This window comes from Acipenser ruthenus, chromosome 6 (genome assembly GCF_902713425.1).
Source record: "Acipenser ruthenus chromosome 6, fAciRut3.2 maternal haplotype, whole genome shotgun sequence".
Taxonomy (NCBI): domain Eukaryota; kingdom Metazoa; phylum Chordata; class Actinopteri; order Acipenseriformes; family Acipenseridae; genus Acipenser; species Acipenser ruthenus.
Genome location: NC_081194.1, coordinates 50,487,648 through 50,559,736, shown reverse-complemented (window position 1 = coordinate 50,559,736; position 72,089 = coordinate 50,487,648). Strand labels below are relative to the sequence as shown.

Here is a 72,089-nt window from a genome sequence, read left to right as displayed (position 1 = left end):
TCCGAGATACTGTTGTGGAGAAGTTTAAAGCCGGATTTGGATACAAAAAGATTTCCCAAGCTTTAAACATCCCAAGGAGCACTGTGCAAGCGATAATATTGAAATGGAAGGAGTATCAGACCACTGCAAATCTACCAAGACCTGGCCGTCCCTCTAAATTTTCAGCTCATACAAGGAGAAGACTGATCAGAGATGCAGCCAAGAGGCCCATGATCACTCGGATGAACTGCAGAGATCTACAGCTGAGGTGGGAGACTCTGTCCATAGGACAACAATCAGTCGTATACTGCACAAATCTGGCCTTTATGGAAGAGTGGCAAGAAGAAAGCCATTTCTTAAAGATATCCATAAAAAGTGTCGTTTACAGTTTGCCACAAGCCACCTGGGAGACACACCAAACATGTGGAAGAAGGTGCTCTGGTCAGATGAAACCAAAATCGAACTTTTTGGCAACAATGCAAAACGTTATGTTTGGCGTAAAAGCAACACAGCTCATCACCCTGAACACACCATCCCCACTGTCAAACATGGTGGTGGCAGCATCATGGTTTGGGCCTGCTTTTCTTCAGCAGGGACAGGGAAGATGGTTAAAATTGATGGGAAGATGGATGGAGCCAAATACAGGACCATTCTGGAAGAAAACCTGATGGAGTCTGCAAAAGACCTGAGACTGGGACGGAGATTTGTCTTCCAACAAGACAATGATCCAAAACATAAAGCAAAATCTACAATGGAATGGTTCACAAATAAACATATCCAGGTGTTAGAATGGCCAAGTCAAAGTCCAGACCTGAATCCAATCGAGAATCTGTGGAAAGAACTGAAAACTGCTGTTCACAAATGCTCTCCATCCAACCTCACTGAGCTCGAGCTGTTTTGCAAGGAGGAATGGGCAAAAATTTCAGTCTCTCGATGTGCAAAACTGATAGAGACATACCCCAAGCGACTTACAGCTGTAATCGCAGCAAAAGGTGGCGCTACAAAGTATTAACTTAAGGGGGCTGAATAATTTTGCACGCCCAATTTTTCAGTTTTTTATTTGTTAAAAAAGTTTGAAATATCCAATAAATTTCGTCCCACTTGTTGTTGATTCTTCACAAAAAATTACAGTTTCATATCTTTATGTTTGAAGCCTGAAATGTGGCAAAAGGTCGCAAAGTTCAAGGGGGCCGAATACTTTCACAAGGCACTGTAGTTATTTGAAAATTCCCCCAATTACGCCTTGGTAGTGTCAGGAGAAGAAACCCCCCAAAAAAAATTAAAAAAAAAAAACACCACAACATTCGCAACAAGCCTAAAGCAAGTTTAACATACTACAGGAGTGTTACTTAAATATTTATTCCAAACAGATTACAGTACTTTGGAATGTAATTTATATAAACTAGACACGAGTTTATGAAAAACGTTTTTTTGTATTCAGTGACAGCTGCAGCATCACGCATTGCATCTTGTTAATACTGTAACACCTAACCTTCACTATCTGTGAAACACAATGCGGAAATCCCTGCCTAAAACATAATAATAATAATAATAATAATAATAATAATAATAATAAAGTTATTTACTAAATTGATTTACTTACCACAACATGCAATACCCGCTAGCTGATCCTTACTCCAAAATTGCCTTTATCATCACTGATCATTTATTTATTTATTTTTAACATTATTGAATATTGTTAAATATTCATTATATACATTTTGAAACTCAAAAGAAGCACAAACTATATACAGTCAGTTTTCTTCAATGTGCACAATTTATTTACAGGCTGTTTTCCAGGAATACAAGCCTCTCGTCCTGCTCTGCAGAGACGCTTTTTTTGTTTGTTTGTTTGTTTGTTTATACAGTGAACACACAGAGGGGCGTACTTACAAAGCATTTTCAAAACTGATTTGCTGGTAGGATGGGTCCAGCAAATCTAGTTAACACGAGCAGATGAAGAGCACGCCCACTGCTCGTCTGTGGCAAAAATACTGTAAATAGCAAGGCAGGGCGTTTGGTGCAGTTTCGTTGATAAACTTAAATAATGTTAACTACGCGCATTATAAAAATGTAATTACTAAATCGATTCTCCAGTATTTATATCGATGTATATAATGAATAGAATCGATCGAGTCCAGGCTATTCCTTTGCCGACCGAGGACGGCAGCCTCCAAGGGGCGGCGCTCAATTGGCCGCGCGTCGCCCGGGGGGAAGGGAGGGTTAGGTCGGCCAGGGTGTCCTCGGCTCAACGCGCACCAGCGAGCCCTGTAGTCTGGCCGGGCGCCTGTGGGCTTGCCTGTAAGCTGCCCGAGAGCTGCGTTTTCCTCCGATGCTGCAGCTCTTGGGTGGCTGCATGGCGAGTCCGCAGTGTGAAAAAAAGCGGTCGGCTGACGGCACACTCTTCGGAGGACAGCGTGTGTTCGTCTTCGCCCTCCCGAGTCATATGGAAGAAGTTAGTAGATCACCGATTCACTTATTGTCCCGCCCATCGAGCATGATTGACGGTAGCTCGAAAAGATTGTGCCAAAATGACGAAATAAATAAAGAAATAAAAAATGAAATAAATACAGATACAAAAAACTAAATAAAAAGCGAAATAAAAATAAAAAACGAAATACAGTTACAAAAAACAAAATAAAAAGCGAAATAAAAAACTGAATAAATATATAAGTAAATAAATAAAAAACGAAATAAATACGTAAATAAATAACGAAATAAAAAAATAAATAGATAAATTATTAAATATATTTCAGTTTCTACTTATTTATTTCGTTTTATATTTATTTATTTATTTAATTAGTGAGCTGAGCCTAAAAAATAATTGGCCATTTCAAATTGGGGAGAAAATAATAAAACAATAATTGGCAACGACTAAATTATTAATATATATATATATATATATATATATATATATATATAGAGAGAGAGAGAGAGAGAGAGAGAGAGAGAGAGAGAGAGAGAGAGAGAGAGAGAGAGAGAGAGAGAGAGAGAGAGAGAGAGAGAGAGAGAGAGAGAGAGAGAGAGAGAGAGAGAGAGAGAGAGAGAGAGAGAGAGAGAGAGAGAGATCAGGTTGCCTTTATAAAAATAAGATCAAGAAAGGGATTATCTTTTGCCATAACTTGCCTGTCTATTTTGTGTAACCATACAAATTTCAATCTAACTTGGTTTTAGTGTACAGTGCTGTAAAGAATAGCACAGTAGAAGAATAGAATTTCTGAGTGATTATAAAACTGCTTTCCTAAGGAGTGGTGGGACAGAAAGGTATCATATTCACATTTGTTTCAGATAGATTTCATCCACGCAAACAAAAGGAGCGGGCAGACAATCTGGGGCCTGTTAAATTAGGACTGAATAGATCTGTCAAGAGTAACTTGATGCTTTTTCAAGTCATAATTAAATGAAAACTAACTTCGATGGGTTCAAATTTTGTTGGATAAACAATTTAATTTAATACTTTTACTCGTTTATGTTTTGATGACATGCTGAGATGCCAGTCATGGAGGTTTAAATAGAGTTTGACACAAAAACTGTTTCCAGCAAGGCTCTTTTCATAGAAATTATATCATTTTATTTCAGGGCTATGTGAATTTTTTGGAAGTAGAAGTCTGAAAATATGATTTGGTATTTGCAGTTTAGATATCGGTGGACAAAAGTCAAAATGCCAGAAGTGTACATTTACTGTACTCCTGCCGAACTAGCACTGCACTGCACACCCTTGAAATTCAAAGAGGTCAAGCTGTGAGGCCTGCTCTTCAGATAGTACAATATATGGAGCTCATGTTACCAATGCTTGTGCTATCCCTGCTTCGTGAAACCAGGCATTTTCCTTCCATGAAGGGCAAGTACCAGTCCAACAACTCACTAAGCATTTACCCCTGTACACTTTTTGTAAAATAAAAAAAAAAACAACTGCCAATGTTACAGAACTAGTAAGAAACAACTAAAGGTGCACTTACATGCTTAACCTCCCAATTTATTTATTAAAAGCTTTTTAACAAACATTTAAGCTCACTAGATGCTTTGTGGATATGTTTTTTCTTTTCTTTAACAAGTACTCGACTATACAAGCTTATCTATATTCACTTTTTTGTAGCAGTGGGTGGATCCGCTGACATTATTGAAAGATAATAAACTAATAAGATGGCATTATGCTGACCCTATCATATTCTGTGGGAAATTTCTGCCTACCCATCAGAGGATGTGGAGGTTGCTGCCGTTATCTACACAGAAAAACATCCTGTGAGCCGCGTACCACAATGTCCTCTCAAAGGGAAATCCTACAGAAATAGCTGCGCCGGGGGAGGAAAGACAAAAAAGTTCCGACTCCACATCTGCAAAGCACAGCTTTGAAATCCTCAAGTTTGTCCCAGTATGAGTGTTTTTCTAATAAAGCTGACAGTAATTCCATTCATCTTTATCAATGGATGGAGGATGCTGGAGCCAAATTTATAAGTGGACCCTTTGTCTCCACTGCTATGCAGTAATTTCAGTCTTTGGTTAGCAGATTGTAGCTTGGCCTGTTTGTGATAACTGTTTGCAAATAGCTATATCCTAAAGAGGATGCATCCAACAAACATTGGGTTCCCAATTTCCAGCTTACCATTTGCTATTGCATTTACTTCAATGTAAGAGTTTTTTGGGTTGGAGGGAGTCATACAGTGCTGTATTTTTTTACTCCCAAAACACCAATTTGTTTTTGTTTAAACCCAATCCATATCAAAACATTGATAAGATATATTTATAGGTGGAGGATGATCTGTTTGGGTTCAGGATCAGGCTTTGTGAGGCATGTATTGTTAATTACCGTTTTATTAATCAAATAAATCACTGCGGTCAAACATCTGTTGCATTTATAGATTCAGAAAACAAATGTAGAAGGTTGTTCTGGTACAAATAACAAATAATGTTATGCATGGATATTACAACTGGTATACGATTTAGGCTTCACAGTTCAGGCCAGGAGTTTAGTTAATCTGAGTAAATCCCAGGTGGATGACAGGAATTCCCCACTCATTAGAAACTAGTAGGTGGCAACTTTGCTGCAGAATGGAAAGAGAAATGTGATAACTTAAGGGATAACTGAAAAGAGATCAGCAACACAGAGAGGCACATTAATAAAGCTTATATATATTTTAAACAAAATACTAGACATTAATAGAATATAAGTATAACACAGACGTTACATTGTGCACTAACATTAATGTGTTGGAGCGCTTCGTTGTTTGTATCCGAAGAAACTGTCGGCATCCAATGCAAACTTTGTTTATATACAGTATATAAATGTATACCGTACGGTACTCACTGTATACTATCTCTGATGCAGACTTTTTTCTATCACAGCGGCGCATTGCAATTCTGAAGTCCTGTGCTATTTTATTCCTAGTAACTCCCGTTTCAGCATCGAAAAGATCTATGTTTAAATATAAACCCATTGTAATGATACTCAGTAGGCCTATTAGTGCTCTACAGATTTGCATTATTGTCGGGTAATTTACAAGTGCATTGCGTGTTTACACTAAAACAGACGAAACACACAAACAAAAAATCTACAGGTTGTTTTCATTTGCTCAAATAAATTAAAAAGACAAAAACTGAAAAGTAGAACACACAACTGTACTTGTATTTACATAATGTGTTGGAGCGTTTCGTTGTTTACTTCCTGTTAGCACCCGTCCTATGCAAACGTTTTATATCTGTCACAACAGCACTCTTACCAATTCTGAAATCGTGTGCTATTTTATTCCTATTAACCAACAGTGAAAAGACACATCTCTCTATTTTAAAAAAAATTGTAAACATACTTGCTGCATTGTCGCTGTTCACATGACTGACGTTGATGAAACTTTGATCAGGGCGGGTAAGCAGTTAGGGCGGATACGTGACATTTTATATCGTGAAAAAAATAAATATTCTGCTCGATTAAATTGTGAAAAAATGTAATCTCTGATCAATTCATTAGTTGATCTGGCGCATTAATCAACTAATTAATTGATCTTATATGACATTTTTTTACAACATTAGGAGTGCACCGATAAAGGTTTTTTTGGCCTATACGGATAGCCGATGGTTACCTATCCATATCGGCCGATACTGATAGGATACCGATAATAAAAGGCAGTGCAGGTAAGCTATTGTAAAACTAGTAGAACAAGGCATAGGGCCTATATTTACACAGTTTTATAATTATAAATTTTAAAAAATGAATATATATATATATTGTTTACTTGTATTTATGACAAAAATTAACAGATATTGTTTACTTGTTGCATTTACTTCAGCAAATGAATACAAAGAATAACGTAGTATTATATTGTGTGCTTGACAGCAATGTATGCATTTGTTTTACAACAGTCACACAAAAACATTGTGCATTTGTACTAGTAAAACACTTCTGTAGAAAAAAAATACATAATGTGATATTAACTTTTATAGCTACTTGCTGTGAAACATTGCGTATTATAACTTCTACCTCTACTGTACAATAGAAAATAAATGTAGCCTACCCAAAGTCAACTACAACGTTCGTTAAATTATTATTAAGCATACACTGCTTAAAAATGCAGCACAACTTAAATTGTTCACGTAATCAGAAATAATAATAATAATAATAATAATAATAATAATAATAATAATAATAATAAATTTCCGGTTACAAAATGCAGTCCAACTTGAATTTGTTACTTAGGATGGCACAGTAATCAATTTCTGCAAAATGCCTCCAATACACCCGCAACCAATGTAGATAAGCAAGATAAACACATTACAAAAGGCCATTTTAAAGTACATTGTGTAATAAGGCTGTGTGGTCCAGTGGTTAAAGAAAAGGGCTTGTAACCAGGAGGTCCCCGGTTCAAATCCCACCTCAGCCATTGACTCATTGTGTTGAGCAAGTCACTTAACCTCCTTGTGCTCCGTCTTTCGGATGAGATGTAGTTGTAAGTGACTCTGCAGCTGATACATAGTTCACACACCCTAGTCTCTGTAAGTCGCCTTGGATAAAGGCGTCTGCTAAATAAACTACTACTACTACGACTAAGTCGTGGTCCTCGGGGGGGACTTCAACTGCACCCTCGAGGCCACGGACCGGGTGGGGCGCGAGCCCTACCCTTTCTCGTCGGCCGCCCTGAGAGAGCTGATCGCTCGGCTCTCTCTGGTCGACATCTGGCGGTGGCAACACCCGGACGCCTCGGCCTTCACCTACACCCGGGTGAGGGAGGGACGGGTGTCTCAGTCCTGGATCGACAGGTTCTACGTGTCGCGGAACCACGCTCACTGCGTTCGCGCCTCCGACATCAGGCCGGCGCCGTTCACGGACCACAACCTGGTGGCCGGGGTGCCAGCTAGGAACGCTGCTGCCTACTGGCACTTCAACAACAGCCTGTTGGAGGATGAGCGCTTTGAGCGGTCTTTCCGGGACTTTTGGACGGTCTGGCACGGCAGGCGATCTCGCTTCCCCACTTGGCGTCAGTGGTGGGACGTGGGGAAGGCACAGATCAAGATCCTCTGTCAGGAGTACACGAGGGGTGCGAGCAGGCGGAGGGACTCGCGGATCGAGCGGCTGGAAAGGGAGCTGCTCGATCTGGAGAGCCGCCTGGCTCACGGGGACCAACTCGAGCAGAGCGCGTACGAGGAGAAGAAGAGCACCTTGCGGGACCTGCAGCTCCAGCGGTCCCGGGGGTCATTTGTGCGCTCGTGGGTCCAGTTCCTCCGGGAGATGGACCGCGGCACACACTTCTTCTACGCGTTGGAGAAAAAGAAGGGGGACCGTAAAAACATCACCTGCCTCCTGGCGGACGACGGCTCCTTTCTGACGGATCCGGAGAGCGTGAACGAGCGGGCCAGGGCCTTCTGCTCTGCCCTCTTCTCTCCGGATCCCGTCGACTCCGACGCGTGCAGGGTTCTGTGGGACGGGCTTCCCACGGTCGGCGAGGGCGTGCGGGACGAGTTCGAGGGCCAGCTGACCCTGGCCGAGCTCTCCGACGCCCTCGGTCAGATGCCCTACAACAAATCGCCGGGCATCGACGGGCTGACCGTGGAGTTCTACAAGAAGTTTTGGGACTTGCTGGGGCCCGCCTTTGCGCGGGTCCTGGCGGAAGCCTACGAGACCGGGGAGATGCCCCTTTCGATGAGGCGGGCGGTGATAACGCCTCTGCGCAAGAAGGGGGATCTCCTGAAGAACTGGCGCCCGGTCTCGCTGCTGTGCACGGACTACAAAATCGTGGCCAAGGCCGCCGCCCTGAGGCTCAAGTCCGTGCTGGCAGACGTGATCCACCCCGACCAGACCTACAGGGTCCTGAACCGGACGATCTTTGACAACATCTTCCTGGTTCGGGACCTCCTGCACTACTGCAGGAGGACCGGTCGGTCGGTCGCCTTCCGATCAGGAGAAGGCGTTCGACTGGGTGGATCACGAGTACCTTTTCGGAACCCTGCGAGCGTTCGGATTCGGGCCGCGCTTCGTCGGCCTGTTCCGGATGCTCTACGCCTCTGCTGAGTGCCTCTTGAAGGTGAACTGGTCCCTGACCGCGCCCCTCGCGTTCAGGAGAGGAGTGCGTCAGGGCTGCCCTCTGTCCGGACAACTGTACACGCTGTGCATCGAGCCCTTCCTCTGCCTCCTTCGCAGGAGGCTCACGGGGTTGGCACTCGGCGCGCCGGACACGAGGGCGGTCCTGTCGGCCTACGCCGACGACGTGCTCCTGGTGGCCTCCGATCCGTTTGACCTGGAGAGGATGCGGAGCTGCCAGAGAGTCTACTCTGCCGCTTCCTCTGCCAGGATCAACTGGACCAAATGCTCCGGGTTATTGGTAGGTCCCTGGAGGGTGGACTCCCTGTCGCGCTCCAGCAGTTTCAGTGGAGCGCGGACAGTTTTAAATACCTGGGAGTCCACCTGAGCCCCGCGGAGACCTCTGTCGCAGCCAACTGGGTGGAGTTGGAGGACAAAGTTGCTGCCAGACTGAGGTCATGGTCAGGTCTGCTGAAACTGCTTTCCTTCAGGGGCAGGGCTCTGGTGATAAACCAACTGGTGGTGTCGATGCTTTGGCATCGACTCACCGTCCTGAGCCCGCCCTCTGAGTTTGTGGCCAGGGTCCAGAGGAAGCTGACGGACTTCTTCTGGGCCGGAAAGCACTGGGTCTCTGCGGCGGTTCCGAGCCTCCCTCTTGCCGAGGGAGGGCAAGAGTTGGTGTGCATCAGGAGCCAGGTGCACACCTTCCGCCTCCAGACCCTGCAGAGATACCTATACGCAGACCCGGCCCCGCAGTGGTGCACGCTGGCGTCCCTCCTTTTGCGCCAGCTGCACGACCTGTGCTTCGACCGGCAGCTCTTTTGGATCGACCTCCGGGGAATCCGTCTCCCCGAGCTGCCGATCTTTTAACAGGACCTGCTCAGGACCCGGAGCATGTTTTCCGTCGGCCGAGACGCCGTTCCGACCGAGGGCGAAGGACTCCTTCTGGAGCCCCTGCTGCACAACCCCTACCTAGGTGCGCAGGCGTTGGAGTCCCCCTCGGTGCGGTGCGCGCTGATCTCGGCCAAGGTGACCAGAGTCTGGGATCTCCTGCATTGCGAGCGGTCGGAGTGGCTGACTCCCGAGTCGTTGGTCGTCAGGGCGACTCGGGCGACCGTCAGGACGGCCGGCCGCACGATCCGGGAGTGCAAAGCAGCATTGCACCCAGACTCTGTCAGGTATCTCGAGGGAGTTCTCAGGACCGGGGAGCCATTTCTGCGGTCCGTCCGAGTCGGTAAGCCACATTTATTTTTTGTGCGCCAGGCTGCAGCTGTTCTTTTTGCTGCTAAAGAACCTCTTGCTGCAGTTCTGGCTGCATTTCTCCCCCACCCTCCTCATTTTCGGCACCCTGTTCGTGGCTCCAGCAAGATGAGAGACCTCCTCGTGAATCTGCTCCTGGCTCTTGCTAAACTGGCAATTTACAAGACCAGGAAGCGCAAGATGATCGGGGAGGGTCTCTTTGACTGTGGGGCCATGTTCAGGGCCCTCGTCCGTTCTCGGATTCAGTTAGAGCACGCCCACGCGGAGTCTGCTGGCGACATGGCCACTTTTGTCGACAAGTGGGCTCTAGGGGCGTGCTCTGTACCACCTCCCCTTTTGTATTAAACATTTAATTTACAGTCCTATTTGAACCAGTTTTTTCTTTAATTAGTTAAGGCCTAGTCCTAGTTGGCACCCCTAATTTAGGGGTGCTAAATTGAATTTTTTCTCCGGCCGCCTTTGGGCAGTCGGTGTAGTCCAGCCACCAGGCCTTAAATAGGACTACTACGACTAATAATAATATAACGACCCGGCAGACTGCGCTAACTAAAAGCACTTGTTTTGCTGTTGTTGGACCCGGAGGAGTGTTGATCAGCACAGGCAGGCGAACACTCCAGAGTCTAAGGCCCTGTCCACAGTATGCCTTTAAACCGTATTAGTTGCATTTAAACAGGCTTAAAAGTGCTAAATACGGTTTGCGTCCACACTACGCAGTATTTAATACCGTACTCGAGACCACCTCAGGAGGTAGTCTCGAGTCCAGTTCTAATTAGATCGCATCAGGTAGTGCGGTTTATCAGAAGTGTGGACGTTGTAATACCAAACTACATTTTTTGTGTATCCTCCAATATCCCAAAATGCTTTGTGTTATGTTTGGCGCCCGAAGGACTTGCTATCAGTGTACACTCTGCACTAGGTATTCATTTTTATGCTTCAAAAAATCTGTCAGGACATCTCTGTTAAACTAGTGGGAAAAATAACAAAAACATAACATTAAATTAGGCGACTGCAAAAATGAAATGCGAGTTAAAAGTATGATTGGTGATGAAGAAATTACGTAATTTGTCAGCTCTGTTTGAAATAAAATTAAGAGTACCAGAATTAGGCTCAGGCAAGATATGAAGGTAAAAACAAAGATTGTTTTGTAATTAACAGCTTTTTCTGAGTTTAATTATAAAACAGAATCAGCTCAATTTGTTTAAAGGGACTTCATCTGATTAAAAATAAAACCTGAAAACTTCAAGCACTACTTGTGTGTGTGTGTGTGTTTGGATTTACTTTTTCCACAATACTTTTTATATTTCATTTATGCAATATGGACCTCTGTTAATATGGGGCATAACACATTATTTTAAATGTGCATGGTGGGATACTATCATATTCATTTCCACGGTTCGTTGCGCTGCTGGGAATTGTAACTGAACTATTCTAATTGGTGTGTGGACGCATTAAGCCTGACTAAACATGAAACGGTACTTCAGTGTGGACGCTTTGAGCTGGATTAATTAGAGCGGTTTCGAGTACGGTTCTTAAATCGGTTATGTAGTGTAGACAGGGCCTGAGTTAAATATTCAAAGAGAGCTTTTTTTTTTTTTTTTTAAAGCATCAGTTCCTCGTCGGATTTAATGTAGCATCAAGTCGGTTCTGCTGCACACAACTCGGCTATCCTATTGTTGTCTTCAGATATTTAAAAAAAAATCCAAACACTTGCACCGCTGTATTGAGCGCTGGGAAAATTACGGTCTCAGTATTTTTACGTCATTAGTATAGTAAGCGCGTGCTTGACCAAACATTGAATTTTGTGCTGGAAGAAATTCAAGCATGAATGTCTGTGTACATTATCGGCTAGAATAACTAAAACTGCCGATCGTCGATTGTGTGTGGTTTTTTTTTTCCTTATTTCGGTGCCTTGCCAATAGGCTACCTATTATCGGTGCACCCCTAAAAAAAATTTGTAGTCTAAGTTCGGGAATTTTTTTTTTAATTTAGTGGTTGCCAATTATTTCTATTGTTTTCTCCCCAATTTAGTAATGTCCAATTATTTTTAGGTGATGTCCAAACTATAGGGCACATCCTCCACTCCATGGGAAATTTAAACAGATGATCAGTAATCGATGCATTGAATAATTGTTGCACCACTATATATATATACACACACATACACACATACATACACACACACACACACATAACTGGAATATATTGGTAAATTGCAGTATACAAGCTACTTGCTTTGCATTTGGCCCTATCTGCTTGCAACCAAAAAAAGCATCTACCATAATTCTATTAAGGTGATCTTTGACTATATGACCAGTCATGAAGGAACCCAAGATTAATTCTCATGAATTACTATACTAAAAAGAATTAGCTACCTCTAACCGAGTTGTATAGTGGTAAACATCTGACTCTATATTCAATGGTGGATTGCTTTACAGTACTTACCAGTGAGTATTCAACTCTTTGTGGATCCACAGATGTGCAGCAACTTGTTTCTCTGACCTGCCATACCCCACACTAAACAGTCATTCTATGATGGAATTGTAGGAGACATGAACTGGTCAGGCCATTTTTCCGTATTTTGATATGATGTATTTGTATTTACATAGTACATTTGTAAAGCAAAAGCTACATTGATCATACATATTAGAAACAATAAAAAAAAAATAGAATAACTAAAAAATGTACATCATACATTTGATATTTTGTAGCTTTTTACAGAGGTAAAAATGCGTATTGTAAAAAAAAAAACCAAAAACAAATCTAATCAATTCAACAGCGTTTTGTTTTTGTACATAAGGAGATGGTAGATGTATGCTTCAGGCACTTTTTTGTTATTAAAATGTGTGCATTTGCTGAAGACTGCACCAAATAAATGAACGCTTTTGGTTAATTTTACTATAGATACAAAAATAAAATGTAAATTCTCTACTGATGCCAGTGTTGCAAAGCTGACTGGGTGGAACACTACACATTGGAAATTTTAAAATGGAAAATGTACAATAAGAACGGCTATATACACATTTGTTATCATACATTTGTCATGATTTCACTTATCAAAATGAGTGTAAATGTGTTAAGAACTTGCAATACCAAATAAATTACAGTAGGACATAAAGGCCTTAAGTACATACTAAACATATGACTTACAATAAACTTTGGGCACTATTACTTGCACAATTTGTATAAGGTCTCATTTTAGTGTTGTGCTTTCTTACACTTGTAAGACCATACGTCAATCATAAAGTACAATATTTGGGTATTGTTTAAAGGGTAGGATTAATTTGAGGCTGGCTTATCCATTAAAAACTTAGATTTATCACTGTGATCAGGAAAATATAAAATGTACATAAACTTATTTTCATATACATATACTTTACAATGTCACCCTGGTTGACTAGCTACTATACAGTAATTCCGTCCCTTTCTTTTGTATCCACTATTGAAACCTAAACACCAATGGCAGCAATGCAACAAAATAGGATTACAAAGATAACTGAAGTGTTACCTAAACCTTGTACCTGTATTGTGAATATAAAACAAAACTGGTAAAGTTGGGTTACCAAAAAAGACAGCAAGCATGTTTAGTTTATTTATCGGGTGGAGGGTAAGACCTATGTTAATGCACAGTAGGATAAGGATACGTTCTCATTGCAGATTTTTACTGCAGGAAGTAAATCTGGCTGAAGCCACCCACCAGCTTTAACAGACCATTCCTAGCTGCCTCAAATTCAGATTGTACTATGCTATTAGCTATAATTTCTAGTGTTATTTATTTTATTTTCTATTACAAAATTATTTGGATATTCCTTGAAATATATTAGAAAAATACTATTTTCAAGCTGATTACAAGTTTTGAACATGGGTAAAATATTTGTTTTAAGTCTCCTTTAGGATTTACAATAATCTGTGACCACTCACCCACCAATTGAAAGCATTTATATATCCAGTGCCACCAATATTAAACCAATCACCGATGAGAAACAAAACCAGAACACTCATTCTTCTCAGTATAGTTTTAAAGACGTGAAGCCTTCAGCTACTGTGTAGACTATTTTATACAAAACAAATATTGCAAGATAGTTTGGCAAAATTACTCACAACCGATCACCCTTCATTAGTTCATTTTTGTCTATGTATTTAAGAATGACAAAGGAACAGTGCTTCATAACCTTCAGGCATTTTTTTTTTTAAAGCATGTTTTTTAATCCCTTTCATATTGTGAAGGTTGCACTGACTGTTGCTATAAATGATAACTGTGTGTGTGCTATGAGTTAAAAATAGAAGATTTTAAAATTGTTAAAAAAACGTGTATTTTTAAATACTAAAAGAGCACATATAATTGTGAAATGGTAAACATTTAAATCCCTTTACTTCTTGTCATCTTTACTACTGTGCTTTTAAAAAAAAATCTCCCATTGGCTGATGTTTCAATTTAGTGAAAAAAGTGAAACTGTCTAATCTTTGGATGTCAAATAAGGTTTTTCTTTCACACAAGTAAAAAAGTTCTTACTGTAGGAAATTAAAGGGTAATTGTCAAGAGGAAATTAGTGGACTTTAGTTATTTTGGCTTCGATTAAAGTAACAATAATAGGTTATGAAATTGTTACTAATCCATTTTCTTTTCAAGACATACACACACATAGTGCATGTGTACATGCTCCGACCATCCACCTGACTACAGATGAATTAAACACACACATTTTATTTAGATATATATATATATATATATATATATATATATATATATATATATATATATATATATATATATATATATATATGCCAGTTAAATTTAAGTGCCTTTGCTTGCAGAAGAGGAAAAAAAAAGAAAAAAAAGGGTCTTTGCTTGGCAAGCTGTGGCAAAAAAGAAAAACCCTATCAAAAGTATTCTCACAACAACCACACACAACAAATAAATGTAAAAAATATAAAGTACAAGACATTCTTCCCCCGTTACATATTTATATAAATGAGTTCTCATTAGTTAGTCCTTTAAAATGTATGACGAAGGATAAATGCATTGTGGCACAAAAGGCCCATATAAAATTGGGAACTTCTTTCACCAGAGGGCAAGGCTGGATAGTTACCTGCATCTATACGGTCTCATCCAAGCTAATGTGCTACAACTTATTTATAACTGGAATTTAGAAAGAAAACAACAAAACAATCATCCTAATGCTTTATGCTTCCCACCACAACACCTGCATGCGACACCACAGTTGTAGCATGCACGCAGTGGCAGATAACAGCACATACAGGGAGCCAAGAAGGACAAAGCGACAAGTGCCAACCACCGGAGACAGAACCGGTCATCGCTGGTATCACAAGAACAAGGGTCCGAGTAATCGCCTTCAGGGTCAGACATGCAGTGGTAAAGCAAACTGTCTGCGCACCCCATGCAGCTGACTCTGTGGATGCAGGTACGAATGGGGTCCGGGGCGTCTTGGCACTGTCCGTGCCCATTCTCCTCGTGGTTAAACATGTCCCTGCAGTACTTGCACCTTGACCTCTCCCCATCCTCCTTCCTCCGTCTCGATTTGGATTTCAAAGAGAGAGGCTGAGTGTTTACAACACTGCTGCTGCGCTTTAGGTCTTTGCTCAGCCCAGAGTCTGAGTTTGGGATGTAAGGATAATTGTAGTCGTGTTTTGAGGCCTCACTTTTGGTAAAATGTACATACGAGTCCATTTCCTCAGTTTCGATACATTTTTCACGCACGGCTGCGTGTCTGTAGTCCTCGTACCCTGTGAGCCAGGTCCTCTCTCGAGGATTGATCCGAACAATGTCCTCCTCGTCGTCTTGAAAACTGACATGAAGCTGTAGTTTAGGCACAGACTGAAACACACACACACAATATAGTTGTTTAGAACATCCAAAAGCCACTCCAAATAAAGGACAAAAGGCTTGACATGCCTACAAGAATGGATAAGATTAAGCAAATATATCTCAAAGGCTACAAAAACTCTCACAACTGTATTATAAATATAAATATAAAATCATACATTTCACATTTCTGCTCAAATTACTACACAGTAAATATTTAGTTACTTTCATTTGAGCTGCAAGTTTGACTTCTGGCTTTCAGCAATTTCTCCTATGCATACTGCAGTACCCTTCTCCCACCAGTATGTGTCACTATGCACCAAACCACCCGAGCACAAAAGGAAAGCACTAACAGTTTGATACACGTAAGCATGCATGTAATATACTACATATTTCAAAAGACAGGACCCCTCTTGTGCAACTGACCTGATCTAGAAGGTAGTGGTCATGTGGATTGTAATGGTCGTGCAAATGGCCCAAGATGCAGCGATGTCTGCGGGGTTCACAGAAGGTCGAGGAGGTCAGTGCCTGCATAGGCAGCTCCTTCTTTTGGGAATAGTTTGATGAACTATCTGTAGCAGTCTTTAAAAAAAGAAGAAAAATCGATAGATTTTTACAACATTACAAAAGAAATACAGCATCAAAGCATTACACTTGACATTTAAATATAGTACCTGTATGTACAAATATTTTCAAATGATTAAGTCTCTAAGTTCATGAACATTAGTATTTCACTGGAACACTGATATGTATTAGTTTACCCTGCCTCATGGTATGTGTGTCCTCTTGTGAGTGGCTTTGATCACGAAGAGACCGTGAACTGCAACTGCACATATTAAACTTACAGTACACAGTAATAGTGACACACACAAAAGTAAAAAAAAACTGCAACTAGAATATTCTCTTTTCTACTAAATGGATGCAACAGAAATCCCTCTACACTCCCTGTTTAGAATGCTGGGTAAGTATAATTACAGTAAGTATAGTTACTGGTTCTGTACACAGTAACAATGACCAGCATGTACGTACATGCACACAAAAACGCCTTTCCTTCAATAATTGGAAGCACTATAAAAATCGGGAAACAAGGCTGTTTTGAAGAAGTGTGGTGCTAGCGTGCTTTCTGGTGCCAGACTTTTTGTGCCAAGTGGAAATGAGACTTGAAATTTTGATCAAGGTGAAAATGCTGTTAAGATCGGCTGTATTCCAGTGAATGGTTAACTTCATAACCTAAGTTACTGTATGTAAACTGCACAGTACCTGTAGCCTCCTTTTTTAACTTCCTCAAATAAATCCAACTGTTTAAACTACATTTTTTTTGTTGCATGTTCCTAAAATATGTACTAAATACCTGGCGTACAAGACAGTGTAAGAGAAGTGATATGGTAGAATATGTTTGAAACATACAAACTATACGCAAACACTAATAATTTTAATTTCAAAAATTGAGCCCCGTCCACCCCTCCCCCTCCAGCTCGTGTTATCCAGAGGCAAACCTTTAATTTCTTCATTCGCCATCTCGACAGAAAAGCATTGTATAGCGTAAGCTGTATTGAAAGAAATGCTTCGAAACCCCTCTGCTGTTTAGGATTGTTTTGTTACATGCCCAGACGACCAACAAAAAAAAGTTGAATGCAAACTGTGCAAGCGACTCGTATCATGGAGGCATAACCAATCTCTGCAGTCACTTGACAAGGGTAAGTTCATATTATCAGTATTATTATTAATATTTTTAGTAGTAGTAAAATGTGACTGACTGATAACCTGCTTGAAACGGTGACTGTTACATAAAGCTTTGTTTTGCCTAAGTCCGCTGCAGTTAGTGCTGCTGCAATGCAAGCTTACTGTATACATCAATTACGTGTAAATAAACGTGTATTTTTATTTAAATTATATAAAAAAAAACATGATTACTGTCCTATATAACGTATTTTTAAACTACATGTGAAAGTTGTATTCCATTTATATGGATTACTTATAAAATAGGATTTTCAATCAAATATAAACAAGTAGCTATGCTGACGTCACCACTAAATTATGCAAATTAGTCCCATTGAAGGTTCGAACCTTCCTTCGGTAATGTCAAAGACCTTTTACTCAAAGATCTTCTATATACACAAGATGGTCAACTCTGCTGATTTAACATTGGAACTTCCGTCCGTGCCTAAGCGGTGCATCATGGGAATGCAAAGAGTTAGCGACTTTCCCCCATCTATATAAATGTAAAATCTGCCTAATTTCCTATTCCAAGCCTTTTCTTTTTAAAACGATTGCATTTTTAAACACGATTCACCTAGATTTATTTAGAGACACCCCTCCTTAACATATACGTGTTATTATTTCTACAATCAATGTTTTCACCTAGCCTGATGAGCTCTATTGCCGAAGTGCTGTCAGAAATTGCCAGTCATGCATATTCATGAGCAGTCAAGACTGGGGCGTGGTTTGGTTTGGTAGCTGGAAGGATTAGGCCTATTATTATTGCAATCGCTACTACAAATAGTACTAATGCCTGAGGGGAAGAAACGCATATCACATGTTTTAATGAACTGAAGCACGAGAAGGACAGTAATAAAATAAACTAACAACAAAACTTCATCAAATACAAAAGCTTGTAAGCGCAGATAGGTGCTGTATTAACACCAGCAGAATAAGGGAACCCCAGTTTCATACAACAGTTGTGATGGTGACCAAACGTGAGTTAGTGTTGTGTAAAAATGTAGTATGTAATATCGTAAATAGCAGAACCAACTCACTGCAATTTAAACTTGTTTTTGAAAAATAAACATTAACATGTAATTCTAAGAGCTGTCTGTGTTGCATGTTGTCAGACTTCACTAACACTGAGCATGGGAGCTGCAGCTTGCTATTTCTCATGTTACAACTGTACACAGTCAGGAGGTGCAGTCACCAATTCCAGACACAACACTTGCAAAATATTTAAAATATAAACATGCTGAGTTCATTGGTTAATCTATGCAGCTGATGACTGCATTCAGCAGAATGTTGCAACAAACAAGTGAGTACAGACATTAAGTTACTGTTTTGGTATCACTTTAGTGTCTTAAGTTGTATTTTAAGCAGTTGAATATGATACCAACCAACTTGCTCCTGAAGTGGCACCCAGCAATTGGATTTGGCAACCTTTTTTTTTTTTTTGGCCTATGAGCCATTGGCTCCTACGGCAAAAACTTTGTCTGGAGCCCTGATTTTTAATTTTGTTTTAAATAAATGTATTTTAAAGAATAAACAGGACACAAAAGCAAAACAGGCTGTGAAGCTTATTTGACCAAAAGTGCTTTACCAGTGTTATTGCAAACACTTGCACAAGTAAATTGCACAATTGTGTGATTTCTATGTTTCATGCTTCATTTACAGTATCGTGATCCATATTGTATTGCGACCCTCGTATCGCGATACATAGCGTATCGTGAAGACACTGCCGATACCCAGCCCTACAGAGGTTTTGGGTCGAAGCAAACATAATACAGATGTCCCTCTCATCGCATCACTGGCTAAGGCTTGAGCCAACATGATTGAAATTATGTTTAGAAGGATGGTCATGCTGCTTCCTAAAGAATTTAAAATACAGACCTTTTTGAATGGGTATAATTACAGCAATATTAAAAGTGGACCTTCTCAGCTTTTATAGTAAGAAACTGGCAAAACTGACTTGTAAGATAGGCATTTAAATTACGAAAGAATGATTCATGCACAGACCTTTGTAACACTTGGTAAATTCCAACTTTAATTTGTAATCAGACTTTCAAATGTGGGAAAAGGGAATGCAAGCCATTCAAGTAGTGTGATCTTTCTAGTGTTATAGAAATAACCCAGTTTATTAATAAAATTCACTAAGATGCTTGCACAAAACATTCTAAAAGGCAGCTCTTTTGGATTGTATTGTAGGGGCTATTTTTTCTTGTGATCCTTGGAGATGGAAGTTTTTTTTTTTAAATAATTATTTCTGTAAAGTAAATTTAGTCTAATATTATTGTTGTGTACAGCTTGTAAAGGACCAGGAACGTGCACATGCAAAAAGTTAAAACCTAAAAAAAGGTATATTTTTAACATTGTATGTTTATCCAGTGGTGTTGCCGTGTTTGTTTGTTTGTTTTTGTGTTCACTTGATGGCCGGTACCTGCTTGTTTGTTTAGCTACACCCATGGCCGGCCTTAAGACAAGGCAAGCGAGGCGGCTGCCTAGGGCCCTGTGACAGAGATCGAATGATTCTTGGTGTTAGATCTCCCTCTCGACCTGTGAGGGCACGGTGCAAGAGGAACAGAGTACCCTTAATTAAATGGCACGACAATTTATTCCGTAGGGTAGGTGGAAGTCGGTCATTTAGGAGAGGAACGGAGCTATGGTATCCAAACTCAATGACCCCGAAGGTAAACTGTGTGGCATCCGAGGATTGAAGGAGCAGATGCGCTCGTTAACTTAGGGGTCATGAACGAGGATATAAATAGGGGGGTAGCGTACGTGATTGGTTCCTTTTTTGCATATGGTTAGGAACAACCTAGAAAAGGAGACTGTATATTGAATACCGTGAGTGTTATTTGTGAGTCTGTGTGTTAACACTGTTTGTCTTGTGTTTGTTGTATTCAAAGAATACTAACCCACACGATCCGGAGCTGCAGCCGCAGGCCAGCGTAAAAACCGGACATCACTGCTCACCTTTTCCACTACAGGAACTGTCTTTGCACCACTAACGGAATCACGCACTGTCTGTGTATATGTGTTTTGTGTGGGTGAAAGAACTAGACTTTGGGTTACGGGTCAAACCCGCTGGATTACACTATGTAACACAATTTTTGTTCCTGGGTAGTAAGTGTTATTTCCTAATTGCTTATGCCTCAAAAGTATAGAAAATGGCTATTATTCCCCACAAACTTTGCTTTTGTGACCAGACAGTGATATTTTGAAATTTACCTATTTCCAATGAGAAAACGGGCGAATGTGTCTTTTCGTTCACATAAAGTCATAAAAAAACAACATATGAATCCAAATTAACATGTATTTATACTAAAGTAATACAAAAATGACTACAAAAGATTTAGAAGTGAGTAGTTTTTCGAGATTTACGATTATACTGTAAATCACTTTTACGAATCAGCCCCCAAATGTAGTCTCCCATCATGTTCTCGTTATACTGTCCTTGGTAGCGGCGTTCAAAGTCCAGTATATCCTGGTGGAAGCGCTCGCCTTGCTCCTCCGAGTACGCTCCCATGTTCTCCTTGAATTTATCAAGATGAGCATCAAGGATATGGACTTTGAGGGACATCCTACAGCCCATTGTGCCGTACTTCTTCACCAAAGTCTCAACCAGCTCCACATAGTTTTCGGCCTTGCGATTGCCCAGGAAGCCCCGAACCACTGCGACAAAGCTGTTCCAAGCCGCTTTCTCCTTACTAGTGAGCTTCTTGGGGAATTCATTGCACTTCAGGATCTTCTTTATCTGTGGTACGACGAAGACACCGGCTTTGACCTTTGCCTCAGACAGCTTAGGGAAGAAGTCTTGAAGGTACTTGAAGGCTGCCGACTCCTTATCTAGAGCTCTGACAAATTGTTTCATAAGGCCCAATTTGATGTGCAGTGGTGGCATCAGCACCTTCCGGGGGTCCACCAGTGGCTCCCACTTGACGTTGTTCCTCCCCACAGAGAACTCGGTCCGCTGTGGCCAGTCCCGCCTGTGCTAGTGCGCCTTGGTGTCCCTGCTGTCCCAAAGGCAAAGATAGCAGGGAAACTTGGTAAAACCGCCTTGGAGACCCATCAGGAATGCCACCATTGTAGCCTCTTGATGCCATCTCAGAAAAATGCAGATATGTATCCACTTAGGCAGCTGGAACTAAACTGAACTGGTGGGCTAAGGCCCCTGTATTTATACTACTATTTATATTACTGGAAAGTTCTAGAAGTTACTCCCAAGTTTACTCAGCACTGAATCTATCTGGAATGTTCTGGAAAATAGGTAAATTTCAAAATATCACTGTCCTGGTCACAAAAGCAAAGTTTGTGGGGAATAATAGCCATTTTCTATACTTTTGAGGCATAAGCAATTAGGAAATAACACTTACTACCCAGGAACCAAAAAAAAATAAAAAATTGTTACACGGTGTTATAAACAGAAGTGTTACACGCCGCTGTACCACTTCTTTCATTATTGTTTACAGGTTTTGCCTTGAGGCTCTGGACATTTAATAATTTAAATAAACACTCTTGCACCTGTACAACATTGTCTGTGTGATTAATCCGCTCTGCACTGCACTCACCTGCACGTATTCACCACTTTGCCACAGGCCCCCACGCTCAACCGGACTGCCATGAGATTTAGTGTGCTCGTTACGTGAGCGCAAAATGCTCGGGGTGCAAATTTGCCACTATGGTGCTAGATTTTAGTGTTAGGGTATGTCATATATAGCTCCAGCAATATTAAATTCTGGTGTCAATAGACATGTAATTTTTTTTTTGTTCCTTAGCAACCGAACATGATAGTTTCTCATTGGGTCTGGACTACTCACATGACCCACCCACACAAGAGAAGGTGGAATAATAATACAGTAATAATAATAATAATAATAATAATAATAATAATAATAATAATAATAACAATTAAACTACATCTACCCACATCTAAAATATTCTCTTTTAAGTACATTTGTTTACAAATTAATTTTCTTCTAAGAACAAATTTAAATAATATTACAGGCTGCTATGAATTTCCCTTTTACAAAATATTACAAATATGGGTGGGATTAGATATGGGGTACATTTTGCTAAATATTTACTGTAACACAAAACCACAAAACACTAAACTAATTGAAGGGGGGGGGGGCTTGATCATTTAGCACCAGTAGGCGCTCTGGTGCTAAACTTTCAAAACAGCAAGCACTGTGCCCTGATGGGAAACAGCTGCCCAGTTTCTCCAGCTGCTTGGTCTGACAATCTCTTGGACCGGTGACTCGGAGTCCTGCCCGAGTGGGATGGACATGGAGTGCTCTGCAGAGCTGCAAGACACACGTTTCTCCAGCGTGCGGTTAGAAAAACTCGCAGAAGCTTCGGTCAGCGAGTGCCTGTTTGGTATGCTCTGGACCCAGGCAGGAAGAACACCTGCTGTGCTTATCCTCAACTGGGAGACTGGCCTTGCATATGTCACAGGGATAAAACCCAGACATGATGCAAGCAGCAACACAGTGTACAGTACTGTAACAACTGCTGCCTCAGTCTGCTCCGCAGCAACACTACTGTACAGTAATCTAACAGCGTGGGTGCAGTGTACAGTACTATAACAACTGTTGCCTCACTCTGCTCAGCAGCAACACCGCTGTACAGTAAAGTAACAGGGCAGACATAGTGTACAGTACTGTAAAAACTGTAACAGGGTGGGTCAAGACCCGAACCGAGTCCTCTGGCACTGGACCAGGGATAATACCGCGTCAGAACTGGGTTGGTGAGTCAGAACGGTATGGTACCGGGATGGAACCGTAACCAGTATGGTGCCTAAGTGCCGGTTCGATATGGTACCCTCGGTACTGTATGTACTGGTGCGGTAACCTCTTTCCTTATTCAGTACGTGTACTGGGTCGGGAACAGAGCAGGTCGGTGACCTACAGGTCTATTCCGTTCACTTACCACAAGCAGCAGTACACAGGGAAGCCCACCTATATCGCTTCTGGCAAACCCAAACAGTCCGAACGCATACAAGACTGAGGGAAGCCTGCTGTTCGAGCCCTAACAGCCTTTGTTATGGTGTTGCACGCAGTCACCAAAACGAGATACAGTAGGATAGACTGCAAGCAATCTGCACCGAAGCGCGTATCTCGGTCAAGCAGTGTTTTTTTTAGTTAACTGTAATGAAAATGTCTATTAACGAACATAAATCATATCCGTTAATAGTAACTATAACTAAAACAATGTAAAAACGATAACGAAATAGTAACTAAAAAAAACAAACAAAAACATTTTGTTATAGTTAGGCTTATTACTTTGATTGTAAATCGGTAAAGCTTGTTGAACATCGAATTCCCCAAAAATACGAGTTAGACGAATACATTTATATAGGATAAACGTGTGTAAAAACCACTCGCTATTTTTTATTTTCTTACCAAAAATCATCATCTCTAGTTTGTGTCTGTCCCATCTCCGTTCCGCTCTGAATGGCTAGATGTCGCTGTCAGTCAACTCAGTGGTCCCTTAATAGGCTACTGTAGTTTCACTGTCAGTCATTTCACCCTGTTATGTTGAAGTTAGCGGGTTAAGTAAGCTTTTGCTATAGGAATACAGTGACAGTTACTAGTTTGATTTGAAGAGAAAAGAGGAAAACACACTGAGGCAGCCGTCTTGGTAAAAAGCAGCTAGGTACATTTAAAAAAAAAACAAAAAACACACACACACACACACTATATAAAAAATATATATATATATATATATATATATATATATATATATATATATATATTTAAAATAATGTGCCCACTTTCATTTAAGACTGGCATATAAATTGACATGTTTTCATATTCTTATTATATTTTTATTTGCCATTTCTTCGCAACATTGTTATCTTAGGCTGTATATAAATTTGACAGCCTTCAATTTACCATAATAAAAAACAGTAAGGAAAAAGAAAATGTAGAACATAAAGAAGCGCAACCAGATATAGTCAACGAAAAACACCACATTATTCAAATTCTTTGTCGTATTATATATTTAAGATAAGGCCAGTTTATTTTTCTGTTAAAAATGCTCCTGGCTATAATGTTCTGCTGCCCAGCTCTACAGAATTCCTCGGGAGAACCCTGATGTGGCTCCACTAGATACACAGATGGAGGTGAGTGGACCAGACAGGGAGTGGACAGTAGTTGGAGGGAAAAGGATATGGGGGAATAGAATACAACACACAGGAGGAGAGTAGAGGAGAGTCCAGAACCTGCAAACAGGTTTCTAGCTCAAGAACAGAAGTTAGACAGCGACCTGGGGGAGGAAAGTGAAGAGTTGTAGCAGGCTACAGAACAGGTTAGAAATACAGTGGAGGATAGTGTCGGTGCTACTAGCAAGCCTGCTGATCAACAGAGTGGTGACAGTCAGAAGCAGACAAATCATGGGGATTAAATTATAAGGCATGTATACAGGAAGTTTTGCAAAAGGGACCCAGTAAATAAGTGTTATCTGTCTCCTTGGTGCCCAGAGTTGAAGACGTGACCGACAGAGTAGATCGGGTCACAAACAGTGATTGCTCATGTTGGGAGAAATAACATCCATGAGGAGGCCAAAGGTACTGAAAGAGAGGTTAACTGAACTGGCTACCAGGCTTAACAAGAAAAAGAGTCAAGTAATCTTCTCTGGGGCCAGTCCTGAGTGCTGGGAAAGAGAGGCTTAGCAGAATAATTGGTTTAAATATATGGCTAGAGAATAAATGCAGAAGGGAGGGTTTGTGGTTCATAGATAACTGGAGGATCCTTTGGGGGGAAAAGTGAGCTTTACAAGAAAGAAATATTAATGATAGGGGAGCAGATGTTCTGGAATGGAGCACAGAAAACCCTTGGGGAGACTAGGAAGGGTTTAAACTAGGCAGCGGGGGGGGAACCAAAATCAGGTTTTAAATTAGGGCTAAAAGGAGTGAGTCACTTAAATGTCTGTCTAAATGCCAGAGGCGTCGGAAATACATTTTTAGAACGAGAAGCACACGTCACCTGAAAAGAGTGACTTGTCTTTGTCCTGAAGATGGAGAAAAATTCCACATACAGGGTATAAACTATTCTGAAAAGATAGACTGTATAGGCGAGGAGGTGTAGCTCTATGTTAGGGATAGGCTAGAAGTAAAGAACATTAATTTATCTCAGGACTATTGACCAAAGTTAGTCCATTTGGGTGGAGCTGGTAGGTAAAAGCACTATTTTTTTTTTTTTCTATTGAGGTATGTTACAGACTCCCCCAGGTCTGGATAGAAATGATTGCAAATAATTTTATAAAGCAATTAGAAATGCATGTAGGGGCAAGAATACTGTAATCGTGGGTGATTTCAATTTAAAGATTTCAGCATCAGTAAAGCAGAGGTATTAAATACGCTACAGGAGATTAAAAAATAAATAAAATTACCCTGCCCAGATTAGATTTATCCAAGAGTGCTTAAGGAAACAAGGATATAAATATGTAGACCACTGACTACTAACACGAATAGTTCTATAGGTGTGGTCCCTGAAGACTGGAAGCTTGTAAATTGTGCCATTATTTAAAAAGGCGGATAGGACAGACCCAGTTAAATTAAACATATTAGTTTCACTTACTTAACATTCAAAATAATGGAAGCAATTGACACCAACATTATACGGAGTAGCCAGCATGGATATCAGAAGAGGGAGGTCATGCTTAACTAACCTTTGACTTTGATGATGTTACAACTAATGGAGATGATCGCAATGCTTAGGATATCATTTTAAAAAGCCTTTGAAAAAATCCAACAAGAAAGATTTACACTTAAATTAAAAATCAGCAGGAATACAGGGAAAGACATTTAATTGGATACAGAACTAGTTAATTGTGAGATGTGTAAAATGTGATTGGTGGTGGTGGTGGGGGGGGGCTACTTAGTGAGGTACCTCAAGGGTATGTACTTGGACCCTTACTGTTCCTCATTTAGATAAATGACTTGGATCAAGATACACATTGCAAGATTGTTAAATTTACAGAGAATATCAAGCTTAGGAGTAGTGGACTCTGAAACTAGCCCAGCTACAAAGGGATTTGTACCTTCTCTGTAACTGGGCAAACTTGTGGCAAATTCATTTTAATGTTAAGAAATGTAAGGTATTGCACATTGGGCATAAAAATCCATGTTATAAGTATAAATTGATGGGATGGAAATAGGGGATGAGGACTTTGAAAAGGATCTCAGGTTACAGCAGAGTCATCATTAAAAGTATCTCACCAATGTGGTGAGGCAATTAAAAAGGCTAATTGAATGTTAAGCTATACTGCAAAAAGCGTAGAATACAAGTGTAGAGAGGTTATGCTAAGATTATACAATGCCCTAGCTTGACCTCATCTAGAATACAGGGTGCAGTTTGTCACCTCACTACAAAACTGACATCATTGCACCAGAGAAGGTACAGAGAAGGGAAACTAGGCTGATCCCAGGTCTTAATGACATGAGCTATGAGGAAAGAAAATAAGAAAATAATTAAATCTTTTCAGCCTAGAAAAAAGAGGGGATAGAGGGGACTTTCAGGCTAACTCTCCAAAATCAAAGGTTGAGGTGAAAAAAAAAGGTCCTTCAGTTGTGCTTAAACCCTTTTCCTATCACCAGTAAGACAGATGGTCAAAGCCAGTTCAGAGAAGCATTGAGCTGGGTTTTTAAAGGCAGGGGTGACAGAGCCAGGCTTTGCGCTACGTTCAGACCTGTTCATTTCAGATCCTACTTCCTTCCAGTGTGCTCCTCAGGCCTTGCTCCGAGTGTTGTGTTCTGCAATTCCCTGATCCTAACAGCTAACAGGAAGTTATCAATCATCTTCTTGTCAGCCTGCCAACACTGCCTCTTTCTCAAACATAATGGCTTACAAGCCGAGCCTGGCTAGCTGTGTATGCAGCCGCCAAGAACTAGACAGAACCTTTCCATCCCCACCCCCCCCCAAAAAAAAAAAAAAAAAAAAAAAAAAAAAAAAAAAAAAAAAAGAAACAGCACAATCTTTGTAGAAGCGTTTGCTTTAAACCCAAACATTGCTAATGGTGCAGCATCATAATGTAAGTGGTCAATTTTTATACATCTAAAATGATTTATTATTTACCAGTATATGCTTTAAAATGCTTTTTTCCTTTTTCTACAGTGTTCTTCAAAAATGTGAAACAAACTATTTGTTATTTTAAATGTAAATTTAGTATTTAGTAAGACTGAACTTCAAATGGAAGTTTTGAATGGATGGTGGATTACGATTGTACACTACTGTATATATGGTGGGGGCACCTTTCCTTAGTAACTAGGTCTATTCTGGGAAAATATTAAAGGTTTGATCACTACTTATTAGGAGTGGCCACTAGTCACTGATGGGCCTGCAGCTAAACAAATTAATAATACTTATGGTTCAGAGTATGGAAGGTTTTGCATCACTATTACATTTCTATTGCTGGCAATGTAAAAATGCTGATGACTCATTAAATTTAGGGCAGTTTGACATAACAGAAGCGTTAACAAGAGCTGCATCAAAGCCAAGATGGGTTTAGTTTGGGCATTTTTGTATTTTTACAGTACAATCTTTACTGAGAAACCAACACAATTACTGCAAAAAGGTTAATACAGCCAAGTGGTAGGTAATTTAGCAGGTGATGGAAAATGCTGTAAAATGGTAATAAAAATATTTGACAAAGACCATACATAATGAATGATTCCAACTACAGAAGTACATTCACTGTCTCAAATTAAAATTTCACACCTTTGCACAGCGGCGTTGACAGATCGTAAAGCTTATATTATATTTACAACGAGAGGATAGGAAAAACAAAGCTTTTCTGCTTTTTTAATTAAAGTCTTTGTGCAGCGTGTTAAATTAATCAAGTGGAACTTTACTCTGAATATAAATGGTACATTAACATGATTGGTTTAGAGTTTATTCTACATAATTAATTCAGAACAACTTTCTTATTTTTCAAAGTTTTAAACAAGAATTTTAAATTGCAAATGCAATATACTCACATTGACTGGAAGAAATGAACTTCCACACTTACTGGGGTTATGTATATAGGTTAGCGTATCTGGAATAATTCAAGAGGAATGTACCCTGCTTGGCTCTAGAGCTGTAAATCCACATCCACATTACTGCTGTCTGCAGTGACTTGACTCATATAGACAATTTTAGGAAAGTCCACTTCCACCGCTACTGATTCCAGTCATTGAACCAGCATTGACAGGAGAAAAAAAACCAACAACTGTTCCACTGCCTTTGCATGGTAATACTTCCATCAATCATTGAGTTACAAGATAAATCAAACTTGTAAAAGTTATAATACCCTTGCTATGATGTATGTTTAAAGGGCTGAATGTGGGTTTTGTATGATTCCAAAGTGTTTTTAAAAAATACTGTTCACCTCTTGAGTATTTAACTGCAGCTGGGCTTAGTTACCAAGAAGCTCTGGCAACAGTCACGGTACCCACTTGTGGCAGGGCTGAAGACCTGCACATGTAAAGAGTGTTTTGTATTTTGTTTCGTTTTAGTTTTGTAAATAAAGTTGTGCCTATTTAAATGTAAGTTTGGCAGGGATGGGGTTAAAATCACATCCCTGCAAAAAACATGTGTTGCGTGTCAATTCAGGGATGGCCACCTGTATACAAGAGGTGCTGAAAGCCATTTAACTGTGTTAAGTCAAGAATGACTCAATTCTACCTGGGGAAGTATTAGAGTTAGCTTAGTTCAGTTTCGTTATTCATCTAACTGCAGTTTATTTGAGCTAGAGAGGAGACGTTCCTGGTGCGGGACCTCCCTAAGTAGTGAGAGTAGTGTACACCCAAATTACTGCCAACCATCTTTTGATTTGAAAAAATATTAACTGCATATGGTATTTAAATTTAAATGTGCAACAACAACGCATAGCAATTCTGGTGCACAGCTTGAGTTTGTGTGTTTCAAGCTTCTTGTACTTCATTGGTTCCCGACGTCTCGATGGTCAATTGTGAATACACTATGTGTGGCAGCCAGAGAATGGATCATAATTGTAGCCTGCCTGGGAATTGCCATAAACACGTGACCAATACAATTCGTGTTAGTGACTAGTGAATAAGCGACTGAATTATTGATCCTTAGGATTTTTGGCACCGTCTTTGTCCCCCTCAACCTAACCTACCAATGTACCTATCTGTCAACTTTGGAAAGTAAATATATAATAAATACAATATTCTGATTTTGGAGAGAGTCAGGATGCTTTATATTGCTATAGCATGGCAATTAAAAAGGAATACAAAATAGTTTCTTTATTTACATTTGTGCAGCATTGGTACAGTTTAAAAATAATTTTGAATATATATATTTTTTTTAAATTTTTAGACAACATGTCTGTTGACTTGGAAAGGGAGAGCACAAGAGACCGAGAAAGAAATGTACAGAAAACTAAAAACTGTAACAACTAGTACTAGTGGAAGGAGACTCTGAACGCAGTAGCTAACTCCATCAAGAATAACAACTTCCCCGGACTATAATAGTAATATTTTTAAAGCAGGACTAAATAGTTGCAAAAAAACCCATTATTTTCCACCTTTTTTCAGTTGGAAAATAAGGAAAGCCATATATGCAGTATTTATTGAAAGTACTCATGACTTCAAGGTAATGTTGCTTTTTACTGTGTCTAAATTGGAGAGTAAATGACTCAAAATCTCATCTGAAGCACTGCTCACCAGTATAACAAAATGTACCACACTAGATCGTTAGATTTTCTGATTATTCTTTCACAACTTGAAATCTGTGTAGTTCTATTAAAACCCCTTGGTTCTTGCAATACAGAATATTTTTGGAAGTCTTGCATCGTTTATCACAAAACGCATGTGATCAGCTGTACGAAATGTCTACATTTTCTTAAACTGCAAGAGCTCCCTTCTCTGCCTGGGACAGTAACTCCAGATTCCTGCTTCAATAAGACCAGCAATGCTTGACTTCTGTAACGTCTCTGTAGATTGTTTGTCAATTGTAAACCATTAGCTCTATGGGCAGGCAGGCTTCCCTTTGCCCTCATGCTCCAATAAATCACTCTGGCAGGTAGCTGGGTAGCAGCTGCTAATGATAGTTTTACTGTGGAGTACAGGAAATCACCTTTTAACCCAGCCTGCTGTTGTTCATCTCTTATGACTGACAAAAAAATGGATGCAAATTATCTTAAGAAAACAAAGTACGTATTTTCAAGTTAGGCCTTTTCCAACAATGTATGTAGCTACTGCTTATTGGAGCTCTCACATGCACAACAACCATAACAAAAACAAACAAAAAAAAAAAGTTCCATTTTTAGTGGGGCTTGCGAAGTAAGAGTCCACACTTTAAATCTTCGACATACTACTTCTTATTATTCTTTGGCACTCTACTCCTCTTACACCGTTTAAGCTAGAAACGCTGTTCAAACTTTAAAACTTGTAGACCGGTCTGGAATAGTGTGCTTGTATACAACTTTTTGATATATTTTACACTTTTTAAACTATTAAGCTTTTTGTCCTTTTTTTGTCCATCTTCATTCACTTTAATGGGACTTTTTCAACATTGTAAAGCTCCCCATTGTTTAAAAACTCCCAGACTTTCAACATTCTATTTACTGTAAACTATGCAACTTTTGACACAAATCAGCTACTTTGACCACTTTCCCAACAAGACAAAAAGTTAGAGTGTATGACATCTTTCTCTACTTCTCTGCTATTCAAATATGAAATCAAAACTGAAATAACTTTTATCAAATCAAGAGGTACAGCTGTTTTAGTAACCGCACCAACTAAATTCTAACTTTTTATAAACTGAAATTTTGACCACTTTCCCTAAAGTAAGTCCCATAACTTTACTTGTAAAGTTACCATCTAGTTTATTTTATTAATCTATCAGCTATAATAAAAAAATTAAAATGTTATGGCACCTCAAACATACTACTATTAAATATACCTGTAGGAAATGGTGAAAAATCCTTGATGTTTGACTTATGTTTCACTTTAATCTAATTTAAATGATAGTAATAGTAAAGAAAATATGATTATTATTATTATTATTATTATTATTTGTTTATTTAGCAGACGCCTTTATCCAAGGTGACTTACAGAGACTAGGGTGTGTGAACTATGCATCAGCTGCAGAGTGACTTACAACTACGTCTCACCCGAAAGACGGAGCACAAGGAGGTTAAGTGACCTGCTCAGGGTCACACAATGAGTCAGTGGCTGCGGTGGGATTTGAACCGGGGACCTCCTGGTTACAAGCCCTTTTCTTTAACCACTTTACTGAACACCATGCTTCATGTAGCTATATGTAAAGCTGTTAATTTAGTTTTATTTTTACATTATTCTTGAAATGTATTTACAGGAGTTACTACTATTATTACATCACTACGCCTCTTGTTAATAGCCCCAGCTCATTCATGGGGTAATCACGATACTTAACGAAGATTCAGTACATAACCGATTTAATTCTAGTTTTTAAAAACCCTCACCCTTACATTTTCACAAAAACTTATATTTTACTGTGCAAGAAGCTTTGAAAAGAAGCAGACAGTCCATTCAAAACGAGTGAATTGACACAGTTCTTTCAAATAACAGTGTTGGCTATATATGTATGTATTCTTTGCAGGATGAGCAAAGTAACTTTTTGCTCAAGAATGAAAAGCGACCATAGCTCAGATAACTTTAATGATGCTTTAGTTGTATGCATTTGAAACAACAACAACAACAACAACAACAACAAACCCTTACTACCGTCTCGGTTATTATTATTTATTTATTTTACTTTAAGTAAATTAACTGTATGGCATCACAGAAAAGAACAGGTTTACTGTACATAACTTGTACAACTGTTGACTACATTTTTGTTCAACCCCTTGGCCCTCCCTGTAAAGAATTAGGAAATGCTGCTACCAAATTCAAAATCAGCAGGCTACATGCTTTCTGTGCTGTGCAGTTGCACATATTTCCAACAATGCATTAAAATAATGTGTATAAAACTTGTTTCAAAGATTCATCTACTTACTGTAAACACATCATCATCACCGACCTCCGCCTCATTTTGGATTGTTGAAGAGGAAGTAGTAGATCCTTTTAAAAAAACATTGAAATAAAACATTAAATCCTTGAGAGGATTTAAATAACACATTTAAATGTTTTTGCTCAACATTCCCCTTGCATTTTTGCAATTATTCAGAGTTCTTATTGCACCAATGTTGAATTTCCCCAAAACTGTTGATTAGAGCCAAAAACACTACGCACTGGGAACCACTATCCACTCTGTGTCTGAAGTTGTACCTACTCAATAGTACATAGTTAAACCCTAAATTACCTTTCAAAAACTGGACCACCAAAAAGGGTCATTTGGTTAATCCACTGTGATCCATGTGTAAAACATTACTGAAAACTGGAATTAAGAGAGAAATGGATACACACCTAGACAACTGATGACATTTATTCAGGAAAAGATACGTTCTGAATTTCTTTAACTATTACCACCCCCATTGCCAACCTGTGCATATCCTTCATATGGCCCTGCCAAGTTTGTGTTTAAAGACTCAATGCAACAAATTACAGCTTTGTAAGATGTGGATGGGTGCAATTTAGGTCTCTTTTTCTAATCAACAACATTAACGGCTTTATCCATACTTTAGACAATGTCACCATCAACTTATTAGTATTCAGTTCCTGTGCTACAGCTGGATACAATTTAACAACAGAGGCATGGTGCACAAGACAAAGACAGAACATACTATATAATTAAACTGAGACTGAAGTTAAAAGGTTAAATGATAATTGTATATAGTTTAATTTATTTTAAATCATCAAGAGAAAACATTATCCAAGTTTGTTTTATTATTATTCATGGTGTTGCTTTCTTTTAATAGATAGCTTGAATATGTGCAATGAAAAGGTTCATTTTCTTAAATCCATGGTCACCTAATCCAAAAAAAATATTCTAAAAAGAAAAGTTATCAGCACAAATCTTTGTTTTTTACTCTGGGAAATGGCTTTGAGTTTGAAGCTTTGTGTTTTTGCTTTCAAGCATATTCAAGGCATAAATCATGGTAGTACTGTGATTGGCCCAAAATGGAAAATGAGAAACAGAAGAACAGCTAAAGAATTTTGCTTTAAACCCAATTAAATAGGTCAAAGAAAGAAACAGAAAGTGAATTAAATTCACTAATGCTTTTGGGGTAATGGTAGGTAGGTAGGTAGTTAGGTAGGTAGGTAGATAGGTAGGTAGGTAGGTAGGTAGATAGATAGATTTTGATTTTATTTCCCCTCCCTACTCTCGTTCCACCTCTGAACACACCAACCTCTGCAGGTTCTTATACATGTGACCGTCTCTAGATTTGTATAAAATAAATCAAATCTGGAGACGGTCAGACCAATACAAAATAATACACACAGAGGGGCGGGGTGTACCCCGTCACACCACCTAATAAAAGTTTTACTTTAATACTAAACTTCAGCAAGAAACATCCTACTGAGTGAAGCAACTGTTAGCAAGCTTATTTTACAAGTTATTTTGTATTACTTGAATGCAAAAGTCTTCAGTCAAAAGATCAATGACGATTACAAGATATAATACCTTCTGTCAGGTCTTCAATTGCTTTCCTCACACCTCTGTCAAATGCACGAGCATCTGCAGGACTCTGAAACGTCAGCCCAAATTTCTTGTTGTCGATTTTCCAGTGATGAAATGTAGGTGTTGCCTTTGTGTATATCAAATCTTTCTTCAAGAAGCATTCAAGCACCACCTACAGGAACAGAAAGATGGTTTGTCAAGGTATTCAATAAATCATAACCTGTTATCTAACTTTTTGCCCCCTAAAAGACAATGTTTTGTCACTTAATGACAAATTATGTGTATATTATTTTGTATTTTACTTGGAATTATCCCAACCAGTAGCCTACATAAATAGTTGTTTAAAGTCGTCACAATTGAAGGAGGACAGGCAAGTTTTTAATTCAGTAAACAACACCTAACTGATCCTTCTCTGACTGACTGCTATAAACGAACGCATAATAATCCCAAAGTCTAGCGACTAAAACTGAGCTATCCAAGGTTGCATTTAGACAATACAGTCAAACTTGTGATAACTATAACTACAGAACTAAAACAAACAATAGAAGAAAACTATAGAATCATCTCTAGTTTTATTCATATGACCAAGTTTTAAATTTGATAATTTTGTGTACATTTATTGTAGAATTGCAATTATCTGAACTGTAGAAATGTCGCTGTTTTATGAATTAAAAATTACTTCCATCAATATATATTTCCAAGACTCATGGGCTTCATATAGAAAAGACTTTCAGCAATTTTGCCTATGAAGTCTTAATTTATGAACTAGACAAATGATTTTATACAGTACTTCCATCTTTCTAGATATCTGCTTTGCTCTATTATGATCCCCACTGAGCAAAGTATGGCAAGAGTCAGGGACAGGCTGCAATATCTTTCCATTCCTCAACTCAGGAGGTCAACCAAAAGCCTGTCTAGGAAGTCTCCCCCTCTGCACCACTTCACCACTGAAATCTGCACCTTGTTGCATAAGGCTCAAATTAGATTCCAGACTGACATGCAGTTAGGATATGAACATATGACCTCTAGAGCAAAGGATAAACACTACATTGCATAACCTGGGTTATACATCAATGAAAATAACACAAAGCCAAAAGTGGAAATTCATTATATATATATATATATATATATATATATATATATATATATATATATATATATATATATATATATATATATATATATATATACCTGTTTGTCTTTTAGTCGCTCGCCATGGATTAGAAAGTCACTTGTCCCATTGAGAGCCTCTGAGTGAAGGACTTTACAGACACCAACTCTGCTTAGACCACCTCCTTCTTGTGCAAGCCATCCTCCACTAGAGTCATCTCGGGTCATAACCACTGCTTTGACACGCACAATGTAGCTGTCACTGTATTATACACAAAAAAGGGGGGAAAAATGAAGAATTAAAATCATGCATTTTACATCAAGCACTAAAAGACAAGTAGCATGTAAAGGATAAACTCAATGGGGCCTTTTTTAACAATATAAAAATCAGCAGAAGATCTCAATGCTGCCAGGGTTTTAATATTTTTAAAAAGGCTCTCCCTTGATGGTGAGAGTGACGCTGTGATGTCTGTACAGTAAAAATGAGAACCATCATCAACATGAAAAAGTGTATCACTATGACCTACATCCCCTGTATGTACATGTAAAAACAGTTTGTACATACTGACAGACAAACAGGTTGCCTCCATATACCATCATATTCTGATTATCCTAATAACTTGAGCTAAATAATGTCCTTTTGTATGGGTAGTTATTTATATACTGTATGCATAACTCTAAAGGTGCATCACAAAATCGACAAGCATATATCTAGCTATGCAAAACTGTAAAATGTCATACCAAAAGATAGTTGGATAGACAAACAGCCTCCATTTACCCCTTAGATTATGATACAATATAACTTGCCAAAAAAAGGTCCTAAGGAAATTTCAAGACACTATTATGTTTGCTTTCAAAAACATTCTACTCAAAAGGGCAACTTTAAGGATCTAAATGACAACTGTATGCGGTTTAGATTATTAAATGTGGACAGATATCTTGTAAGTTTGATCAGCAAGAACATTTTAGTCCATGAAAGCAAAATATTAATGTATATAGCCTACGTACATGTATACCATGACCTACAGTACATCCACCAAAAGTACAAAGTGCACTAAATGAAAGTACAATGTATGGGATTACAAGCAGACAAAGACACCTATACATATACCCAGATTCTGAACAACTAAAGAATGTCCCACAGTAACCATGATCAATCACAAGTTGATAAGCTTGTCTCTAACACTACAAAACTATATAAGTGTACAGATGGCTCCAATCCTCATCATAATAAAGGGATAATAAATAAAGTTTATTGTATAAAGTCAAACCAGTTCAATTAGGATTACATTTACTGTTGGTACTGAAACAAGCTTACTGTATAGTATCAATTACCCCCTTTAACCCATAAAGGCTAAAAAACAGTTTGACTGTACTGTATGTGGCAAATGCAAAATATGGCTGCTACACACGTTAAGCAAAGGTATTCAGGTGTGTGCAGTGCTACGCCATATGGATCATAATAAGCATAATGAGGGGGTTCAGAACAAAAAGCACAGTACCTATTGGTCAAAAGCTACTGAAATTTACTTTCAAATATGTTTGTCCAAACACACCTATGTAGAGTCAACAATGCCTAACAAGCAGGAAGTCAGTCATATATGGTTCTTGTACTTAAGCTTTTAAATAATTAACTAACAAGGTATGTACAATACACAGCCCTAGACCATTTTCTTTCCAAAATAGGAAGGGTGGTTAGCCGACTCATTTTTACACAGAAGAGTCTGCAATAAATGCTTTCTGAAGGATGTGACAGTGCCAGTGTTCCTGTCACTTGACCCAAATGCATTATTTGCTTAAAAACACACGCAGAAATAAATGAGAACAAATTTAAATCCCATATCCGACTGTAGATTTAACTTGACATATCACATAACACTACTGTCTCCTTACACTACTGACAGTGGAGGAGGTGTACAGTGCATATGATAATATAGCTGCTGACTTCATCAGTTATCTGTCTTAAGGAAAAAAAAAAAAAAAACTAATTCCATCAAAACTTGAGAACATGTGCCCTGATTTAATGCTTTTCCAGCAGGGTCGACAGAATGACTCACTATGACATCATAAAAAGCTCCTGTGGGTGGAAAGGGAGGGAGGGATCCCAAGTGCCTGTATCAGGAATGCCGATGGATTTCGCAGCCTTGATTTTCCAAAGTCTATTTTATTACAGAGATAACACAATCTTTCTGAGTTGGCAAAAATATGAGTAATTACAAAATAAGAGTAATTAACAAAATAGTAGACAGCCACGACCTACATCCACAGCATGTATAATACAGTGTATATAAAATGTATACATTTTTGGACAGGAAACTTCATACTGTATTTCCCCAGATTCTAATACTTTCATAACTTACAGTAAACAGCGTTGTTCCTAGTTGTCCCCAAGTTATATTACAATGACAAAGTGGTTTACTAGATGAAGGTATGTAAAATGTCCTTTAAAATCTATTTCTTTCTCTTTAAATAAACAATTCTTACTTTAACTGAATACAATTTTTTGAAACCTAACTTTCGTTACTTGTAGCACTGTATCAAGGTTTTCCCACCACATCTTTTGACATTTCTCAGAAAAATAGGTTTTGCTGGTAATATTAAGCAAATTTAGGTGAATCTAAAATTGTGACATATCAAGTATGACATTGTGGCTCCATTATATATTCACTGTCACTGGGGATATGCATCCCCTGTGGGGGAGAATAAGTGTATACTATTAACTCTACACACAGTACAATATACTGCATAAACAAGCATTTCAAAACTTCAAATGTTTCCAAAATTATCTAAAATGCCAGATTCATTAATTAAGAATGGAATGAATATTGTGTATCTTTTTGTCAAAGTAAAAATGTGTGTTAAAAGCACAAGGAAAACATGTAGGTCCTAGGCGCAGTGTGAGGCAAAGCTATTAGTTACTCTATGTGCTGCCCGACATAAGTTTCATGTCACCTTGTATTAAAGTTCTCCTTACACACTCATCCAACAAGCAGACCCACCCTGTACTATAAACAGGGTAGTAAAACTGATTATCCAACAGCATGTAGGTTTGAAAGATTTTTAATACAGCTGATTATCTGAACAGCAACTGAGTCACTGATTTAGCAATCTGTGACGTTAAAAAACTGAAATTGGTTTCTTTCTGAATCATCACTAAAATGAACAGTACAGGAATGGAAATACTCTTACCCACCCCATCCTTTGAAAATGTAAATACATTTGAGCAAAAGAAAAGGAAGATGACACCACTGTACATTCTTGTGAAAGTTTACAGTATATAAAATCATACAATGACCTCTTCCCCCCCCCCCCCCCCCATTACAACTCTGTAGATAACGGGAGACTAGGACAGAAGAGCAATTCTCTGAATTTGGCATTTCCAACCAAAATCTAAATGCTATCTGCCTGCCTGCGTGTTTTTTCTTGAGTGCTCTCAGCATTACTCTTAACGGAAAGCCTGTTTAATCCTAGAACCAAAGTAAATGGAGTACTTCTATTTGGTTTGCTGTGGTCTGTGGATATTTGGCCCATGGTTTCCTGGAGCAGTCGCACTTCGATATACAGTACAACCTGTGTAGCAACAGTTTTTTGAGGAGCAGGTCTGGTGTACTAATCCAGGAAATCAAGCTGATGGAAGACGTTCTTGCATAACACAAGTACACAGTAGGTAGTTAATAAATGCAGTTCTTCCTGTCCTGTATGTTGCTATTGTTTTCCACCCAGATAGTCTAAAACTGCATGCAATAAGATTAAAGAATCATCTAATCATAAGTGATACCAGACAGGGCAATACTGATGCCAAGAAGATTTCAGAATAGACAACATACATTCTTAGAAACCTTTTTCAACAATTGTTTTAAAACATATTTTTAAAAATATACTGCATATTGTACCAGGTCTTGATAATTTGAACATAAGTGACCATTTCAAGCAAAAAGTGCTGGTTATAGCAGATTAATTCAAGTATCTGCAACTTAACCAAGCGCAGAGCAGAGTATACTGCACCAATGCTGCCGTCCATCCACTGCACTCCATATCTCAAAAAACGAGAGGCGTTATGTCGTGAAGCCGAAAAAACCTGAACAATCTGTTTTGGCAAAACGTTCCACCTTCCTTTACTGGAACGTGTTCCTCTTGTTCAGCTGAGCAGCCCAGTCTGTTCCTGCTCACATTGAACAAGTAGAACGTGTCCTGGTCTGTGTGTCTTAAGAAATTATGCCTTATTAAAGAAGTGAATGTCACGCAGGTGAAGCAAATCTGTGAGTCTTAGGGTCAAGGTCACACTGGGGCTTCCAGGTTTACAAATAAGTGTTTAGTATAATAATAATAATAATAATAATAATAATAATAATAATATGATCATTTACTTATAGAATTTAAACAATAAAGGAAGTAGTGTTCCCCTTATTTAGTAACAAATAAAAAATTAACTAACTACTCAAGTAACAACAAAGCAGATGTACAGAATAAACAAATGTACTGAATACATTTAGTGGCCAACCAAGTTTAGACCTTTAGTGACAAGTCAATACTTTAAAAGGTAATCTACAATTCATAATTAATTTTCTTCTTTATACCTAAGCCTGCTGTACAGTATCTTGAACGCATGAGTTTCGGAATCCACACTTTTTTCCCCGCGTCTGTCGACAAGTATCTGCGTCTTCTGTACATCCGGCACTTTTTTTTTTTATTCTCGCTTCTCTGTGGAAATGTGTGCCATTTCTGAATCAGCTGGAGACTGATGTTACGGATCTGGAACAGCTTTGGTTTCAATTTTGCTCAGCAGGGAACAGCATCTTCACAACTGGCTTCAGAGGAGACTCAGATTAGTCAAACCCAAATAAAATGCACACTTCCACGAAAAGTCCCACATGAGCACAAATACGGCTTGTGTCTAGTACTTAAGATTGCAAGTCCAACCATACAGAAACCTTAGCTTGTGATTGACAATGGATAAACGTTGTCTTACATTAAAGTACCTTTCTTAAATGGAAGATTGACAGCCATGGTTGCCATACAGTAGAAAACTACACACACAAAACACACCCATCCACTGACAAAATGGCATGTGTAAAGTATGATCACAATTGAACCGAATAGGCAGACTCCTATTGTATCTCCTTTTTACACAAAAGCTTGCTCTGAATGCCCAAAGCAAGTGTTCACACCCAAAACTAGTCACACTTTTGCTTATCAACCCATTACAGACACATCTTATCCTGCTTTATTCTATCTATTGACTGCTGCCCTTAAAGATAACATTTGACAGCGTAAAAATTCTATGCATTAAAAAAAAAAAAAACCCCACCCCTCCAAATGAACTCTTTTTGAAGCACAGCATTTATGAATCGGAATGAACAGGGATCAGGGGGTGTGTGTAAAAATGTTACGGTACGATTAAATCAGAAGAAACATTTCATTCTAGTCCCAATTGTGCGATCTTGGTAACCTTTATGGGGTGGTACAGTGAGTAAAACCATCTAGTTCTGGGGGTCAGATAAGCAGGAATTGATTCCTAAACAAATGCTTCAGGGGTGTTTGCTGAATCATAGATGACCTACAGTATATTACACCAAAATACTCCAAAGTACACTGAACATGGTATACATTGTTCCGCGTTTCCGGTTTATTCCAAATTTTACCGAAAAACTACAGGTACATTTTTTTTTTTTTTTTTAACTGAACATCGTTCTTTATTGATTTATATCTGATTTTTCTGATCGTTCTCTGTTCAGACACACTAGGTAAACTACACAAGGACTAAGATACAGCAGGTCATCTGAGTACAAGTAATTTGTTGTAATGTTAGGTTTAATATCAATGTTCTGTCTAATGTTTATCTTTGGGTTTTTAATAGGGTCAGAATATTCGATTATGCCGAAGCTAGCTGAGTTCGGCATTTGACAGGGATAGGCCTACTATATTCTGCCTTCTATAGTAGTTCAATTTTTAGGTAAATGATCCAAGATTTGTCATTGAGTGGAGCCTGTGTTGTGTCCACAAAACTATTCTCGTTTTCATTTTAAATCAATGGGCCTGGCAACGCTAACACAGATGGCACTAAACACAATTTACTGTACAGACATTAAGAACCCAGTGGTTTAGATTAAAATAGACAGTTTCAATAATTAATATTAAGAATTAATAGACAAAGACTTAAGCTTTTATATAAGTTAATGTGCACATTTGCATGCTGAAAATAACTACTGTACAGTACATGGTTACATAAGTGTAGTTTATTTTAGGTAGTGTAAATAGAAAGAAACAAAAATTACGTATGCAACACGTGAATTGGCATTCTATTTATTATATTTTCTCAGGCACTTCCTTTCCAAGAAATGTGTATTTATTTATGTATTCTTGTTTATAACAATCCCCAATTCACAAAACTCCTCTGTAGACAAAGGAACACAGTATTTGAAATATCGCACCACCAGATCTTAAAGAGTTTAAAATCATGTGTGCTGCTTGATGAAAAACAGTTGCACATTATCCTAAAACTAAGCTGAATATTGATTTCAATGTTATTAATTTAAACCAAGACAGTGTCATTATAATGCAACAATTCCATAAAATATACTATATTATACTATCATATTGTGCACAGGTACAAGTATATATGTTACATTAAAATCTTAAGATGTCAACATTTACCAGGTAAATGTCCAAAATAAACATGATAATGCTTTACTTCTGACATTTACCGGTAAACCTCAGGAATAACCAAGTGCCTTTACCAATAAGCTTTGGTAAATGTCTGAAAAGCCACATATTCCTTCAGAATTTCGGACATTTACCAATAAGCTTCAGTAAATCATTCGATTAAACAGTAAATGTCCGAAAAGCAAAATATTTCTTCATAATTCCAAACATTTACCACCTTACTTGGTAAATGTTGACATTTACCAGTAAAACGTAAGATTTACCAGATTCTGACTTTTACGGTAACACATATACTGCTGATCCAGTAGACCTCTTTCAACAGTTGGATGTTTTTTTTTGTTTAAGGTGCTTTGACCTGAGTTCAGAGGTTGCTGTTCAGTTATAGTTAGACATATGTGATATAGCGCTAACCATTCAAAGTGTCTGTTGGAGTTTCAGTGCCATCTAGTGAACACCCACTCTGTTTTACCAGCAATACAAAAGGAAACTATCCACAGTTGGTGTTCGCTCCTGTAGATGGTGCTATCACTTACGAACAAAGACACACTGACTAAGCTTCTGTATTCAGGCCAAATTGCCTAATTGCTTAAAAAAAAAAAAAAAAAAAAAAAAAGGACAATGGCACTGTATTCCTTTAAGATCTGCACTTGACATATCACAAATAATAATATAGTATAGTTTCACAATCTTTGGGATCAAAATATCTAATTTAGATTGCTCTGCAATATAAAGTACTAACAATAAATTGTATGATGAGTTCTCACAATATTACTGAAAGTGTGATTCACTTAAGCATTTTACAGTAGTGATTTTGTTATCTCTGATGCCAGTTCATTCCCAGTGGGATAAGCAAGTACAGTAATACGTCTTATGTACAGTCACAGTAGTATAGCCAATACCTGTAGCATAGCATGCTCCTTAATGTTACATTTAAAATGCTTGTTTCAAGGACAGTAAATTGTACAGTATAATAACCATAATTATGAATATATATATATATATATATATATATTATATATATATATATATTTTAAACATAACACAATATCAAGTCTAATACATTTGTGTGTTTATTTATCCTACTGAGAGTATCTATTTGATATACTGGTTCAATAGCCTGGTTTTGCGACTTAATACCATTACACAATTATTCTAATTAGTAATATAGGACTTAACACAGATGTATACAATGCCACTTTTTAAACAGCAGTGTATTTAAAACGACCGACAAGATAAACATTGATAGAAAAGAACGCTGCCGATTGCCTTACAGCATCAGTAATAAGCTACAGAACAATTCTTGAATTCCATGGCCAGAAAGAACTAGACACTGGGTGGGTGGGAAGCAGGTCTATATTTACAATTTAACAACTGAAATGAATGAGAAGACAGCTACGGTAAGCTTCTTCCTGTCAAGCTAAAATGGCATTTTATTTATATAAAGCTATTTAGAGCAATAGTGCTTATAAACAGTGCGTTTATTAGTCTTAAGCAAATGCAACAGTTCTGTATGCACAGCAAATGTACTATAAAAACATACTGACGAAAAACTGTGACCTAGACTTACCTTCTGGAATCTGACATTTCTCTAAATTTCTTGGTCATCCTCATAAAATTCATGAGGAAAAATATTCCTGGTAAATTCCCATCATTACAGTTATGCAGTTTCCAATCAGTTCAACCATCTTTAGCTGAACTGATTCGAGGCTGTTTGCCTAAAGTGCTTCCCCACATATGATTCAGTCTCCTTGACAAACACACAGTATTGTACTGTATGAGTCATCAAACGGCCATTCTGCATTTACAGGCCTGTAGTGTCAGTACACCGCATTCACATCCTGCTTTGCAGACTGAAGTGTGGAGGCAGGGTGAACATTAGGCTAAATAAATGAAAATATCAGCCTGAAATCTCAGAAATCATAACCCTCCTCCACAAAGAAATGATCAAACACTCAATGTTCATTGTATGGGGCATAACTCCAAATCAAGACGGTACTAGTACTTTAATTTGCATATATATATATATTTTTTTACAGTTTTAAATTCAAGGCTCGGTTAAAAAAATATCTTGATAATACTATTTCTTTTTTTTTTATCCTAATTTCAGGTCAAGGTAAATAATAACAATGCAAGAAAGCAGATTCATTTTAGACTAGTGCTTCTCAAACTGGGACTGGGGAGTGCAGAATGTATCCGGGGGGGTGGGGGGAAGGTTCAGGATTTTATTCATTTATTTTTAAATTACCCCGCACATCTTAACCTATATATATTAACTTGACACTTGGCACTGTGTATATGACTGGTGCCTTTTATTATTATTAATTTCTTAGCGGACGCCCCTATCCAGGGCAACTTACAATTGTTACAGGATAACATTATTTTTACGTACAATTATCCATTTATACAGTTGGGTTTTTACTGGAGCAATCTAGGTACCTTGCTCAAGGGTACAGCAGCAGTGTCCCCCCAGTGTAAGCTTGCACATTACTGGACCAAGTCTGCTGCCATCTGGTGATGTACATTGGCTTATTAAGCTTTGGATACAATTGGTAAACTATTATTTGCAGTGTTAAGTTTTTGCAAAAAAAACATCAGTGAATTATTTAATTGCTTTACATTTGTACAGATGGGGGGGGGGGGGGGGGGGGGTGTTGGGTGCGTCGTCAAGTACCACAGACAAGAGGAAGGGGGGCGCAGTCCAAAAAGTTTGAGAACCACTGCTTTAGACTAAACAAATCAGTCATCACCCATCAGGCTACTAAATGCCCCACTGGTTAGTGGACAATAGTTTTCTTCTGATTCATTTTAGCTAGATTGCATTCCCATCAGTGTGACACTTACTATCTGGTCTGCCTGTTTTTCACAGATTTTGTCTTGCTCAAATTTAAGTGGCTCCCCTAAATTTACATGGTTAAATGAAATTAGATCATTAACTCCTTTGCAGCCTCTATCGGCGATGTTCAATTCCCCTAGTAACCTTTGAGTAGATGTCATCAGGAATGTTTGATTTCCCTCTATGAGTCCCTTATTACATGTGTATCTATGTCGTTCCATCAATAAACTGCACCACACTTTGTATAGAGACAGTCAAGTCCTGCCAGACTTGTCTGTTTACTTCTACAGCTTGATTGACAGGTCATTTGCTTTGAAGATATTGCATGTGTAATATCCCCATGTACAGTAATCTCTGTGTATATATTTTCAGTTTCTTATATCCTATACTTTATATAATCTGTAAAAATAATAACTATTTGTTTATGTTAGTGTGATAGTTACAACGATTATTATACAGACATATACATGTCAAATGCAGACAGAATGTATTGCAAGTAGGAGGAGATGCTAATAATGATTAATATTTTTTCTGCATTACGGATGGATACAACGTAATAATCAAATGCAGAAAGTACAGCGATGAGAGAGAGAGAGAGAGAGAGAGAGAGAGAGAGAGAGAGAGAGAGAGAGGAGAGAGAGGAGAGAGGAGAGAGAGCGCACCTGTCCAGGTTTGACCCAGAGTCAGGGAATTTGCATCTGTGTCCAGGTGGCAGGAATTAACAAGCCCTGACACCAAACAAACACCAACCTTCCTATAATATTTCCATTGACATACATTAGTTGCTTAAACGATTTCCACTGTCTTATTAGAAATATACTGTTTAGTACTGATCTGTACATTCTACTTTGTCCCCAGCACTTGAATAATGCAGAGGACAACGAACATATCCACGTGATGTAAACGATCCAAGTGAGGGGCTGCAGTCACGTGACCCCAGCAGGCTACATACTAGAGGTCAAAACAACCAAACAGTATATTCCACAGGAAAATGTAATGTATTTGCAAGCACAAAGCATACTTCTTACCTTCATACTTCGGTACATGTTACCAATTAAGAAAATATATGTTTTCAATAGTTTTTTACAAAATACAGTACTAAATATGAATTATATCCAGTATTTCTATGTTGTTCGTATATAAACGTTTAACATCTTTTGTTCTATCGCAATTAAAGCAATGTAGGCCTATATTTAATATAGAAGCTTTGTATGGGGATAAAAAATAAATAAATAAATTCTGTAAAAAGACTTCCTGTAAAATCAGCTTCAGCAAGTGACAAGACTATGCTGTACAAAAAGGAGCACAGCATTAACAATATCTAAGGTACGTGCATAGCGATTTCTGTTCAGTTTTCAAGCAGCCTAAAATTAGAAGTAGATTAATAGTTTGCAATTATTGTGCATTTAAATGTTATAAATGATGATGTTTCCGTGATTTCATATTGAAGATCAGTAAAATAATTAATGTAGCATAATGCACTCTGTTAATGGTAAATGCATATTTTATGTAAGGACTGGGAATCACCAACCCTCATAATTGTGTTAAACTGTATTACAGTATACTGCAGTTTTGATAGGAAGGCTGACTGAGAAATATGTCCGGGTTTGGTCTGTGGAAAAGGTGGCAACCGTAGGTGGAGCGCTAGTTATAAATGCTATAGTGTATTGAGGTGTGTGCATGTGTATATGTATGTTTGTATGTATATGTGTGTGTGGCTGTTTGTTCAGGGGTAGGGGGCCCGCAAGTGTATGCTTGCCTAGGGCCCAGTGATGGGTTAATCCAGCCCTGCTTAGACCACGTTCACACTATTGGGCTGGCCCAGGGCCACCGCATACTTAGGTCTGCAACTCTGTTCACTGAAAAGCAGGCCTAAAATGTGGCAAATTTTTTATGAAACGATAGCCTGCACTCAGAATGGAAAAGCTACTGGGATATACAGTAATCCTTCATTTGTAACAGATGTTTCTTATCAATATATATTTTTTCAGTGCAGCACAGTAGCAATTTTATGGTATATATTTTAAAAAAAGATATATTATTGACTATTTTGACAATGTTATGGTGCATCAACGATCTTAATATTTGTGAATGAGAACAGTATTTTATATGTGTGTAAAAGGAAGCAGCTAAAAGAAATGATTAGCATTTTAATGTAAAGACACACACTTCTGTAGCTATCATTGCATGCAAAATAAACAATGGTGGTATGCCAAGTCACCAGTATTATTGATCATTAATGAGATCTACAATACTCCAGTTTTTATATTTATCACAGTTACTAAATAACAGGTTGATCCACTGCCGTCTTGGCTATCAGAGCATTCACTTTCTATTTACCTTTCTCGCGCATGTGGGAGTATGGGAGTGTCTACTGAGCTATGTAATCAAATTGATCATGTGATACGAAAAGGCGGACCTAAGTCTGCTTTGCGTTCATATACAGCGCCTTGCAAAAGTATTCAGACCCCTGACCAATTCTCTCATATTACTGAATTACAAATGGTACATTGAAATTTCGTTCTGTTTGATATTTTATTTTAAAACACTGAAACTCAAAATCAATTATTGTAAGGTGACATTGGTTTTATGTTGGGAAATATTTTTAAGAAAAATAAAAAACTGAAATATCTTGCTTGCATAAGTATTCAACCCCCACACATTAATATTTGGTAGAGCCACCTTTTGCTGCAATAACAGCTTTAAGTCTTTTGGGGTAAGTATGTACCAGCTTTGCACACAGTGTCGGAGTGATTTTGGCCCATTCTTCTTGGCAGATTTGCTCCAGGTTGTTCAGGTTGGTTGGACGACGCTTGTGGACCACAATTTTCAAACAGTGCCACAGATTCTAAATGGGATTGAGATCAGGACTTTGACTGGGCCACTGTAGGACATTCACCTTTTTGTTCTTGAGCCACTCCAATGTTGCTTTGGCCTTGTGCTGGGGATCATTGTCCTGCTGAAAGGTGAATTTCCTCCCAAGCTTCAGTTTTTTAGTGGACTGCAGCAGGTTCTCTTGCAGTATTTCCCTGTATTTTGCTCCATCCATTCTTCCTTCAATTTTAACAAGATGCCCAGTCCCTGCTGATGAGAAGCATCCCCACAGCATGATGCTGCCACCACCATACTTCACTGTAGGGATGGTGTGTCTTGAGGCATGGGCAGTGTTAGGTTTGCGCCACACATAGCGCTTTGAGTTTTGGCCAAAAAGCTCTATCTTGGTCTCATCTGACCACAAAACCTTTTCCAACATCGCAGCTGGGTCACTCTCATGCTTTCTGGCAAACTCCAGACGTGCTTTCAGATGGTACTTTTTGAGTAACGGCTTCTTTCTTGCCACCCTCCCATACAGGCCAGTGTTATGCAGCGCTCTTGACTGGTGCACCATTACTCCACTCCCAGCCACTGAACTCTGTAGCTCCTTCAAAGTGATTGTTGGCCTCTCTGTGGCTTCTCACAAGTCTCCTTCTTGTTTGAGCGCTGAGTTTGTAGGGACGGCCTTTTCTTGGCAGTGCCTGGGTGGTGTGATGCAGCTTCCACTTCCTGATTATTGATCCAACTGTGCTCAATGGGATATCCAAACACTTGGGTATTATTTTGTACCCTTTCCCTAATCTATGCATTTGTATTACTTTATCTCTAACTTATGTAGAATGCTCTTTGGTCTTCATTTTCCTTCAGATTCACAGCCTGACCAATGATCCTTCAACAGTGGGGTTTTATCCAGAAAATGTGACAGCAACTTTAATGGTTCACAGGTGGAGGCCAATGGTAAGGTAACTGTGTCCTCGTTAGGGCAATTTCTTTCATCGGTGTAAACTGGGAGCTTCCACAGCAGAAGGGGTTGAATACTTATGCAAGCAAGATATTTCAGTTTTTTATTTTTCTTAAAAATATTTCCCAACATAAAACCAATGTCACCTTAAAATAATTGATTTTGAGTTTTAGGGTTTTAAAATAAAATATCAAACAGAATGAAATTTCAATGTACCATTTGTAATTCAGTAATATGAGAGAATTGGTCAGGGGTCTGTCCACTACTATATTGGAATTACAAAAAACAGACTGAAGCAATAGAACTGAACTGCTATTGTTAAATAACTGACTGCAGTACTACCGTGCCAGACATTGTGGTCACATTTTATGCAAATATACATGTAGGCCTACCTGTTGTTCACCAACAACGCAGCAACAATACCTACAGAGTATGCATAAATAGTTATTTGGCAAAAATTCAGTTTTTTTTTTGTTCTTCTAGTTTTACCTTGAGTGTTAAATTTGAATAGTTTACCAAATAGCCTGTATTTCAAAAATATGTTTTCACATGGAAGTGTTCAGCTAGGTCTCAAATGTATATTTCCACTCTAATGCATCATGTGTATATTTACATGCTTTTTGTCCGAACAGCAATTTCTCAAAAAAAGAAAAAAAAAGAAAACCAGAACACAGAAAGCACTCAATACTAGAACTTCAGCATATCTCCTGTACAGTAATAATGAACATTGATCTAACACAGAAATTACACAAAAACTTGAACTAAGCTGTGTTTGATGACCTAAAACTACAGTTCTGTCAAAACAGTAACCTTTACACACATCTTAAAACAGGAAGTGGAAACCTATAAATAGACTAATGTTAATAAAGACCCAATTACCTATATTTATTACATTAGCTCCTACCATTAAAATACCTTATTTTTAAAAGGGCATTGTCTTTTGATATTATTAAGCAGGATACAGCACAACTTTGCCGGATTCAATTTAAACTTAACAGTATGTGCAGACCTGTACATTCCAAGTTTAATAGCCACAGTCTGTCTGCAATTAGTTCATCAAACAGAAGTTGTGGAAACAAAACACTTCAGATGATTTATACATTCCATAAGCATTTTGCAGCTATTCAGCTGTGAGCTTAGATACGTTCGTCTGAGTAAATTAGACAAACCACGCATCTTTTACAGAGGTCACATAATGTAATCAAAGCACAGTCATAGTAAAACTTGCAATGGTCTTATTTTCCATCCCGCTTAACAAAGTTTGTTTTTCAAAAAGTAATAAAAGCTATTATATTGCTCTGAACGCAGGCAGAGACAGCATAGCAGCAGTTACAGGGGGTGTGGTTGTGGCCCCTGTGTGTGTGTGTGTCTTTATCAGCAAGTCCTTACAATATGTAACATGTTAAAATAGAAAAATATCCGAGGAGTAAAGAATAAGTTATATTAGTTATATATATTAGTGTTGTAAATCGAACCTTGACGTTGACATCGATTTTCATGCAAATTCTAACGACGATTAATCGATCATTATCGAGTTAAAATGCTTATTACTTTTTTTTTTTTTTTTTTAACTTCTCACAGTAACAGTTTAAAGAAACAGTAAGTCCTATTTTTATAGAATATGATATAAAAACAAATTCAAACAAATCCCAATGTTTTAAGACACTTTTGATAAATACATTGGCATTTAAATATAGCACTCTCCAATTTTCATATTCCTGCAGTCACTAGCCTTTGCCTTGTTTTGTGTATAATTTGACAAATTTCCAGTGTAAACATAATGGTAAATTAAGAAAAACAATTTAAATAAACCAACCACACTGTCCAAAGGAGAAAAAAAACAAGGTTTGAAAACTACATTAACATTATGGCCTATTCACATGGAAATAATTCTCTCATTTTTTTTAAATTTGCTGTTGGTTACAATTGATGAATTACGTGGACCAGCTTCTGCTAGCGAAAGCAGCAGTCCTTTCCAGTGTGCCGCGACTAGAGAGATGCATTTCACTTTCAGCTGTCATACTTTAATCAACACTTTACATGACTTTGCATAGCCACTCAGATTTGCATTACCTTCAGTGAATATAACTATATCCTCATTTTTCCAAACTGTACATTAGAGCTAGCCTACCCTTTCCTGCGACAGAACTTTCGACAGCGACAACTCCGGCTGATAATTTTATTTTGTGTCTCCATACTTGAATATGTATAATATCTCTTTCATACATGTATGTGGATTTATTATTAATTGACTTACTGCCCACATCGCAACCAAGATATGTAGAATATCTCTCTCATACATGTATAGGCCTAATCAATACCACTTTGCTACCAAAAATGCGTCACATACTGGAGTGCTCAGAGAAGCGTTTCGCCCATGTGAATTCGCTTACACTTACACAGTACATTACTAAGGCCCTACCTATTTTATGGACTGTGAAAGTCATTCTTCACCGTGAAAACTGTCTATTTTGTGTACTTTTACCCTGCACTTAAATCCAATTAAGTTATGTGTATCGGTCCAGGTTCCTGATGTGATTATAAGCTTGTTTCAATTTCAAAAAGAAAACTGGATTTATTGATTGACACTTAACAGTAGCCAATAACCACTCTGGGCTCCACTCACCGATTGGTAGATATGGGCATCCGGGGCGAGTTTAGTATCCTAGGAGATCTCAACCAATACTGTTAAGCGAGTGAACATTTTGCGAGTGTCCAAAATGAATAAAAAAAAACATCTACAATAAATACTGCAGTGGATCATGCACAATAATTTAGCATTTACTGGTGGCAAACTATTTTGTACAACCGGCAATGTTTAATTGAATAACATACATAAAGCTACGATCCAGCATTTCAAAAACGAAAAAGGTTGCAGATAGTGTCTTGCTTCAAAACGAAAAGGTTAAAAAAAAATTCTAACACAGCGGCACGTGACCGCGTAGTTTCGCTCAAGACAGACAGCTACAGTTGGGACTGATTTAAAACAAAAGTATATGTACAATGATTTCCATTACACGAGAGTAGATGTTAAAACTTCATGCTGATTTGAACTTGGCTCTCGCCAAGATAAGCACCAACTAAGACTTAGCTTTATAGTAAACTAATGTGATTCATCGGTGTCTCCATCATTTGCGTTTCCTTCCATATGATGATGTAGATATCCTTCTGTCTGGTGTTGATGGCTGAAGTGTAATGCTGGCTCCAGGGATCAGCTTATTTGTCTCCCTGGCGCATCAGCACACACAATGGCTGCGTTGCTGGCTCTGGGGATCAACCACAGTGCGATCTCCCAGCACATCAGCATGACAGCCGTCTGGACTGAGCAAAGTAGGGTACATCTCTGGGGTCTTCAAGTGGGCACCTTCCATCCTCTGTGTTTCGTCGACTAGCCCACAACACCTCATGAGGGCTCGACAGTGATTCTGGCGTCCCAGTATCACCCCCCCTCCAGCTTACTTACCCGTACATCAGCGTTTCTTTCTTTCTATTGTGCTTGAGATCCCCAGCCAGAATCTTTCCATCTCAACCACAGCCAGTTGCTGCTCCTCTCTGCTGCTTCAGATAAGTTCTTCACTGTGCGACACAACTCTTGGCCACTGAATCCGACGTCTCTGAGAAACCGGGTTGTAGAGTGTGCCACAAATCCTCGACAACCCACCTCCACTGGGTAAACCCGGACTCTCCATCCTCGCTGTTCCGCTTCAGTGGCTAGTTGAGCATTCCGCAGTTTCTTCCTCTCATACGCCTCATCTACAGCATCCTCCCATGGCACTGTTAACTCTACCAGGTGAACAAGGCGTGCTGATCCAGACCACAAGACAATATCTGGTCGAAGGTTAGTGGTGGCAATCTCAGGTGGAAAAATAAGCCGTTGACCAACATCTGCCAGCTTTTTCCAGTCTCTAGCAGCTTCCAGTTGTCCTGGGGCGAGGATTGGTTTTAACACCTTTTCTTGGTGGTTGCTCTCCTGGGCATAGGAATGTTGTCTTTTGTGTGTAATGTTTTGATGGAACAGGTGGCAACTTATTGGTCATGTTACGCTTGTCTTCCAATGCTAAGGCCAAACATTGCAGCACCTGGTCATGGCGCCAAGTAAACCGTCCTTGGCTAAGAGCCACCTTACATTCTGTCAAAATGTGCCTTAATGTTGCAGGTGATGAACACAAAGGACATGAGGGATCCTCTCCTACCCAGAGGTTCTGTGGTGATGGGAGAACATCATATGTTGACCTGATGAGGAAACTGATCCTGCTCTGTTCCATTGACCATAGGTCTTGCCAGCCAATCTTGCGTTGTTCCACACTCTCCCATCTCATCCATTCTCCCTGCTTGGCCTGGGAAACGGCCTTCACGCACCTCATCCTCTCCTCCTGCTTTTGCACCTCGTTGACTACCAGCTTCCTCCGTTGAGCTGGGGCTGCCTTGTGCCATGTAGGAGGAGCGGAACTGAGACCAAGACCCCCTCTTCCATGCTGAACCTGCCCTATGATATCACCAATTCGAAGGGCAGCCTTTGCATCCTCCACAGCTTTCTTTGTCGCCCACTTTCTTCCAGTTTTCAACACAGGTGCTGCCTCTCTTACGTATCTGTCGCGTGACTCTACTAATGTCATTTCCAGTCGGACCTTGGCGCACTTAAACTCCTCAGTTAGAGCAGAGACTGGTAGCTGCAGTATTCCTTTACCATAAAGTCCCACTCTGCTGAGGCAGTGTGGAACTCCCAACCATTTCACTGTATACTTTTATTTGAATAAACAGAGAACAAATTGTGAAAAATTATTATTATTATTATTACTATTATTACTGTTATTATTACTACTATTATTATGAGGGCGCAGTTATTAAAAATGCTTCCGGGAAAATAAACTGAGGACAAAGTTCGGAAAAAAAGATTGTGCAATTGTAATAACAACAACAACAAGTCCTTTTCTTTGGTAATTGATTTGAATATTTCCAGATATTGAGCAGTTATTAAAATGCTTCTGGGAAAGCTGCCTTGTAATTGGACAGCAGAAGCAGTGTGACCTTCGGAAGAGTGACAGTTGTCACAGGTGGTTTGAAGTGGCAACTTCAGACCCGAAGAACACACAGTACTGCGAGTGAAATTATAATTGCGCTGCTTGCGCGTTTATTAAATTAACAATATAAAAGGTTTAAACAAAACACAAACACTTTGACAAAACGGCGCGGTGGCCAAACGAACAAACAAAACACTAAGACAAACAAATATCGTGCTAGTTTAAACTAGCACGCGTAGCAATTGTTTTCTTTCTTTTAGTATTTTAAATTCTCTCCTCTCCACACCCGTTCTCCACTTACCAAACACCCGACCCCGAGTGAGTGCTTTGTGCCTCTCTCTCATATTCATATATATATATATATATATATATATATATATATATATATATATATATATAGAGAGAGAGAGAGAGAGAGAGAGAGAGAGAGAGAGAGAGAGAGAGAGAGAGAGAGAGAGAGAGAGAGAGAGAGAGAGAGAGAGACAGCAAGATTCAATTACTAATTAATCATTCACTTGAATCTTGGCACGTGAACTAATCTGTGCAATCCCTGTGCTCACATACTATCACATACAACTATATATTTTAAATCACTCATGCTACACAGACCCATTTATATCCCATGCACCAATACCTATACACCAACATTAGGAGGCTGTGTGGTCCAGTGGTTAAAGAAAGGGGCTTGTAACCTGGAGGTCCCCGGTTCTAATCCCACCTCAGCCACTGACTCATTGTGTGACCCTGAGCAAGACACTTAACCTCCTTGTGCTCCGTCTTTCGGGTGAGACGTAATTGTAAGTGACTCTGCAGCTGATGCATAGTTCACACACCCGAGTCTCTGTAAGTCGCCTTGGATAAAGGCGTCTGCTAAATAAACAAATAATAATAATAACATTATCACACCACACGCAACATATAACACATAACACACACATGGAGGGGGCACATTGCCACAGGGTCCAGTAATTTCACATAGATGACCAGTCACAGCCATTATTTCCGTGCTTTGCAAACCAGAGATCAACAATAACTGGATTTTAATAATTACAGTTAATTAATTTCAATAATAATTACAGTGACTGTAGACATCTCAGAGGTGCTTGTATTTTCCGGGACAGTCTGATTTAGCCATTCCTCAATTGACATCTTATTAAAAAGGTTGAAATTTACTTCAAACAAAATTTTGTTAATAGCTGATGGAGTGATTTTGTTTGATTTGTTTTTGTGATGCGGTTACAAAGATTCTAAGGGCATATATCAGGGATTATATCCCTCTAGCTCAACCATATTTAGAATGCACGGAATCTTTAGAGGTCGGCACGGGTAGAAAATCCGGAACCTGGTACCCGCAGTGAAAAATACCCGCATACCCGGATCTTTTTTGGGTAATTAAACACACATTAAATGTTTTAAGTCCATGATACATATTTAAATACCATATAGTAAACATACATTTAGTCCCTTCAGATCTGTAGACTTGTGTAACCTCTCTCAGTACTGGAAACATTGAAATCATAATAATAATAATAATAATAAAATACCTTCATGGCGATCTTTCTTGCAAAGACGCCGGCATATCTAAATATATATATGCTATACATGCGCTCGCTTATATAAATAAAAATTAGGGCTGTCACTCGATTAATTTTTTGATCGGTTAATTTATGGGCATTAGTTGATTAACTGGTAGATTAAAAATTGGTAGATTAATCCGTCCACATTTTTAATAAAGGTAACGATTTCCTGCATAGTAACACTTAAAAATATCAAAAGTATCTTTAAAAAAATAAGCCCAATTGGAATTTTGTCTTTTTAAAAGCATTTGTATTATTATTTGTATTTTTAGTAAATGTAACAAATTTTCACAAAACCACCGTTCTTTCGGGCCACTGGCACTCACATACTAGTACCTGAAAACACAAGACAGCTGAGCTGCATTTCCAACATCGGTTGTTTCACCTACCTATAGAAATGTACTTGGCTTCCTGTACTACTGCTTTTATTGCATCTAGCAGAACCTGAGACACTGAAGAGTTTAAGTCGTTCTGAATCTTTAGAGGAATACTATATTTGTGGTGTACACCTCCCTTTTTTAACAATCTCCAACTTTTCTGAGAAAGTTCTTCTTGAAAATGGATTTGTAACCAAATCGACTACGATGTCTCCGCTGTCCAAGGACATCATTTTTTTTTTTTTTTTTTTTTTTTTTAATTTGTAAAAATCAGTTCAAAATATTACTTTGAAGTTCTCAATATAATTCTCAATAACGATCTCTATAATAAGCAATATCGCACAAAATTTGGCTATTCTTACACCACTTACCCTAGCAGTGGTTCCTAACCTGTGGTCCACAAACAACTCCCAAACTTTGGTTACACAATTCTTGCAAAAAATAATTTCTACACAATCACATGTTGTGCTACTAATATTACTAAGCAACACAACAAATAGGTTTAACCACGTGATATAATAAGATATGTATGTAGTCTGCATGTTCCCCCTTTATCTGTTTTCTTTTATTACGGGTGTGTTTATAAAATTAATAGCTCCCTTTGATGCAATACCAAGCATCGCCTTCAAATATTTGCCCACAAGAAGAAGAAATGTCACACAGCAAAGGCCGGCATCATCGTTTAGCACAACGAAATCATCAAAAGGTAGGTCATTGTACATCTCAATTGTATTTGTAAGGGGTTACAATGTTTATTTATATGGTGGTGGGAAAGGTATTTAAGAATTGAAGGGGATCAATTAAGGGTGGGACTATAAAAAGGGAAGCAGCCAGCAGTTAAGGGGAGGAGCCCGGGCCAGAGACAGAGGCGGACGCGGCGCCAGAGTGGCGAGGTGGAGGAACGGGTGCCGCCGGCTGTACTACAGAGAGAAAGAAGAAAATAAAAAGTACTGAGTTTTGTTTGAAAACAAATATTAATTGCGAGCAGTGCCAAAGAGGAAGCATTTGTGTGTGTGTTGCCAATTGAAGTAAAGTGCATATTGAAGATTATACGCTGCTGATGACCAGGGGGGAGAAGACGGCCCTCGGGAGAGTTGCAGGGGACGCAGGAGCAGTGTGTTGCAGTTCAAGGCTGGGGTATAAGCCCCATAAGTTAAGTGCTCATGTTTGCTGGAAAAGCATATTTGTGTTTGACTGGGGCTGTAGCCAAACTGAGGTGCAACCATTTATGAAAGCTGACCGTGTATGTAACCTGCAGTAAGGGCGTGCCACCAGGGGGAGCTGGACCAGCCAGGGACGGCTGCGACAACAGGAAGTAGAGCCATTTGGAAGTGGATAAGTGGACCCGTGGAGTAAAAGCCAGCCAGCCACGAGACAGGGCTGTGAAAAGGACTCAGGGCATGTGGAGCCTACATCTGCAGTGGAGAGGCCCCCTGAAGGACCAGGATTCAAGACGACCGGGACCGAGTAGTGCTGCTAGGGCTATTTTGGGGTACTGGGGCGACTGTGTTTGGGGAAGCATTGTGTGATATTTATATGGTATTGTGTGTTCATAGTTTTATAGGGTTTTAGTTAGGGATGCACCGAATCCAGGATTCGGTTTCGGCCCGAATACCTACTTTTTGAGCAGGGATCGGATTCGGCAAAATACTTAGGATTCGGTGAACCGTGCCACCCCTACACGTCACCACTGACCACAGGAAACTCCTGCATCTCCATTCTAACTTTAGGGTTAATAGTCACATGGTTCACAGTCTACTGGGTTTGAAACCAGATTCACTGCAGTTTCTTGTCTAACTCGAACAAATATAGCAAGCCAAAGGAAATGTGCATTTAAAATAAAGTAAATAATACCACTCAGAGACTAGGATGATAAGGAAAGCGTTTTTGTTTCCCTTTAAAATATGACAGTGGGGAAAAAAATTGGTTAATGTTAATCAATACATGGAATACATGATCTACCAGTAATTCGAAAATGACATAATATTTTGAAAACATGGCATGAAAAGAAAGTATCATACAAAATTATTTAAACTATTTATACCAACTCTAATCTGCTGGTAATAAATACTGTACTTGTGGTTCGTATGCATATAGAAATTCAATTTCTCTTTCAAGCCTTAGAATTTTGACCTACAAAGGGTGCTAAAAAGAGACAAGTGAAATTATCTCAAATCAATTCTCCTGTGTACAAGAGACCGGAAACAGGGGATGGGCAATATGACCTTTTCTGAATGTCACTGTTTTTTGTTGAAAGGGATGGTGGCTGGCTGAGGTTGTGGGGCATTAATAATACTGTGATCAATGCTCTGTATTTCAGTTTACTGTGGCTTTAACGGTATTTATTTAACCGGCAACACATTAGGCCTATATAAAACTTTGAATACACTATAATAAATTAATGTTATTACAGCCTAATCACATCAATCATTAACTATAACTAGAGACCCATTAAATTATTTTTTTATAATTTTTCGTTTTATTTTTTACAAATGTCATTTTATTACAGATACACATTAATACAATAACTCAATTAGATGTATATCAATAACAGTATAGTATACATCATGTTTTTAACTATACATATTTTTTTATTGTACACTATCCGATTTTTTAAAACATTTTGACAAACAGACCTTGCACAGAAAAATAATTTAGTTACCATAATTTCTCATAGCAGCTGTAATGGTAACGTACAGTCCCCCATTCTTTTTAATCAACTGCCTAGTTACAGTAAATACTGCCCATGCCCTCTATAAAAATACAATATGATAACACACACACACACATATACATATATATAAACAGTGGTTTGCAGAAATATTCACCCCCTACCAATAATGTCACATTTTGTTGAATTACAAATAATTTATGCACAGTTTTTTAAACAAACTTTTTTTTTATTCAAATCTGTAGTGGTTAAACTGAACGCTGTTATATGAGGAGAAGGTTGAAATGTCAGCAAAACTGGAGAAAATGTACAAAATGAAATTTACTGGTTGCATAAGTATTCAGCCCCTTAAGTCAGTACTTGGTAGAAGCACCTTTTTCAGCAATTACTGCTATGAGTCTTTTTGGATAGGTCTCTACTAGCTTTTCACAGCAGGATGGTGACATTTTTTCCAATTTTTCACAGGAAAATTGCTCCAGTTCTGATAAGTTTGTTGGGGATCGTCGATGGACTGCAATCTTCAAGTCTCGCCATAAATTTTCGATTGGATTTAAGGACTTTGACTGGGCCACTCAAGAACATTAATTTTCTTCTTGTTCAACCACTCCAGTGTGGATTTGGCTTTGTGCTTCGGGTCATTGTCCTGCTGAAATGTGAATTCCTCCCCAGTTTCAGAGTCTTGGCTGACTCAAAAAGGTTTTCCTCAAGGATTCGCCTGTACTTTGCACCATCCATTCTCCCCTCTATCCTGACAAGCTTCCCAGTCCCTGCTGAAGAGAAACATCCCCATAACATGATGCTGCCACCAACATGCTTGACAGTTGGGATGGTGTTGACTGGATGATATGCAGTGTTGGGCTTGCGCCAGACGTAACGCTTGGAATTTAGTTAAATTTTTGTCTCGTCTGACCACAAAACCTTTTTCCACATGTCTGTAGTATCATCCACATGCTTTTTCGCAAACTCCATACGTGCTTTAAGATGAGGCTTTTTGAGTAATGGCTTCTTTCTTGCCACCCGTCCATACAGGCCAGCTTTGTGTAGAGACTGGCTTATTGTTGATGTGTGAACACTGACTCCCATCTCAGACACAGAACTTTGCAGATCTCTCAAATCATTGTTGGCTTCAGAGTTAGATCCCAAACCAGTTTCCTGCTTGCCCGGCTGCTCAGTTTGGGAGTGTGACCTGATCTGGGTAGTGTCTTGGTGGTATGATGCATCTTCCACTTCTTAATGATGGACTTCACTGTGCTGAGAGGGATAATCAGCACCTTTGAAATTTTCTTGTACCTTTTTCTCCTGCTCTGTGCCTCTCTACCACTTTCTCTGACTTGTTTCGAAAGCTCCTTGGTCTTCATGGTTGCTTTGTTGGATCACTATGCGAGTTGCAGCTTGAAAGTCTTTATATACCTGAGGGAAGTTATCTACAAGTTAAACCACTGAGTACACACATGCTGAAACCATTTCACTAATTTTGTGACCTTTCAAACAAATCATTTGCACCTGAGCTGATTTAGGACTGCAGTAGCAAAGGGGTTGAATACTTACGCAACTGAGATTAATCTGTTTTTCTCTGTAAATCTTACTTAAATATTCTATATGCATTGTTTAACTTTATCAATATGGAATAGTTTGTGTAGATTCTACATGTAAAGTCTAATTTGAAAGCATCGTGGAGTACGCTCAGGTGCCAACAAAATGTTAAAACTTGGCAGGGGGGTGAATACTTCTGCTACCCATTTAAAAAAAAAAAAAAGATAGGTTTGTATTTCAATCCCATTGCACTGAAGCAATACAACAAGCTTGGGGTTTCTCAGTATTTAACACTAAGCAAAGCAGATTCATTCATTCAAATTCATTTGAAACCAAAACAGCATTTGCTCCAGTGCAAAGTTTGCACCACTTGAAATAAAACAAAGAATTAGCATACTAATGCAAAAGACTGTACAAGCAAACAAGCCACATTTTCCCCAAATGTAACAAATAGCTAATGATGCTTAACGACAGTATCTTTCGACTGCCATTCCAGCTGACAGTTGCAAAATCTGCACATCATTATTTTGTCAGCGTCAGCTGTATACACCCCCTCATGCTCAAATTCTTTGCAGCGTTGTTTAATTGTTATGCGCGGTTTAGGCATATTCTCTTCCATCACAATTTTAATTCCCAAATGACTCGCTTCAAATTATACATCTGCGCAAGTGCTAGTCAGAGCTTCCGTTTCCTTTCAGACCATGTCTATAATAATTGCTGAGCCTTGACAACTACGATTGCAAGTATTTATTTAAAGTATGTTATGTATAAACCTCACAATTTAAAAATGTCACTCTGTTTTATAATGATTTTTCGTGTTATTTATTTTTATATTTGCATTTCGTTATTTCATTTTATATGTTACATTTCATGTTATTTGGGATTTGCGAAAAACACAAGGCTCTAGATATAATTACTGTATCAAACAGCAAATTTGATCACATTTTGGGATTACCTGTAATATTTAGTTTTAGTGAATGGTTGGGCTGTAAATTAGTCCAGTATGGCTTCATTTCTTCACTTTGGACCTTTATTTTATTTAAATCTATGACAGTTTGAGAACTTCCTCTATTCACCAAACCACTACTCAGAAATAAAATCATGATGATGAAAGCTACATTAGACACACATTTATTGCTCATCCAAAGACTGCAAGTGCACTCTCTGTGTAATTAAAAACAACTGCAAACCATTTAAGATACATAACATATTATTAGTTGATGCATATTAAGCAAAACAAAATATCACTGTAAATAATTAAATAAAAACACTGTATTCCATGTGCTCCTTTGTACAGTAGTGACATTGGTCATCCTAATCAGCTCCACTAGAATGTATTACAATAACCTGATCGTATTGCAACACTGATCCTCCAGAGTGGTTACTGATTGTATCATCTTGGCTTCTCGTGCCAGGTAAAGTCCAGTTATGAATGGAACAGGCTGAAAGCTGGTTACTGTATTTGTGAATGGCCCGGATCATGTGACAGTCAACTCACAAACAACCCTTATTACTGAGTCTGTGAGCAGACATATTGTAACTAAACTACAGGAAAGGGGCTCGTTCATTCAGACAGTGAATGTTAAAGTTAATTATTTTAGTTAAAAAAAAAATGTACAGAAATACAGCGATGCTTAAAAACATAATCGTTAAAACGGTCCAATGAGTGGAATATACTGATGCTGATCATCTTTTTTTCCTCCTATTTAAAAAATAAAATCACCATTTAAGTATAGTCAATACACATCTTCTCAATGGTTATGTTTTGTGTGTATTAATAAACAAAATGTAAGTTTGTGTAGAATAAATTATTACCAATTATAAATAACACATATCACATTTTCACGGAACCAAATATATTATTACACCCATTAACATAAGTGCGTTACAGCAAAAGTTGCATGTCCAAATCATACGCCTTGCCCCTGTAAAGACCTCATTGAAGGCTTCTCTGTCTCTCTCCTCCCCCCCTTCCTCTGGAGCCTGTTTTTTATGAATGAAGTGCGGTATGCAAATGAGGGCGATTCAAGAAAAGAAATGGCGGATATTACATATCGGTCAATTCACTTACACAGAGAATAGTTTTTGTCTTTGCAAAACAAACACGAGCAGAGCAGGCTGAAGCATATATATCTTTACATCCAGACATTATCAGAGAAACACAACAAAGTACAAACAACATAGTTTTAACTTTACTCGATTCTAATAGACAAATATAGCATATAACAGACATATACAGTATATCTTTTTTTTTCTTCCTTTGGAAATCCCTTTCGATCCACCCCTAACCAAGGTTCTGGAAACAAGGAGCCCCCCCTCGTTGACTGACATGATTATGTATGCTACAACAAAGCTTTCAACTTCGAAACACTGTCCAGCTGTATCCAACAAAACTTCCCCAACTAAAAGCAACAATAATAATTTAATAATACTAATAATAAAGCCACAAAAACACAAGGCAATGCAACTTTTGGTTTCCCCTCCCCTCCGTGCATTCAAAAAACTTACTCGTCTGGGTGTGTTTCTTCGGTCATTTTTTTTTTTCTTTTCACCTATAATAATATCCCACAGCGGGTACAGACTGTACTCTCCTCATTTTTCACATTTTGCCGGTTCTTCTCTTGCTTTCTTGTTAACGCGGGTCTCTGTACAGTGTAAGCGCACCCTTTTTCTTGCCGTGCTGGAGTGTGAATTTTGTTACAAAACGCCAGTGGTTGTGAGTGTGCGGTGCTGTTGCTGGTGGTGGCCCCGTTCGAGCCCCATCTCCTGTTACTCCATGTTGGATTCTCTCAGCAGCGCCGCCGACACGGGAGGAGGAGGAGCAGGGCGGAAGCGATGACGTCAGCCTAGCAACGAGTTCCACCGCAGCCTGGGGAAAATCTGCAGACCCGTAACCGTCCGCGGGAACGGCTCTTTCAGACCAACGCTCAGCAAAATAGTGCTAGGCTTGAGCTGGAGCCAAGTTATTATAACGACTGCTGCCGTTTGTGTTATAGAGTTTCAAGATAAAGCTTCTGTAGTAATTATATGTATTAATATGACATACATGGTATAGCCTCATAGTAGCAAAAGAGGTGAGTGTTTAAACAAAAAAAAGTAACACAGGCCGTATTATTATCCCAAATATTATTTTCTATAAAATAATTAAATAATTAAATGTTAAAATACAACTTGTTGCTATGCAGATACTAAATAATTAGATGAAGGGGTTGTTTATGTTGCTGTTCATCAAGCAAGATACAATAACGTTAGGTTACTCACGTAACCCTGGTTCCCTAAAAGAGAAGACCACCACCAACGACATTATGTATGGGATATGCCTGCTCATTGGGTAAGTATTTTCTGAGCTCTCTATACCAGAGCTGCCGATAGGCCCACTGACGCACTCGGTTCCGCCCACCAAGGGATTAAAACCGTCATCCTGATGAAGCCATTTCTCTTTTTCCATCGAACCTGTGAGGGCGACCGATGCGACCTCGTGGTTGGTGGTCGTCTTCTCTTTCACGGAACCAGGGTTACGTGAGTAACCTAATGTTCCCTTTCAAGTCAAAGACAACCACCAACAACATTATGTATGGGATAATGTATACCAGAGCTGTCGCGAGGGAGAAGGAACGGCAGCATATGAGGGACGCATCAGCACTGCATAACCCAGGGGTTAGCTGTGTGAATCTACACCCTTAAGGACCCTCGTGCCTAATGAAGGCTGGGCAGGGTCTACCACATTAAGGCAGTAGAACTTGGAGAAAGTATGCGGCATAGCCCAGCTAGCCGCAGTACAAATAAGGGACAGCGAGGCCCCTAACCCTCTACTCCGCTCGCTCCACTGGCTCCCGATCACCGCTCGCATCCAGTTCAAGACTCTTGTACTAGCCTACAGATGCCTTGACCAGTCTGCACCCAGCTACCTCCAGACCCTCATCTCTCCCTACACCCCCACTCGACCTCTCCGCTCCGCCTGCACTAGAAGACTAGCTCTACCACCGCTACGCTCCCCTGCCTCCAAAGCCCGCTCCTTCTCCACCCTTGCTCCGCAGTGGTGGAATGACCTTCCTACAGATGTCAGGACTGCCCAGTCCCTGACCACATTCCGGCGCCTCCTTAAGACTCACCTCTTCAAAGAGCACCTGTAGAACTCCTCTGTTTGTATCCTGGGTCACTATCACCCTTCATGTAAATGTGCTTTATTTTGCTCTTATCAGCCCCTATTTTACTGCATTTAATCCTGTACTTCAGAATACTGTAATCTGCCAAGTTTTTAACCTGTAGTACTTTGTATTTAATCACATCCTGATGTAACTATCACTATTTAATCATATCCTGATGTAACTATCACTATTACCTGCTGTATTATTGAATTGTGGTTTGTCAAACGTGTACTTTACTTGAACAAAAGTTATTGTATTTCTTGCTCTTATTGTATTACTTGTATTGTAACGCTTGAAATGTATTTGCTTACGATTGTAAGTCGCCCTGGATAAGGGCGTCTGCTAAGAAATAAATAATAATAATAATAATAATAATAATATGGGGTGTGCGGCTACCTTCCCAGGTGGGGGCAAGCCGGCACCATCATACGCAGTCGAGACTGTGTCCGCAATCCAATGAGACAGATGTTGCTTTGAGAGGGGCTGTCCTAGGGTCCGTATCCCGTGACAGACAAAGAGCTGGTCAGAATGACGCAGAGCTCTTGTCCTATCCACGTATCATCTCAATGCCCGCACTGGGCAGAAGAAATTAAAGCTCTCATCCTCCTCCGAAGAAAACACAGTGACACCCTGCTGCCATTGTCCCAATTACACATGCAGGAGCTGTGCACCGACAGCGCCTGTAACTCACTGACTTGCTTAGCGAAGCCAAGAGGAAGGCTGTCTTTGTAGACAGATGCTTCAACTCTATGGAGTGAATAGGCTCAAACAGTGCCTTCGTGAGAGCCTCCAGTGCAACACTCGGGGAGGACAGTCCTCCTAGGAGGGCATAATCTCCGAGCTCCCTTTAGAAACTGGGTCATCAGAAAATGTGCACCTGGAGATACTGAATCTATGGGGGCATTGCATGCAGAGATAGCCGCTAAACACACTTTCAATGTAGAAGGAGATCTTCCAGCATCGAGCAGTTATTGCAAAAACTGCAAGATAACTGGCATTGGGGCAAGAAAGCGGGTCGTGACTTGTAGTCAGACACCAAATCTGGAAATACTTCCACATGTACGCATACAGCGACCTAGTGGAGTCTGCCCTAGTGCTCTGCAGAGTAGCCACCACCGTGTCAGATAGCCTTAGGGCCAGACCTAAAATTGGAATCTGGCAGGTTCTGGATGCCAGAGAGTCCCTCCTGCCTGACTGAGGAGATCCAGGCGAAGCGGGATCTCCCAGGGCTAGCTTCGTAAGAGCTGGCATAGTCGAGAACCATGTTCTCCTGGGTCACCGAGGGACCACTAGGAGAACTGTCGCTTTCTCTAACCGGAACTTCTCCAAGAAGGCCGGGAGCAACGGTATGCATAGAGGAGCGTTCTGAGCCATTCGTGCGGAGGTGGGAGGATATCCTCCACCATCTCATGGCCGCTGAGCATGTGCGAGATACTGTCAGACGATGGTGTCTGTCACGCTTTGGGTGTAATGGAACGCATTGAGCCACGCTTTGAGCGGGCGCATGCGTAGCAGACCCTGCTCCATGGCTGATATGGCCGTACTAAGGTGATCTTCGATCCCTGTTGAACAGGGAGAGACAACACTGAATAGCTGCTACTCTGTCGTCCGACAGGTATGCGCACATCGTACTGGAGTCCACCCGGAGTCCCAAGTACGTTGTGCACTGCACTGGTCAAAGCCGACTCCTTTGCTAATGGTGAGGCCCAGCCTCGCCAGATGCTGCGTCACCATTGCCGTGTGATCCACTGCTCCCTCCCGCGACAGCACAGATTAGCCAGTTGTCTAGATAGCTTAGTACTCTGATCCCCTACTACGCAAGGGGGCCAGGATAGCATCTACGGCAGCACGGAGAAGTCGTAATGCTTCCCTGGAGGAGAAGCAGAAATACTTCCTGTGCACTGGACAAATGGGAACGTGAAATACGGGTCCTGTAAGTCCACGGTGGTAAACCAGTCACCTTGTGGGACGGACTGGAGAATGTGACGATGAGTCAGCATTTGGAACCTCCTTTACTTTTGGAATCTTAGGTCTAAGATGGGGCGGAAACCGCTGTCCTTCCCAGGTACTATGAAATATCTCGAGTAGAACCCCTCTCCGCAGGAGGTGGGGGCTACGAGACGGATGGCTCACTTGCACAGCAAGGCTGCCACTTCCTCTTTGAGTATTGAGACCTGAAGAGGGTCCGACACGAAGTGTGCGAGACTCATCGGAGGAGAAGGTCCTCTGAGCACCCAGGTATCTGAGGTGCAAGCACGCCAATATTGCAGCTGTTGTATGGTAAAGGGGGTCTGAGGCCGCAGGCCCTCAGGGCTTCTGTTGAGGATGGGGCGGAGCTCTCTGAGGCATCTGCCTAAAGTGACGGCCCTGGAATTGCCTCCTGGAATTCTGTTGTGCAGACAGACCGTGGCCCACGTTCCTGGCGGTCTGTGGAGGGGCTCAGTTTTCCATCGCCACTGAGGCTTGTAGGCGGTGCCTCAGGTCACCCAGCGGGGCCGTGGGTACTGGGACCATTCTTGTGACGGTCCTCGCCAATGGCTCGACCTACTTCGCGCCGGGTCCTTGCCGGAGGGAGCGCTGTAGGATCTCCTCCACAGCTGGACCAAATATATGCCCAGAGCGCATCTAATAACGGCACCATATCCGCATGAGGTACCCTAGCTTGCGACAGCCATAACTGTCTGCGAGCTACCACCAGGCTTGCCAGGTTTCGGTCTAGGGCTTGCCCTTGAAGGCCAGACATCTGGAGCAGCGTACTAGATATGAGGCAGAGCTCCGTGGCCACCGGCTCTGGGAGCGGGGTCTCCATGAGCACGCCATCCAGGTGCACGGTGAGAATACTCACTGTGTTAGCTAGGCGAGTCGCCTCCGCTTCCACTGCATAAGCCCTCTTTAGGTGTGTCTCCGTAACCCTACATTGAGGGTTAGAGCACATGGGGCGTCTGGGCGATCCACCCACCAGAGGAGCCTTAACCAAGGCCGCGATAGTGGAGTCAACTGGGGGGAAACTTGCCAGCCCCAGTTTCTCCATGTCCTCTAATGCAGCGAGCCTAGTAGCTTGCTCAGTGGCCGGGGCTGGTGCAGGTAGCAGCGGGGCCGGGACCTGTATTGGTACCGCAGGAACTTGCTGCCTAGACAGAAGCTCAAGGACCTGTGTCATCTGCTCCTTCAAGTAAATAATGTCCCTCGCTTGTTTCAGACACTTCACCCTTCTCACCTGGGGGAGTGGGAGCGGCTGCGAGGTCTAGGCGCAGCAGCCTGAGCGCAGGGAATCTCCTGTGAGGGGAGCGGGGGTGGGGCCCCGAGTGCTGCTGACGGCTCGGCCATGGGAGACCATTTTGTAGGTTTGTTAACTAAATTCATATCCAACACACAGAAATCCTGATTCACTTCCTAATTACATCAAGACAAAACAAACATAATGCATTTGACAGGTATATATGGTAATGTGTCTAAGGGAAAAATATGATAGCTAACTTATATAACAATTATAATTCACTCTTGAATATACAGTAGAACGCCAGAGTTAGGAACACCAGAGTCACAAACTGACCGGTATGCCGAACACCCGCTTTTAACCGGTGTCCCAGGAAATAAGTTGATCAAGCTCTAGAATTTAAAGGGGAGGTTACATTGTTTCTAATGTAAACAAGCCTAGGCTAGGAAATAAGTAGATCGAGCCAGGAAATAAGTTGATCAGATATATTAATGAACAATAAATAATTTAAAATTAATTTTGTAAGTATAATTTACATCAATTAGTAGATTGGATTTATTCGGCAGTATGCTGCTAGATAAGATTATGTGAATATCGCTTTACATCCGATATATTAGCCTAACAAAAATGCATAATTTAAAATGACTTTTGTACGTATAAGTTACATTAACATGTAGATCGGATATATTCGACAGTATTACGCTAGATAAGGGAATGTGAATATCGCTGTAATATATACATTAGCAGCAAATAAATAATTTAAAATGAATTGTATGATTGTACATTTCTGATTGTGTATTTCTGTTTGTGTAACAAACGTTAACTAGCAAAATGGGTTACGTATTAACATTATTTTGCATTTCTGGAGGTGTTTTTGTTTTGGGAAGCACTACAGTATGGACAGCAGGTATGCAAGCGATTGTCCAAAAGTTAAACCATGAGCTTCAATCATGGAAAAAATTAAACTCCATGCTGCGATTACTAACTAGGCCAAGGTGCACATCAATCACATGATGTACTTGAAAAACATTGCTTATACAGTATTATTATTTTATATTTGTTCTTTAATTTATTTTTACATACAGTACTTTGTATAATTAGGACAGAAAACGAACAGGAGACTGGTTATCATAGTGCATGTATTTCAAAAGTTTGGGAAGAAACAATAATTAATTAAAAACTAAAGTGTTAACGTCTTTGCTAAACCATGGTAAATACCTGTAGTTCAATACCAACCAAGATTTTGTGTTGTGAGAGAGATCATACAGTATATGTAGGCTACTGTATACCAGCATCATTTTAAAATGGTAAATCCCTGTAGTGCAACAACCAATAAGACATGTAACGATAAAGAGATACAGTATATTGAATTAAACTGAATTATCACGATTTAAAATCATGTAGATATACACATATATACGGTATCTCTCTTCCTCATTATATATGTCTGTTGTCTAGAATAAAATACGACTTGCCCTGCTAATAATATTATGAATGCAGCATGTCATTATATTACTGAAACATTTTAATTTCGATTAAAGATTGATAACATTTTGCTGTGTAAAATCATTTAATATATAAATAAATCTGCGCGATCACACATAATAAACTACATCAGATTGACATCGATGTTATAGAAACATAAAAAGACAGAGGTTTAAAACAGTTTACCATAGAAACAGTCGTCGATCACACATTTTAAAGTTCATACGAAAAGACAGTGGCACACGCACCAACATACACAGTCTAATAAATAAAACGGCCAGATAAAAATAAAAAGCCATGCAGTGAACCTCCCCTTTAATCAAATTGTAGCCCCGCCTTACTACTTTTTGTCTACTTTTGCCTTACTGCGCTTGCGCGATCAACTTATTTCCTACGACACAGGAACCACATAGGCGCTCCTATAGCGGCACGCTGGTCACGGAGAAGGCAAAATTACTGTACCACTATTTAGAAAGGTGAGGCAGATTTCAAAGCAAGTACAGGCAATTTTATGAGGAACATTTTAGTTTTAAACAAAGCACACATTTTTTTTTTCAAGCCAAAGGAGGCTGAATGACTGAGCAAGCTGCACAAATGCATTTTGTTAAAATAAATGTAGCCTTTTTCCATTTATAGTACTGTTTTAAAGACTTTAGAACCAAAACAATGTGAGTATTGTATTACTGTACTGTATCCTTGTATTATTCGCCAGACTGAGGGTGTAGACAGCAGGTGTCCACATTTAATAAAACCATTGAAAAATCAGTTTTCAAAGTTACAAACATTTCAGACTTACGAACAATCTCCATTTCCAAGGTGTTTGTAACTCTGGCGTTCTACTGTACTGTACTTACGGGAACACGCATTCACACTGTGGTATCACAGTGCACAAGTATAATATTTAAAAAGCCTGATTTGAAGTTTGGTACGGAGCCCGGGAGAGGACATCAGAGAAAAAATATATCTCTCATCCGCAGGTCATACTATGTCATGGCCAGGAGATAAAGTAGAGACAGTAGCTCGTGCTCATTACTTACTTAAAATAGCTATCTCGTGTGCACAAGGCCATGAGATAGTAAATCATGCGCTATATATATATATATATATATATATATATATATATATATATATATATATATATATATAATCATCGTCATCATCATCTTCAGCCTTTTCTTCAATCCACTGCTGGACGAAGTACCCGGTGTTGCATGACAAATTGGGGACCGGTAGCCTTATGGTTTCCTATAAGTTAACGATCTTGGGTGTCACACAATGCGCTTGGGCCCCTTTCCTTTTTTTTTTTTAAACACTATTTTTTTTGGTTTTTGCCATTTTTAATTTTTTTTAAATTTGTGTTATTTATATTTATTTTTTTGGTTTTGTGGGTTTCTTTAATTTGAGATACATGGGTACTGTAGTGATCCAGCAATGGGATTACTAAATAAAGTACCCCGGGGGTCAAAATTTTGGATCCAAACATAGCCCTCGAGCTTCCCCTGAATGAAAGAGGAGGCCATGCAAAGTTTGGTTGCATTGGCTGTCATGTCTAGTTAAGTGTTACATGTATTGTAAGGGTACGGGGCACGCCGTTAGACTGAGGGAAGGGGGAGAACGTGCGAATGTGTGTGTGTGGGGGGGAAGTTGGCGCCGCTGCCGAGGGATGCACCAGTAGGAATCATTCTTCGCCACTTTCCAGAAACGACTGGATCCGGAGGGTCGCGGGGAATGGATCCAACTGATTGATCTGGGTGGTGGGTGGGCTATATATAGGGGGAGCAAGCCTCCGCGGCAGGAGAATGCGTGCTGACTTGAACTTGTAGGGTTGTTGTGAGACTGTGAGGGACAGAGAGAGAGGCTGAGAGAAAGAGGACTGACCTGTGAAGCAGTGAAAGAATCCAAAAGCGAGTCTGAAGAGTGGAAAAAAGATGGAGCGAGTGCATGTGTGAGGAAGGAAGACAGCAGAGAGTGAGACAACGACAGTTGAGTGAGGGAGTAGGCGATTTTGTTATTTTGGTGTGAACCCCGGCCCAAACAGGGATTCATTGTTTTTCATCGGTTTGCTTAAAAAATAAACCGGTCTTATATTTGGAATCCCACCTGGTCTTCGGAGTCATTTAATCAAACCTGACGAAAGTTACAATCTTCTCTCTCTCTCTAATACATACACACAAGGCCGTAGCCAGCTATGAGGCACCCGAGGCACGGGCCTTGGTTAAAATCATACTAATCATTATTTATTTAGGCTCTCTTACATCTTTTATCGAATTCACAGGGCTGCAATTTGGAAGGAGCCTCGCAGCTGGCCAATCACTTTAATGAAAGTAAAATGCATAATCATGAGTAAAAGCCAGAACACAGACAAACAGCTTATCAAATCGACTGGTCAGCCAAAAAGCTCAAGCTGCAACCATTTGAACTACACATTGGTATGTGCTTACAACTAAACTCACGCAGCTAAACTCTCCCCGTCTTGTCAACCCGTATAAGATCATTTTATTGGAAGGTCTGTCTGAATAAGCACGGTATCAACACACTGAATGTAATTTGGTAATTAATTCACAAAACATTACGTATGCAAGCCACTCAAGTCTTCTCAATATTTACAACAAATATTCTGGCATTGCTACATTTCTTATTTTCTTGTAATGTTTTATATTGAATTTGAATTTTGCTCAGAATAAGTGCCTCTATCATTTTTTATTGCTGACTACGGCCCTGTATACTTGTTTAAATACCCTCTATTTGCAACAATGTTATTTACCATATGTTTGATACACTATACTTACACGGCATTGATACCTCTTTGATTGTGTTGAACACTCATTCGTCTTACCAAGTGGTAGTTAAAAATCTGGTGAATTAAGGCAAAGGGTACCAATATGACTTTCATAGAGTTGGAGTCATAAATATTGGTACCATGTGCCTTAACTCAGTTAATTCAACAGATTTTTAACTACCACTTGGTAAGATGAATGAGTGTTTAACACACTCACAAGAGGTATCAAGTATAGTGTATAAAACAATATTTATAAAATGTAATACATTGGTAAATAACATTGTTGCAAATAGAGGGCATGTAAACTTTTGACAACATATATATATCATGTCCCCTCCCAGGCTCCGTAGTAGGGTACTGATGGATTACATACAATAAAATGAAACCTAGCTTCCACATGTGAAAGACTAATCATAAGAGACAGTATGACAACTTATTTGTTTAACACAGCATATTGTATATTAAATATTTGGTCACACTTTATTTTAAGGGCTTTTTTTTATTAACTGTTAACAAACAGCTAATAAACATGTTAATGTACATTATTTATTTTCTGTTAACTGTTAGTTAATAATATATAATAGGCCAGCTAAAACTGCAAACACCAGAGCCCTATGGATGACCAAACAAACACCAGAGATCTATGGATGATCAATACCCAGTCAATCAAGTAGTAATCTTTAGCAAACTAAATTAGGTTTTTTTTATTAACCCTAACTCTAACGCTAACCCTTAGCTAAAAATTAACAATGTTTGTTAATAGTTAATAAACTAAAAAACGGCCCTTAAATAAATATTTATATATCCTTCAAATATAATCAAATGTTTGTACAAATTTAGCTCCCAAGGACCACAGGGTCAATTATATCAAATAATAGAAATACATTTCAAAACAATATACAATACAGTACACATGTATTCAATAACATGTATTTTATTACTATTTTTTATATGAATTATTTTTTAAAATACCGGTACTGTAAAAAGCACTACACAATTTTAATATTGGTTCAATACACACGGACCACACGGACATTTGCAGCACAACCACTTTTTTATGTAGTAAAATGATTTAACTAG

The 72,089-nt window shown here is 39.2% G+C and overlaps 1 protein-coding gene across 1 annotated transcript; it reads right to left on the bottom strand.

Annotated features, from left to right (window-relative positions):
* Window positions 1-12,321: 12,321 nt before the first annotated feature.
* On the bottom strand, window positions 12,322-62,298 carry LOC117410894 (sprouty-related, EVH1 domain-containing protein 2-like). The gene is made up of 6 exons (XM_059025466.1): window positions 61,889-62,298; window positions 35,012-35,192; window positions 33,824-33,992; window positions 32,255-32,319; window positions 15,993-16,148; window positions 12,322-15,578 (listed from the first exon to the last, which is right to left on the bottom strand). The coding sequence occupies exons 1-6, from the start codon at window positions 61,912-61,914 to the stop codon at window positions 14,913-14,915; spliced, it is 1,263 nt and encodes a 420-aa protein (XP_058881449.1). The 5' UTR covers window positions 61,915-62,298; the 3' UTR covers window positions 12,322-14,912.
* Between the last annotated feature and the right edge of the window lie 9,791 nt (window positions 62,299-72,089).

Bases quoted from the DNA above. Each gene is read 5' to 3' on its own strand.
- LOC117410894 (XM_059025466.1), bottom strand. From the start codon at position 61,914: ATGACCGAAGAAACACACCCAGACGA. The intron at 35,193-61,888 runs GTAAGTTTTTTG...TGTATAATACAG, and splicing joins GAAGAAACACACCCAGACGA to TGACAGCTACATTGTGCGTG. The intron at 33,993-35,011 runs GTATATATATAT...CTGTTCCTGTAG, and splicing joins AGCGACTAAAAGACAAACAG to GTGGTGCTTGAATGCTTCTT.